The sequence below is a fragment of the Calonectris borealis genome, chromosome 16 (assembly GCF_964195595.1).
Source record: "Calonectris borealis chromosome 16, bCalBor7.hap1.2, whole genome shotgun sequence".
Lineage (NCBI taxonomy): Eukaryota > Metazoa > Chordata > Aves > Procellariiformes > Procellariidae > Calonectris > Calonectris borealis.
The window spans coordinates 10062621-10134709 of NC_134327.1; the positions used below are offsets into that span (position 1 = coordinate 10062621).

Sequence of the window (72089 nt, forward strand, 5' to 3'; positions counted from 1 at the left end):
AGTACATCATTGATCAAACCCATTGCAGCTTTGTTTTAAATCAAATGTGAGAAATTTGACAAGCCCATAGCTGTCTGCTATAGATTTTCTCCTGATACGCTCCAGGTATCAAAGTCAGAATTGCAAAAACATTAAAGAACGAACTCCAATTTACAAATCTGTCAATAATGGCAGCAGCAGCATTATGATTGATGTAATATATTATAAGATTACATGGGGGAAACTCAGCACAAATGATTTCTGTAGCACTTGCTACTTATAGATTTTACAAGTAGTAACATTTTGAATAATGACTATCTAAGATGCTTCTCTACAAAACCACAGGTCATAAATTTCAGCTGTTCAACTTGCGAATTTGTAGCTCGTATTCAGATACTTACTGATGACAATTCTTTAGGTCCTTTTAAGAGTCAGGGATTACAGTGTTTAATTTTGACACTGCAAGCCTTGATTTGGCTGTTTAAAAGAACCCTTTGAGTCCAATTTACCAAGCAAACTGTATTGTTGTGTTATTGTTCACTCTTTTCCATTCTATCCATCGTTACTCCTTTTGCAAACATTATCAGCTTTAATTCTATATTTGTAGTAAAAGAATACATTATGTCATGGGCTGAGAATCAGTCCTCTAGGTAGCTTTTCACCCTAAATAATTGATAATTACTTATCAAGAAATGTAGTATTAAGAAAGTATTTTCCAATTTGATATTGCCATATAACTTCTGAGTATTCCTGTCTCAGAATCAGAAACTTGTGTGGTACTGAGTTCAAAGCTTAAAACATGTTCAGAAATATGTTGTTAAGAGTTTCTGTGATTTGTTAGTGGGAATATTTGATCTGACAAGACTTATCTTCCCCCAAAACCTGTCGAGTACTATAAAATATAATTAATCTTTTAAGAGTAAGTAATAATCTTGAATCAGATATTGCATGATTTTCCTTGAAATCAATATTGAGGTGGGTGACTCATAGCAGTATAAGTCACTCTATTTACTCTTTTGAAATATTGACAAAACAATGAAATTCTTCTAGTCCTATGGATTTTTGCAAGATAGATTTATTCTAAGGGAAGTATATCTGTTTTCTGAAATTGAATAAACAGGAAAAAAATATATCTTGAGACATGTCTAAGATGCTATGTCTCCTGATGGCATTCTGCAACAGTAGAGAGAATTGAATCAGATTTGGCATTAGTAAGTTTGACTAGGAAAGGATTATTGGTGGGGGTTCGCCGATAGTGCTCTAGTACTTGGAACTTGTTGCTTCTTTGGAGGTGCCGTAACAATCTTGTGACTTTTTTGAAATGCAGCAAAGCATACCTGTTCAACTGGGCTCTCAGAGCAATGGGAGCTGTTTCTTTCCCTTTTGAATAGATTTGAATATTAATGGATTAATAGATTTTTAATATTGCTGTTGGAGGTTTATGTTGCCATAATCTTAATTGTCAGGGTGCCTTTTTATAGGCAATGAAAACAAAACATGGAGAAGAAGAGGAAGAAACCTGGCATTATATACTTGTGCTTCTGGATTGTCAACAGTGGTTGAAGCCAAAGTTTGAAACACGCAGAGATATAGAGCTCCCTACATATGTCAGTTGTTGCTGGCTTCCCTAGAATATCCAGCTTCCCTAGATTTCCCATGTCCTCCTTTTTTTAACATGTGTAAAAAAAAAAAAAACAACCAAAAAACAACAACAAAAAAGGCGCTTTAGTTTTTGTACCAGAGAAAGTTTTACTGAGTTTTCAGGCACAGTGTTTTTCACAAAGGTGTAATAATATTGGATTGTTGGAAACCTGTAATCCACATCCATCCTAACATTAATATTTTGATCCAACATCAGTGAATACATATCCTTGATTATACCCACACTGCATTGCTTTGACTTATTGTCATGCAATAGTTATTTGAGTTGTGGAGAATAATCTTGTGTACGACCTCAGTTTCAGCTTGGGGAGTACTTAGAAACATTTAATCTGATTTGTCAGAAGACAAAAGAAGTTTGCATAATGCAGTATAAAGACCTTGCAGTAGTATTACTTAAATCAGATAGAAGAGTTTAAATTGATTCTTACTTGTTTTTTACTATTACAGCTTTATTAAGCTCTAATCTCTTTTTAATGTTATTTAAAGAAGGTGCTGTCCATGTTCTGGCTTGTCATTGTCTTGTTTTTATATAATTATTTACAATTTTAAGCATTCTTACTTTAACTTGTTTTTAGTCTTCTAACCTGGGTGCTTCTCTCCATTGTCTATAGTTTAGAAAACTTTGTCTCATAACTTATTCCCCAGGTTAGAAGTTAACTCCTAACAGCCCCGCAGTTAGCCAACAGATGCTGTCTCCTTACCTCCACCCTTGGGACCCAGCTATATATTGACGTGTATTAATCATTCAGCGTCTGTCAAAATGCTTACATCCACCCTAATGTGGATATACACCTTTCTTTTATACTCAAAGATGTCCAGAATATTCAATGCTTTGTCTTTATACTTGCTGGACTAGAGACTAGGGAACCCAATTCAGTGCCAAAGTTGATTTTTTTTTGTTTATTTATCAGTAAAAGAAGCGTGTCATCACACATACACACATACGTATGTCTGTGTCCATGTGCTTTCCCCTAACGACTCACCTAAGAACTGCATCGAGATCATGAGCATAACACGGTTTGCTAGTTTCTGGTCCAGTAGAAGGTCCTGTGGTATTTATAATGACTTGAACTCGATGTGCAGTTTGAAAGGTAACTGTTCCAGCCAGCGATTGGTGTGGATCTGGCAGAGGGAAGAGCAATGCTTCATCGACACAGCCAGTTCTTACAGCCCTGTGATTTTTTTCCTCTGTGGTCTCCTACACATCTATGAACTTTTCAAGGGTGATTCTGTGAGATCATAAGTCAGACTATGTGTGATTTTTACTGAGTTGATCCTTCTGGTTTTAAGGCCAGTATTTATAAGCAATTTGGAAGGAAGTCACTTCTGTTACAATTCTCATTTTAAATTTTTTTTTTTTTAATTATGTACTAATAAAGCAAATGCTAAAAAGTCTGTAAAGTGTATCCAAGGGTTCACCAGGGCTTTAGGAGCGCAGCTCAGTGTTACATTTAATTTGATGTAACTGCTCCCAAACTGTTCTTCCCCATTTTCCGTCTTTATCTGTGCATTGTTGTTGCATCCCTTACAGGAGGTGACTGTACAGCATCTGGGGGATGATAGTGCATGGGGCAAGGGCAGCGCAGGGCTGCCTTTTCAGTGACAGTTCACTGTCAGCTTGGATTAAGTACATGAAATCCTGATTTTAATGTTGTGAACTGCCTTACTTGGTATGGTGTGAACTGTGAACAGAACCACAATGAGCCTCTTTTTTCAATTAACTGGACTGAACTGTTTTTATCTGAAGTGCATTCGGTCTGTTCAGGCTAACTTTTCTGTTCTAGTGAATGAAAATCTGAGTTTGTATATACATAAACTTAGTGTGTGAGAAGGAAGTCCATGTGCATGGAGGGGAATATGATCGGTGCACCAAGTGAGACCATTCCACGTACCAGCTGGCCTGGTCAGCTCTGAGGCATGGTGCTACACACGGGTTTGCTATGCTGGAAGCAGCCTGAAGATGAAAACTTGTCTCTCGCAGTTGCAGTATTTTGCTAGCTCACTGTTTTCTGCAGAACAAACCAATCTGCACTGGGCCTATTCAGTGTTACAGGTTACTCCTTCTTCATTGTAGCTTGTCTGCTGGTAATGGTGTGCTGCTAATGGGATCGAGGTCCACCAACTCTCTTCCCTTGGGCTATTTCCACCTTGCCTGCATCAGTGAGGGAGTAATGACTGTGGAAAGAGCTCCCTTTTCCTGCACCTTGAGCCCTTTTAGATAGACAAAGTAAGCTACAGACACCTTCTGACAGCATATTATATTTGGAGGCAGTCTTTTTTAATCCACTGTTCATGCGATGGACGGGTAATTGTTTCTGGGTACTAATGAAGCCAAACACAGAGTGTTCTCTCTTTGTAACACATCTTTCCTTTTTTTTTCCCCCCCTAAGGAAGTATTTCATTTACATCTTTAAGTTAGTCCTTGATGCCCAGTGTAGATTTTGCTTTCCAGCTAAGTATAATTTGGTATTTTGCCAGGAGCATCGATATCTGTAAAGTACAGGCTCTGACTTTTTTAAGAGATGCTTTGGGATAGTGTTTATCAGATTCGGGGAAAGCATACCTTATTAAGCATTTTTTCTCCCCTGTCTGAAGGTTGAAAATTTTTTGCTGAAGTATATCAGAACTAGAACATGACAGGACAATTACTTTTTAAAAATTTATTCAGTAGTGATCAGTAAACAGATACTTTCTCATACCCACTCAGCATGTTTTGTATATGCATTTTGGTTTTGTGGAGGCAGATTGCTGTCAAGTTAGAAGCTTCAACACCATTAGTAGGATCTCTTCGTTAGTATCTATTGACAGGAATTTGATCATACAGCGTTAGCTGAAGCTGGGACTGAGTATTGGCTCTGGCAGTGTTATTAGTTGTGAGATAGTCGCTTTGTTCCTCCAGCTGATATTAGCTGGTGCATAGTTTGGCTGTGCATGATAATAGCCAATGGTAATATAGTTTTAGATTTCTATTCAATAACTTACATGAATAATAGCATTATGTTTGCTTTTTCACTTTCATCTGTGAATCCTGCATCCTTTCTGTGCAGCGGAGCAATTGCTGTACAGGAAAGGAGGAGGCTGCCTGCTCTCCAGAACAGTCACAGCCTGGAAGCTTTTCCTGGGATGGTGGGAGATGTGGTTTGCAGCCTTTCAGGCCAATGAGGATATTGAATCTAGGTGTCCCACTACTTGGAAGAGTTTTCTGATCTCCAGGCTATTACAAAAATACACATATCAAAATAAGCACCTGTACCTTAGAAGAAAAACTTAACTCTGTATTATCCTGGCCACAGGATGTCTTGAACATATTCTGGGATTAGACCCCTCAGCAAACTAGATTTTAGAATTGCTGAGAGTGGGTAATTAGAGCTATGCACAGAGGAGAAGCTCTAAGTGTTCGGGGAGCTTTCAGGTCAAAAGTAAAGTGCCTGGGAAGCAGAGGCTCATCACTGGTTGGGAAGCAACCATTGCAAGGCTGTTTTGGTTGTAGTTTGAGATGTAGATGCAGAAATTGTTCCAAATAGAATAAACATATTTTATAGAAGTTGGGGTATTCCAGTACTGTCTTAAGGGGCAAAGGAGAATTTGCATTTTTACAATGTGAAATAAGGTGAAGACTAACTAGTTTAGATGACAAGTGCTTTTCAGCAGCCATTATCCCCACTGAAAGATAGTTGAATGGTTCTCAACAATTTGGTGAAACATTATTTTCTGTGCATCTGAGTACAGATCCATAGTTGCAGTGCATGTATCTTACACTTTTGTCAGACACAGCAATAACATAATACAAATTATGCAGGCAGATTTTAAAACAACTGTGTGGCTTTCTGCAAGTTTAATAACTTTTTATACTGTTGACTTAGACAGAATGGTGCTCTGAACATTCATTTGCCATGTGTCTACAGCCAAAAACCCCAGACAGGTTTTTGTGTGAAAAATCCATGCTCTGTATGTTGGACCAGCAGTTAAATGGATACAAGTAAAAGGCTTTATGGCAGCTTCTCTGTTGTAGAATGCAATACATTATTCATGACACCAAACTGCCTTGGCAAGCTTAAATGTATTTCTGGCGTTTAACCTCAGCTATATATCCAAATCCAGAAATTATAGTGTGATATAGCATCTACCAGTTTGATCCAAGCATATCTTAATAAGCCTCTCACATCTCTGTCAGTCACTAGAGAGGAAGAATGTGAATGGCTAGCCTGAATATTACTGGATTTGAAGCTTATTGGAGAAAAAAAAATCATCTTTGGCTATTGCCTTGCTAATTCATCTTCATTCCAAATGGTAAACATGTTGGTAGATGTGAATTAAAAGCCTGCAGAGTATAAATAATAAATGCTTCTTCCAGCTGTACTGAGTGCTCTATGTTTTTGAAAAGATGCCAGTTTTTTTTTTTTGGCTTTTAAATGGATTACATTGTTACATAGTACTACGCTTTCTGCTAGACTCTGTGAAGGTCTTTATCTATGTTCATAACTGTTGATTTTATATAATTACTAGCATAAAACATCATATGCTGCAAATTAAACACAAACAAATGAAATGAATATTCAGGGAATTCTTAGCAATTTGTAGTATTTTGTGTAAGCTCAGTGCAGATGTTTAGGAGTTTCTCAGTTCTTGACAAGTAATAGATGATTTTGTTCAAAATGTCTGAATTATGAATATATTTATGTGTTTTCTTACTAGGATAATGTTTGTGAATTTATCTTACCTGAGTTACAATTATTACATCAAATCCACATTAATGACAATATTAAGTGAAATCAAAATGCATCCCTTCCCTCCACCCTCCTACCCCCCAACATTTCCAACCATACAAATTGAAGACGTGTTGTGGCACTGACTTCCGTTCCTTTAGGAGTCCTTTATCCCCTCCAGTTTGGCTTCCTTAGTGTATAGGGTACATGCTAGTCTATCTTGGGCAGGAGACAAAAGTGTAAATTAGCTATTCTTCATAAATTCCTTTGAAAATCACAGTATGAATCTTTATGAGGTTCCAGCTATTAGTCAGGAGGCAAACACTGACTTTTCTAACAGTGAAAAGGGTAATGCCTGTCAGAAAACCACAAAGTGAAATCTTAGGAGCAAAGATTGGGTTAACCTTGGATTTTCTTGGCAACTGTTGTAGTATACTTTCTTTGCATAGATCTGAGAGTTGGTCAACAGCAGAAGTAACTCATCTTTGTATTTCATAGTAGTGGTATCGGTACATAATACTGAATATACATATAGGGCATTCAGATAAGATAGTATGGTGGGTCTGCAGCATATAAAAATAAAAATATGGACATTGCACATTTTAATAAAGGGTGAAAACAGAATTATTTTCCCAAAGTAGTCAATTCATAGGTCTAGTCTTTTCAGAAAGGAGTCCCAGTTGAGGACTAGAAACTAGTATATATTGTCTGTCCGCATCCTGTTGAGATATAGTTCAAAACAAAGCATACAAAACCAATGATAAGTTTCTGTGCTGAACTGCTGTTTATTCTTTGGATGAAGTGAAAAGAGGTAAGAGAAAAAGGCTGTGTTTTGGAGAATATTTTGTTGGAGTCATAAAGTAAACAAGTCATAGTAAGCTTTAGCTTTTGCATGGTTTTCCCTTTTTAATGTGAATAAATCTATTGCTAAACCACTGTCTGTAGTTTCTTTCCTGAATTGTCTCTGCTTTAACACATAGATGAAATTCCAGTCAGAGACAGTCGCCTTCATTTCCTGAATGCATGGTCATATAATATGACTCTGTATTAAATAGTGTCTGCAGATAGAAATTTGATAATGGTATCTTAAAGATAATTGTCCTGCAGAAGTAAATAGGTATTTGAGCCATCTGTATCACTGGAAGGGTGATTAAGGCAAAAGTGCAAGAAATTTTTCAAAGAGGCAAAGCTTCAGTGATGAATGAAGAATCTTAGCTGTCAGAAGGCATCTGATATACAACTGTATGGTGAATTCAGAGCAGAGATTTGATCTCCGGTTTGATTGAATTTCCTTTAAAAGAAAAGGCTTCCTTCTCTCCTTTTTAGGTATAGGAAAATCTCATGTGAAATTGGTCATACTTAGACTGCAGAATGAGGTGCTTAGCTGCTGTTCTGCTGTATTTGCTGCTCTCTGGACATGTATTGCCTCAGGCTGTTCATTCTCAGCTCACCAAGGCTTTGCAGCTCTCAAAATTTCTTATCCTTCTTTTGAGGGCAAATGTGTTTGATCTCTGCTTTGTGCAGTGCAGCATTCTGGCCCTGTTTCATCATCATGAGCTAAATCCTCTTCAGACTCCTTCAAAACCTCAAAGAGTCTTGACACAGCAGAACTTTTGCAGCTGAACTGTATTGTGCATCAGGAGTGCATCCCTTGCTCTCTACTGGAGCCTTCTGTCTTCCGGCATGGGGAGGTCTGGAGAAGTAGACAGCTCCTGAGCCACATCTGAAGAGAGCTCAAGAGTAAATGCAGGAGTTACTGGAACCAAGTGGCAATTATGGAATAAAAACACACAGTCAATAGACACAGACAATAAAAGAAGAGTCACTGAATCTGTGAACTCATTTAGGATTTGGCACAACAATAGCAGTAAATGGAAGCAGATGATAATCAGCTCCTGCACTGTTGGTGCAGAGGGTAATGAATGAACGTTTACTACTCCTGTTCTGAGAAGCCATACTGAGTTAGCAGCAGCATTTGGCCAGTTTGGCTTTGATTTTATGACAAGTGTCAGGCACTTGTGTCTAGACTGGTGCTTTGGCAGCTAATTGATCTCCAGCATTTGATATGCTAATTATTTCTTTCATAATATGCTAATATGTGTACAGTGAAAAAACACCTTTTAAATGCTACGAGGGTATCTTGGAGGCATATTTGGAGATGGGAAGTAAGACCTGTAAATATTGATTTATATCAGTACAATATACAAGTGACTGAGTGCTTATGGTTGTGGGAATTTAGCTTAAAAATGGGGGTGTTAAGACAGATACTGTTTAGTCATACAGTGACTGTACAGGGCGTGTGTAACAGCCACTCCTGCGCAGCCCAAACAGCTAGAAAATTGATGTGGATTAGGGAATATACTACTCTGTTCAACACACTTAACTTAATAGACCTTGGCAGCTTTTTTGTTGCTACTACATGGATGGTCTTTTTTGTGAGGTCAATAATTTGGACATCATAGTTTTTATCGTATTTCCTGCAGTTAGAGAATGAAAAACTAATAGTAGAGAACTATAGTTGAGTCGCCTCCCAGTTCCCCTCTAGGATAGCACATACCTCTCTATATTATAAAGACTACTTCTCCAGGTAACTGAGTTATCTGCTGGCTCTCTGTGAATTCCTACCATTTGACCATTCAAAAGTAGATGTAACTTGACTGCTTTCTGAGATGTACTTGTATGCTAGGTAGTTCATTCCCAAATCTTTTGTCCTTTCCCTTTTTGGATTTTCTTCACACTCTGGGTACTTTTAAAATACAGTTTGATGTGTCTCAGTCATTAGCTTTCTGTAGCTCTATGTGGAATTATAGTTGTACACGTTCTTCAATCTTTGAAAGAAAGGCGCCATCAAGAAGAGTTTTCACGCACATTTTCTTTTGTCTGTCTCCACTCAGATATTTTTAAAAATACTTTTATTAAATACATAAAAATGTAAATGTTTTTGAAAGCTATCAAAGCAAGTCTGTGGAAGGATAACTATTGAGCAGCCTTCCTGAGACCTAGGACAGAACTGCAAGAACACATTATTAATGTAGTATAGAGCCAGAGACAGAACCAGGATCCTTACTGACCTTTGGAGATCAGCCGTGTTTGGCAATTGAACAATTTAATTACTTTAAATATTTGTAAAAGAAAACTGCTAGATTTTCTTCAATACAGACACCTTTTGCATAGACTAATAGACTGTTCCAGTGCCATTAAGTAGGTGGTAATTAGATTACTACTATGTACTCACAGTTTTAAATAATAGGAAAATGTCTGGTCTACATTTGGCTTCAGTCCCTGGCAGCAGATTACATGAACACTGTCGTGGTTTAACCTGGCAGGCAGCCAAATACCACGCAGCCGCTCACTCACTCCCCCCACCCCCAGCGGGACGGGGAGAGAATCGGAAGGGTAAGAGTGAGAAAAACTCGTGGGCTGAGATAAAGACAGTTTAATAGAACAGGGAAAAAGAAGGGAAAATAATAATGAAAATGATAATGATAAAATATACAAAATGAGTGATGCACAATGCAATTGCTCACCACCCGCGCTGACCGATAACCAAGTAGCGATCGGAACTTCCTGGATCACGCCTACCCTTCATATACTGAGCATGACGTCACATGGTATGGAATACCCCATTAGCCAGCTGGGCTGGCTGTCCTGATTATGTTCCCTCCCATCTTGTGTACCTAGCTCAGTCAGTAGGCACGGGAGCTGTCCTTGGACTAGGAGGGCACTTAGCAACAACTGAAAACATCAGTGTGTTATCAACATTCTTCTCATACTAAATCCAAAACACAGCACTAGGAAGAAATTTAACCCTATCCCAGCCGAAACCAGGACAACACCTATCAAGTGTTGTAAGTGTATGAGCAGATTCTACAACTGTTACTGGGAACAGATTCCATGTCTGCTGTAATAAGCTTATCTGGATGCTCAAAGCCCTAATCACCCTCTCGTTGACTAGAGAGGACTATGATTTTATCCACAGGGGTATACGAAACTGATTACATAGCTCTGCAGACCAAACCAACCCAAATAAAATCATCCATTCATTTTACAGAGGAAAGTTAGTGAACTGATTGCTGAAAACGAAGTCAATGGAGCTATGTTTACTGAAAACCAAAGCAGTAAGTCAAAATGCTTTCTTATGCCAAGAGTTATTACGTCCAGTTAAATTAATCCAACTACAAAATCCTGCAAATGATGTGGAATCACAATAGTGTTCTAGGCAGAGAAGGTTACATTTTTATACTAAAATTTAGTGTGTTACATTTAGTTTCACTTTGGGCTTCCTCAGAACTCATATTACACTGGTGAAAAAGTAGAATTTCTCATCGTGACACAAGTGTAAATGATAAAAGGATCTGGTATCCCATCCTTCTTGTTCTAGCTTACTTTTCAAACATTTTATTTTCGTCACTTGTAAAACTGGTTTTTGGAAGCCACAAGTATCTGACATCCTGAATCTCCCTCTTAAGCTAGGGTTCTTAAGGGAATAATTTTAACTGAAATTGAAGGATAAAATGTATTTTTGCATCAAAACAAGGATTCCTTGATATATCTTATTTGTGGCCCTTTACTTCTGGTTCACGAATTTATTTCCTGGATGCACTCAAACCCTACAGCAATAGACTTGAGAATTAATACTTGGAATACCTTGCGGGTTTTTTTGTCTTTTAGCCCAAAGAATTACATCTGGTTGAGACCATGTAGTTATACCATAACTGCTCCTTTGAGGCTTCATTGATGAGGTTAAAACCTTTGCCACCTTCATCTATGTGCATAATATATTACAAATGCCACACGAAAGAATGTCTTAATATACTTACAAATTATTCAAACATAGCACACAAAGGTAAGGTTATTGATACAGCTTTGACAAGGGACATGCTCAGACTGGTTAGATTATTGAACTACAGCTTTCATAAGGGAAATAATTAAAATCTGTGAGTGATTTAAACAATGAAGTGTAGTGACTTCACTATAAAGAAATTTAACATGCTTCAGAAATCTCACGTGCGGCTGAGTAGACTTTAAACAAATGTGTTTCGCAACTGTTTGTTTAAATGTTGAATTGAATTTATTCTGGCCATGTTGGTGCCTTTTGCATTTGCTTTCTATAAATATTCTAGCCAACGGGATTTATGAGTGGGAATGTTCACCAAAAAAATCACAGCATAACCTTAGTAAGCACAACAGTAGTCTCCATAACATACAGCATTCACACGGAAAATTTGATGTTATAAATTTCATCCAGCCAACAAGAAAAAGAAAACATATCTTTGAAGAATAAAGTCAGATGAGTCAAATTTACGATGCTAAAAGCTTGGAAGAAAATTCTAAAAATGACTCACGAATAAGTCACTGGGGATGAGGAGAGTTGGCAGATAAATGATACTGCATGAGACCAGTGAATGGTCAGGAAGAAAGAAATCACAACTAGAGCATGAATTCCAGATAAGACCTGTGTATAGAAGAGTTAACAAATTAACAGAAACATAAAGGGGTTTCAATTAAATGTGGAGAATTGTCCTTCAGAACATGCAAAATATATGCCCCCTTAATATGATATATAGGCTTTCAAATATAAACATGGCCTTTTAAAATTATACCAGGTATCTCATGCAGTCACATCATTATGCTCAAATGCAAGGTGCTGTTTCCAAAGTATTTGTTATATAAGCAATACACACATCGGCAGTTGGATTAATGGTACTCAATGGATTAATTAGAGGCTGCCACTGCAGTACGTTCAGTACTTTCTGACAATTCAGTAATGCACCTAGGATACATCAGTTTGTATCCTGTGAAACAGATATTCCAAATTAATTTTCTCATGTGTGATTTTTTTAAATAGTACTTGAATTTTTAAACCTCTCTCAACAAATGCTTCCAGATACCCCAGACTAGCTTCAGACGAATTAGGGACCCTTTCTCTTGCCCAATTGAGCTTGGAGCTATCCTGCTTTTCTTATGATGTGTGTTTAAGTTCATTCAATGTCTGTTGAGGAATGTACAAAATATACTGAGTTATTTTTAGAAGACTGGAGTGCTTCTAAATGAATAGCACTAGGTAAATAAACGATATTATAAAACAATGTGTCTCACTTAAAAGATCTAAGCTATGATTTCAGCTTAGCTACAAGGATTGCTGAGTTGGCCTTAGACTAGGCAGCTCTATCCTGCGGGGTGGTGACGTACGGCATGCTAACTCAGGGACTCATGTGAGTTTGAGTGAGTACAGTTCAGAGATAAATACACCTCCCATTTTTACATAGTTCCTCTGCACATTAGTATCCCATTTGGCAGTACTCATGATTTTGGATCAAACTGAAAATAAACATTGCAATAATGAAAACTATGGCTCAGGAGAATAATGTTGAAGTGAGAGCATACACCTGTTAAGACTCTGAATTTTAAGCTGTGATGTCTCCTCCACGTTACTAAATATCTCATAAATTTTGCCCAACCTCCTTAGCAGCCACAAAGAACTGTGCTGTACATAAAAAGTCTTGAAGATGGCAGTTGCTTTTTAAGCGGTTGGTATTGGAATAATCTACTTGTCATAATCTGGAGCCCTCTGGTTGCTGCTCAGCAATCCTTTTTGTATCAAAGTTGCACTTACTATAAAGATCAAGCCATTTATTCAAGAGTCCCAGTGCTGCAGTCAGCAATGATACACAAATCTTGCCTTTACTGCAATTGGAGGCAAACTGTGGAGCAAATCTGGTTTTGTAATGAACCTCATTCACAAGAGCTTCCTCCCGCTGCCTTGCTCTGGATCAGTGCTTACACTTGTTCTCATTCTGTTTTCCTTTATCTTTGTAGATCCTAAGCATCAACAGCTTGTATCAAATCTATCTAGAAGAAAAAGCAAAAGCAGTTACCAATAACTAATTCCACAATGGAGCTATCTTTCTGACTAAGCAGAAATATTACAACCTCTAACGAGTTCTTTAATCATCGGAAGAGAAGATGTTTCGTTTTCCCAGCAATTAGTTTCATCACTGTTGCATTAACACTATCATCTAGCTTGGAAAATGGAGGAAGAGGCTTCGTGATTGAGCCCAATGCAGTATGTTATAAAGCACAACTCTGAATTGTAGCACAGTGGCAAGTAAGTCAGACAAGATTTTAACAATACTTCCTTTACTTTTCCCTTTATTTTTAGAATATTCCCTTTAGGAGCTTTCATTCTTAAAAAATATTTTATGTAAGTATGACAGGATGACGCTAAAAATGAAATGTGAATGCAAATTAGTAAATATTATTGCAGCCTAATGTTTGTGGCACTTACAAAAAGGTTAAAAATATTCTTGCAGAAAAATATGTATTTGCCATTTTTTTCATATATTGGGGAAGAGATTCCAGAACCTCCTCCTGGTTTTAAGAATTTCACTCATCTCTTCACAGCATGGTGATGGCACATCAAGCTAGGCACATCTGTAACTTGTAGCACGCTGCTGTGCCTGGTGCCTTTGACTTCCCGGCTCAAACAGCTAGTACTCTTTTACCACTGCTCCGACTGAGTGTGGTCTTTGGCACACAACCCAGGATCAGGATTTGAACTTACACTTTTGGATTTGTAGCTTTCCTTGAACAGCTCTGACACTGAGCCCTTTATCAGATCAAACGACAGAAAAGAAATTCCTTCACTTATTTGACTGTGGTAGCTCAATGGCTCTGTACTGAATTATTTGCCATTGATCCAGCCTAAATCAGCATCATACATAAGCTCATGTGTGCTGGATAACTTCAAGTCATAATTTTTGGAAGGTATCTGGTTGCAGTCATTTTACAAGCAGAAAGAAGCTAAGATGATTCTTTCAGTCTCATCCTTAAAATTTTAACAGCCTGTGAAATCATATTGCGCTTCCATAATCACAGATAAAAATTATTTTGGTATATGCTTAATGATTTAAGGAGTTAGTGAAATAAATAGATGTCTAAGGCTCTTAGCACTGTACAAACAGACTGATTGGATTTTGATGTATACGCATCTAATTATTTTGAAAATTTGTATATAAGTGCTCTACTTTATCTTTGTCATTACTATTAATGTTTTAGATAGTTTTATGAGAGCTTAGATTTTGATGCTTTAATCCTCAGTTGTTTTTTAATCATTTCATTTAGAAGGGGTTTAGCTTCATAAGAACTGCTGCGAAAGTGATCTTTAGTTAAACCTGTGAAGTGTGAAAATCATCTGTCAAAGCAGATGTACAACATGTTCTGTTAATATCTCTTTGGCCTTTAATCCTATTTTTCCGGTTTGTGTGGGCACTGACAGTTAACTCAAGTTTCAATCAAACCTAGACGGATAGGATTTTTTCCTGCACTACAGTCAGCTAGTCAGACAACCAGTGATTTTTTCACACTATTCACAAACTCATTAGACCTTTGTTCAGACTGGCTGAGGCACAGCAAGGATGTAGAACATGCTCTTTCAGAGTCCAGAATATTTTTCACAGGCTGAAGATTAAGCGTTTATGGGCAAAATATTTTCTATTTTATTTGAAAATGAAATCTATGTAATTTGCAACTGCAAATTTTTTACATGCATTATAGAATGAAAACATTGAACCAGGATCTGTTTCACAAATGAATTACCTCAATGCCATTCATTTCATAATACTTAAAATATTGCTAACCACTTAAATGCGAAGTATTGAAAATTTTTACATTGTATTACAGCTATTTTGGTATATGTTTTCTAATGAATATCCATCAATCTGCAAAGAAAGAAATTTAGTCTGTGACATCATTTCATGATGGCATACTGTGTGAAAGATACTGAACAAAGCAATCAAATATAAAATTACCAGAGAATTCAGATTTTAGATAACGAAAATACAGATGGGGTAATACTATTACAATACTGAGTATTTGTATTTGATGTTAGTGGGGAGTTAGCTGGGTACTATAAAACACACAGAAAATGGACAATCACTTCTCCAAAGATCTTGTCATCTTAAATGATGAAAAGATAACAACAGGTTAAACCAAAATGGAACTGGGCAAGTCGCAGGAAGGGTAAGGTAAATCTGTTACAAGCATTAAAATCAAGTAAGTTTATTTAGATCTACCCCTCTGAAAATACGATTGCAGCCTGGCCAAATAGAGTTAGTACAATGACAAGTAAATGCATTTTTGACAATTACAATCTGAAAAGATTTGGGCTGGCTAACTCTTCTCACACACAAGTACCTCTTAGTGCAAATAACCTTACCAGAGCCAGGGGATGAAATACCCTACACAGGTCAATAGTGGAGCTGTTATTGATTACAGTAAAGCCGAAATACTTCACAGGTTAACTGCCGGTGTAAATAAACTAATCTCCAGATTCACTATCAAATCTACAGCCTGGCCCCAGGTGTTTTGTCTGGAACATACTTAGCACAGAATCCTTAGCTAAGATTACATAACCCTTTATTTTCTAATTTTCTTGTGTCAATCTTCTTCCATCCGTGCACATTCTAGTTTCTTGCAAAAACTATCTCCACGGACAATGACTTTTCTTTTTTCCTTGGCCTACCAAAACTCCATCGAGCCTCTCCATGGATCATTACCTTGTCACACTCATTAGAACTTGAGATGAAACCTATTGAGGTGACTTAACATCATCTCAGAACACCGGGTGCGCTGGCATTTCACATGTCGTATGGGTCAAGACATAATAGCATTTCTAATTGTCAGCCACAGAATGAGACACAAAAATACTGAAAGGAAGAGGGAAATCCCTGTAGGGAGAACTCAAGGTTATCACTCCACTTCTGACAGAATTGAAAAACTAACTCACTGACATGAAAGACTGAGCTTCTTCTATAGTAATGTTCTCTAATGGAAAGGCACTGAAAGTTGTTTTGCCTTTTGTCCTGGATTTCTAATCTCTCATGTATTCTTTTCTTTCTTTCTTTATCACAAGGTGGGTACATTACATTCTATTCTGTGAACTCTAGCTCTAAATCCAAGTGTGTATTTCTGGCGTGGTGACTTCATAAATATTTAATTTAGCATATATATGTGAGTGTGTGCGTGCATCTAGTACACACATGCAGTGATATAAATGACTGATACAAACATGTATTTGTGGTTTATGTAACTGTAGCATAGAAAGAAAACAGAACTTTCCAATACCATAATGACAGTGAACCATCTGGTCAAAGGACACAATTTCCCGGCCAGCAACAGGGAAACTATTCACCTGCTACTGGACTTTAAAGTTTGTAGGACTAAAAGGATTTCAAGGGGCTCCCATAAGCTTACTGAATCTAGAAACCCACCAAAGCAGGCCCAAGTGTGGACTGTAATAATTATCCACACTGCAGTATTTGGAGATGTAACAAGAGGTAATTTATCCTGCTCCTCTGCAAAGCACTGAGACACCTGCAATGGAGTTTAATAACTGTGGATCGTAGCTACTACACTGAAAGCTATAGCCCGTGTGGGAAGTGGTGCTAATGGAGTTAGTAGAGAGGAAATGTATCTCACTTGCTACAGAAAGAAGTGCAATATTAGGTCTTTTCACAGTAGCATCTTATTTTGCAAAACCACCAAATCTAAGTGGACTAAGAGTTTTGAAAAGAAACTTCAGCAATAAATATCCAGTTCTGAACATGTAAAAGCATTTGATGCATTGCAATGTATTTTTTATATAGGCAGACTTTAAAATATATTGTCATGTATCTTGCATAGCTCTAGCCAAATTCTGTGTTTTGTATTGCACTTGGAATTGAGCAAAATTCTTTCAACTTCAGGGAGATACACATTAATAAGAATTGATTAATAAAGGTGAAGGTCTCAGGGTTTGTCCTCCATGCAACTAACCTTTAACTTCTCAAATGTATTTCTAAGACTGGCATTTTGGGCTAAATGTCTGTAGAGTACCAGGAAGATAATAGGTCCTGCAGTGGCTGACCCACTATTTTGCTGGTTGGTGATTAATATCAGAGCGACAGGCAGCTTGTGTGTATTCCTGGAAAAGTCTCCTACTCCTGTCCTTTAGTCACCAGCAGCATACGGGAACGCTGGAGGCAGTAAATTCTCTTTTAAGTATTTGATGTTCTTTGAAAGTTCCTGCAGTGAATCTCTCTGACAAAGTTAGTTTTTACAGTGAGTACCTCTACAGTAAATTCTGTTTTCCTTCTGCTAGAAGGAAGATCATCCTAATTAACAATTCTCAGAAAAGTAATGTATCATTTAGATAATCTAGAGAAATCCTGAATTTATTCAGATCAATGGCAAAAATCCTGTTGACTTAAAAGGGAATACATTTTTCATTTATGATTTTCATAGAACAGCCTAGGATATGGAAAGATGAAGGGAGTATGTCTCTTAATGATTGGTTTCTTCTAATATTCTATCTATATTTTATCCATAAAAGCTATATAAGCTGGAAATATTAAGAACATCTAAAGTATGTTGAACAAAATCCTCACGCTGCAATATCCCTGGATGCTGTGACTTTTAACTTCTGTAGGCAAACCCGAGTTTCATATTTCTTTTCCTGTAACTGGTTCAGCGCCTCTCTTCCCCTCTGCATTTCCTGATACTAACACTTGCCAGATACCAAGTTTCTTGAAACATGCTCAAAAATTTTGGAGTTCGGTTTTGTGGCTCATCTCTAATCAGTAGCCAGAAGGCTTTTATGCAGTCAGAAGTAGATATTAAAGATTAAGAAAAGAGTCTGTTCATATTTGATTACTTCAGCAAACATGTTAAGAAAGACACTGAATGAAGTTCATAATTACAGGCTTCATTGCTGGTGAATAGTCCTATAGTTTTGCTAGACTTGGTATGATACAAGTGAAATTGGTCTTTTTTGACAAAGTGATACATTCTTAAGGAATTACTCAAATTATTATTTTTTTTTAACTTCTGGGAGTTAATGTAAATGGCAGCCCAAGTAGCATTTTCTTAGAAGCAAATGGGTTAAATAGACTAGGATAACCTAGCTAATATAAATACGTCTGATAAATACATCTGATACCAATAATAGGCATCAGGTGAGACTATGTTCCATTGTGATGCACAGACATACAGGAATAGACAATTTCTGCCTGGTGAGAGTTTATAATCTGAGAAAGGCTAAAGAGGAAAGGGAATAATATGTTCATTTTATAAACAGAGAAAGGAGGTGTAGCAAAATTGAAGATAATTTTTTCAAATGTCCCTAGGGCCAGGCTGTAAAATTTAGGTACTTACTGACAAAGTTGGACAGTTATCACTTTTGAAAATTTCACTAGGCAGTTAAATGCTTAACTTCCATTACAATAAGACCTGAATTTCTAAGTCACCTATAAAAATTGTCTAAACCTGGATCTGTAGGTCTAGGCTAAGTTGAGCCTTTCAGATAATTAGGCCAATATTTCACTGAACATCTGGACAACAATGAGTGGAACAAAACCAAAGTATCAAAAAAAAAAAGGGGAGCCTATCTTTCATCTAAAGTCACTTATACACTGCCTTTCATGTGCTTAAGCTACACTTTAAAAATGAGGCACAGTTTCCTAACTTATTTAAAAGTTTTTGCAAGGTTGTGTTAGTGATAGTGGCCAGACGGAAGTGTGTTAGCAAAGATTTATGTCAGATCTCCTGAATTCCAGACTTTCATCCTAAACACAAAAACTTTATATTATTGAGAATCCAACTGCATTTTACATACATATTGAAGTATTAAATATTACAGTTGCACCTCAAAGATAAAGACAGATAGCAGCTAGCATGCAAATGCTGTTTCCAAAGAGAATAAAGCCCTTTTGAAGGCAGTAGAAACTGTCAAAGTTAAATTAAAAATTAAAAATCCATTCTGTGGGCTGCAGAGATGCTAGGCTGCCTGACAGCCACAGAACCAGGAAGTTTTAAAAACCTCTCAAATGCAATAGTAAGTTATCTGTACTCGCTGCGCTTCCCCCTCTACCCCAACCAACTTTTATGCCAGTGAAATATAACCACTGTGCCTACATAATGAATAAAAACCCTCCTTGCAACTGTTTTTTTAAACATTTCAAATTATCAAGTATTCAGCTTGCTTATGCCTTAACATGTCATATATTGGTGTAAAAATGATAGACTTCCTCAATTTTTTAATGATTTATGATTTATTATTTATGATAATGTACTGTTGCATGTTAGTCACTCAAAATGAAGATTGATATAGCCTTCTACATGAAAAAACACTGGCTATAGTCACAAGCAGTGTTTCAATAAATTATTACATGCATTAAATTTAGGTCTCAGAATCGGGGGGAGGGGGGTGAAGTGGGGTAATTTGTGTTGCTTGAGTTTTTTTTTGAAAGCACTGGAGTACCACAGAAAAGTATTAAGGATGTTAAGAAGGATGATGGATAATACCTGCCTCTGTTCATGTCTGTCCACCCTTCCTCCACATTTATGCCCCCATTGTGCACTAACTGACATTTCTGAGTGTCTTTGTTGGGATTCTTTCCTGTTTTACTGACCTCCCCCATCAAAAAGAAACAGTATAGTAATGAAGGACAATACTTCTGTTGTCATAAGCAATTTGCCACCATGTACCTTACAGAACTTTGGAAGTCAGATGTTTACTGCTTGCTGCTGCTTGTATTACTTCTCAGCTTGCCTGAATAAGAGATTATGACAAAATCTATCCATAATTAAGCAAAACCTTGAAGTTATACATTGCTTGAATTTGAAAAGGAGCAATGCCTTTATCACTGTCATGCATTGAGTCAAAACCTGTTTGGGAACAGCTCTGAATTGTAAAATGGGTTTTAAAATCAGTATCAGAATTTTGAAGTTTATTTTTAAGTAATGTGAGGTTATTTTCATAGGGTACCATCACAATTCATATTATAGAGCATGAAATCAAGCTGTATAAAAGCAGTAGACTACCGTTGTCCTACAGTAGGGTGACAGGCCTCAAGGACAGGCAAAACCAGCACTTTACAATCATTTTATTAAGTTTTTTCATACAGTTTCACGACATTCAGGAGAAATGAGCTATGATGTGATACAGATGTGACTGAATAATCTTACATGTAGAGCAAAAATTTTGGTACGTTATTGCATATTGGTTTTAATACTTCTTGGACTTGTGTGGCCTGGAAGACACTGTGTTGACAGACGAGATGTTCCTAGTGTACTTGCATGGTCCTCCTCATTGCAGCATTTTAATTTTAACCAGAATTTTAATCAGCAAAATGATTAAGCAATGATATCCTGTTGATTTCAATGGGAGTTAGATGTCTAACCAGGAATTAGTCAGAGCCTCAGTACTTGGGTAGATACTTCTTTTACGTTCAATCAGGAAGTACAGTCTCTTGAGACTGGTTTCCAGACAAAAGGAGTTCAGACAGAAATCGGAGCTTCTGGTCACTTATTGGACTCCATCCGTCCTCTGTGTTCTCTCCCTTTGAATAAGCAATATGAGCTGCATCTCTCAGTTGTGTGGCTTAACATCGTCTGCAGTCGGCTTCGACTAACACGACTTTCAACAGGACGTTGCTGGAGGAGTTGAACAAATAAACTGGACTTCATGCAACAATCAGATTTAACTGTCACTGTGACACACACTTCTTGAAACTTTCTAACTCATTCTGTAACATAAAGCAATTGAAATGTTGATTAAAAAAAAGCTAAAAATCTTTTCCATGAAATATTCTTTATTCCTTATTTTTATTCATTATTATTTAAAAAGTTATGTATTTCATAGTAATAGCTACTCACCCTATGGTAAAATGTCTTTAATTTCTATATATAAACTTTCTAAAAATCTGAAATTCTACTCAAAGGTTTTAGAGTCCTAAGAGCAGCCTCTGCTGATGCCTAAGGAAATTGTTTCTCTATTTTTCCAGGAGAGGTAACAGTTTTCATTGTATATCCGTAAGAAGTTTGCAAGAACTGTTCAGTTGATATTTGTATAGCACTTGGAAAAATAGACAAGCCTTCACAGATTATAAATTTAAAATAATTGTGATCAGCATTAAAAATACTGGATACTATGAACAATATAGCTAAAACCACAATGGTCTTATGGTCCAACAATGGTCTTACGGTACTCTACAAAAATTTCTGAAGCTCCTTCTTAAAATGTCCCTGTCCCTTTCCTCTCCATCATAAATTTGAATACTGATCTATAACTTGAACCGTATCTTGGTTTTGTGACGGCATGATCTTTTAGCTCAAATAGCTAGTTGGCCCAGGCCAACAGTGTCCCAGGCTGCATTAGCAGGAGCCTGCATTAGCAGGTCGAGGGAAAGCGATGATCCCCTTTGCTCATCGCTGGTTGGATCACGTCGAGATACTGTGTTCAGTTTTGACCCCCCAATACAAGAAAGGCATCGACAAGCTGGAGCGAATTCAGCAGAGGAGGTCATCGAGATGGAGCCGGGCTCTTCACCGCAGCGCGTGGTGTGGGGACAAGGGACAAGGGGTGCATGTTGAAGAGAGGTTCAGACTGGATGTACGGAGGAGCTTTTTCCCCGAGGGGACGTGGACCCGAGGCACAGCTGCCCAGGGGGGCTGTGCCGTTTCCATCCTCGGAGGTTTCCAGGACCCGACTGGACAGAGCCCTGAGCCGCCCGCTCCGACGCCGGCCGCCGCTGCTTTGAGCAGCAGGCTGGACTGGAGACCCCCTGGGCTGCCCTCCAGCCTGGATCGCCCGGCGGACGGGGCGTCACCGCCCCGCGGCTGAGCGCGGCGCCCCTGCCGCCGCCTCGCCGCCATCCCCGCCCGCGCCCGCCGCTGCGCCCGCGCCGCCCGCCGGTCCCGTCCCGCCGGGTCCCCCCGCACAGCCCCGGCCCCCGGGACCGCGCGGCGTCAGCGCCGGCTGCAGCCAACCAGCGCGCGCGGCGCGAGCCGGGCGCCCCCCCCCACGCGCCCGCCCTGCCTATAAAAGCCGCGGGCCGGCGGCGGGCGCGGGAGCGGCGTGTGGAGTGGGACGGGACGGGGCGGCGGGACCGGCCTCCTGTCAGCGCGGCGGCCGGCTCGGCCCCCGCCCCCCCGGCGTCCCCTCCGAGCCGTCGCCCCGCTCACCAGCCGGGATGTTGCCTGTGGTCGCCGGGCTCTTGCTCGCCGTAGCCGCGGGCGGCCGGGGGGCGGCGGCGGGGGACCAGGAGAGCCCGCCGGGGAGCCGCTTCGTGTGCACCTCGCTGCCGCTGGACGCCGCCGGCGCGGGCTGCCCGCTGCCCCCGGTGCCCATGCAAGGCGGCGCGCTGCCCCCCGAGGAGGAGCTGAAAGCCACGGTGCTGCAGCTGCGGGAGACCGTCCTGCAGCAGAAGGAGACCATCGGGAGCCAGCGGGAGGCCATCCGGGAGCTCACCGGCAAGCTGAGCCGCTGCGAAGGCGCCGACGGCAAGTCTGCCACGGGGACGTGGAAGAAGGAGCTGGGCAAGGGCAAGGACACCATGGGTGACCTGCCGCGGGACCCGGCGCAGGTCATCGACCAGCTGAGCCGCACCATGCAGACCCTGAAGGACCGGCTGGAGAGCCTGGAGGTAGGGCCAGGGCACGGGGTGGGCCAGCCTCCCTGCCCACCCGCGTAGAAACTTGGAACGACTTAGCGTATAACAGTGGCTTTGGACCGCTGGGTGGACACAACCAGTGTGCTTAATCTTTATGGAGATAAATCCAAACTGGCCAAGCCCTGGGAGTGAGTGGCTTGGTTGGCTTGTCTTGTTTTCTTGATTATTTATCTGCTCACTTTAATGGTAAAAAACCTGAAGGGCTCCTCTGTGAATGTGTTCTTCCAGTGGTGGGGGGAGATTATGGTTTTCCTGCTTAGTTTCTGTACTATGTCTAAATGTGTTCTGTACTATGTCTAAATGTGTCTAAATGTCTATATGTCTAAATCTCTCTGGGAATGTGACTTCATGGGGTTTGAGGTACAAAGCTGATGTCTTGGGCAGTAAGACCTTGGCATATGGTGTTGAACAGACCAGTGGTAATGAGGAGATTGTGGGCAGATTGTGGAGATAAGATGATGTATTTAGAGCTGACATAGAATAAAAAGAACCTGATTCTGTATGCCTGTGAATAGAAAAGGGATTTGGTCCAAGCCCACCAATAAGTGATTTCCGTGAGCCTTTGGACAGTGCCCATGGTTGAGTGGCACATATGGAAATATTTGGTAGGGAGTATTCCCACAGGAATCATGCTGGATGTTGTGTTTTGCTTTCGAAAAAACACCCTGAGAGCTACATGCATGTCCTGCTGTCCTCCAAACAGTCAGTGATGCTGTGAGGATGGCGAGTAACTTCCTAAAGGTTATTCTGTGAGGTCTAAACGCTCTCGACTGCCTTTCAAGTACAATTTTGAATGATCTGGTAGTGTAACATCCTTTTATTACTGTTACTGTCTTTTTGAGGCATTTTTTTAGGGTTGTAGAAGGGAAACTCCACTAGAATAATATGGTAGGTGGAACCGTTGGTTTCTTAGTATCCTTAAAGATACCAGTGTTATTTGAGAGAGTGTGGGGATTTTTTTCGCAGTTTAAATAAAAATACTTTCACTGGCTAATACTTACAGTTGATCTAAAGAGCGTCTGACTTCTTTACTCTGCAAATCAAAACTGAGGAAACTTTCATTTGGTAAATTTGCTTTCGAAGTAGCTTAATTTTTTATTTAAAAAGAAATAATTGTTTTTCTGTTTACTTAAGTTGGCAATGTCACTTGCTGTAAGTATAGCAAAAATTGACTAATGTGCCACATATACCCATACTAATGAAACTGCATCAGACCTGGCTTCCTACATCGATTTTATTGAACTTAAATGTATGAAGACTCCTTCAGATGAAACACTTGAAGCCCCTAACAAAAGTGCCCTTTTGTTTCAGGACTTCCTTTGCTACAGTGCTGATAAAAGCACTGAACATGACAAGTGCTAAAAAGCAATGCCTCTTTCGTACTGTTGTGGTTTAACCCCAGCCGGCAACTAAGCCCCACGCAGCCGCTTGCTCACTCCCCCTCTGGTGGGATAGGGGAGAGAATCGGAAGAGTAAAAATGAGAAAACTCACGGGTTGAGATAAAGACAGTTTAATAGGTAAAGCAAAAGCCGCGCACACAAGCAAAGCAAACCAAGGAATTCATTCACTGCTTCCCATCGGCAGGCAGGTGTTCAGCCATCTCCAGGAAAGCTCCATCACGCGTAATGGTTACTTGGGAAGACAAACGCCGTCACTCTGAATGTCCCCCCCCCTTCCTTCTTCTTCCCCCAGCTTTATATGCTGAGCATGACGTCATATGGTATGGAATATCCCTTTGCTCAGTTGGGGTCAGCTGTCCCAGGTGTGTCCCTTCCCAACTTCTTGTGCACCCCTGGCCTCCTCGCTGGTGGGGTGGGGTGAGGAGCAGCAAAGGCCTTGACTCTGTGTAAGCACTGCTCAGCAGTGAGGAAAACACCCCTGTGTTATCAACTCTGTTTTCAGCACAGATCCAAAACATAGCCCCATACTAGCTACTATGAAGAAAATGAACTCTATCCCAGGCAAAACCAGCACATGTACTTGCTGGAGAACTCAGTGATTTTGCTTTCTTCCCTTTGAATCAGGAGCATATCTGCATTTTACAGTTTCTGTTTTAGAAATGACAATTTTTTTTTTCTTCTCATTTCCCCTAAAGCATCAACTCCGAGCCAATGTGTCATATGCAGCACTGCCTAATGACCTTCGAGAGATGCTTCAACGGAGGCTTGGAGACCTGGAACGCCAACTCCTGAGCAAAGTGGCCGAGCTTGAGGATGAAAAGTCTTTGCTTCATAATGAGACGTCAGCCCATCGGCAGAAGACAGAGACAGCCTTGAATGCATTGCTAGAAAGAGTGTCTGAATTAGAAAAAGGTAATCTGCACAGAATCTAAACACTTCCCCATGCTGATTAATTTTGTTTACTCCCTCCTTCTAGTGCAGTAGTCTAAATGTGGGCCTTGAGGGGAAGATAGTTAAGATGCTGGACTAAATGGTAGGTGACAGTGCAAATACTTGGATTGCCTTTTTCCTTTTGTCACAGGCTTCCCACTTGACAGGCCTCTGTGTGGCTTTGGCTTCCTGTCTTTTAATTTGGCCTATGTGGGTGGTTAGGATGAAACTCTTAGTGTTTGTGGGTGGAAAGATATATAAGGAGGCAAGTGGAAATAGGAAGAAGTATGACATTGGTGTCAGGTGAATACCTAGATAATGCCACGAACACATCTAAGTAGAGCTGCCTTTCCTTATTGGGACTGAAAATCATATGGGCTAAATTTAATTAGCGTCTTTGATGTAATGAATGGTATTTTATACCAGAACCATTTCTTGCTGCTTTGGAAGTATTGCTGGTGGTTTTTCCTTTTGTTGCTGGTTATGCCTTTGGGTAACTGCAGATACTTGAATTGTGTCCTATCCGAAGCGGATAGCCTTTAGAATTTACGGTAGATTACACATGGTGCCGCTGGGGGACGCTCTCTTAATCCTAGTCATTTATTCAGATACTTAGATTAATTATTACCGAGATCTCTATGCTTGAGTAGTCTGTTTATTTGAATTACAAATGCCCATGGAAATGAGCTAAAGAACAGAACTATCTTTCTGTATTGACTATATACACCAAAAAGTGGACTATGTAGGACTAGTAAACATCACTGCCCAATCTTTAAATGATTTGCCAAGGTGAATAGGTTCTCCACTTAAAAGCACCTTAATGGACATGCTTTCAAAATGGTGTAAACATACATATCTCATGAATTTTAAAATGCAGCCTAATGGATCCATTTGTGTAATACTGTATCTATTTTGTTTTCGTTTTAAAAAGTGTGAAGGAGGGGAAAAGGAAAGGAGGAAGAAGAGATCTTCTATTGGCTCTGTCATTTAGTATTTCCCGAGAGCTAAGATAAAGCCTAAACTGCAACTAAAGTTTTAGAGAATTAGTGGCCTGGTAATATCTTGTGTGGCAAGTATTGATAGTCCTTGTCTCTGGAAGATGTGACTCATATCAGCAAGTCATCAGGAAGAGAAAGGGAGTGGTGGGAGAACAAGAATGTGTAATTTATTTAGGTTAAAAATTAGGTAAAAAAAAAAAAGGTGGGAACACCTTTTGTAGGGAGAGAGGGCTGTCTTATAAGTCTCCAGGGAAGTGAAGAATTTGGGCCGGGAACCAAGATACAGGCTTTCTTTTAGTTGTGTAATTTGCTCTCTATTACAGTGCAGCATAGCTGTTCTGTGCCTTTGGTTCCTCTGTCAAATCAAAGTGAGGGTAATAATGATCTAAGAACTTAATGATTTTGTAGATTAAATGCAGACGATATTTGAAGTGATCTGACCTCTTTTGAAAATACTATTTCTATTGTGCTTTTATTTTAAATGCCACATTGTTTAGCATCTCTTCCTGACAACTAGAGTGTCATAAGCTCCTTGTTGTCCTGAGACTAACTAAATGGAGGAAAAACTAACCTTATAAGGTGACACTATGAACTTTGGACTTTTCTGTCTGCTGTGACAGCTGTCTTTAGTTACCAGTGGGGCAGAAGAGTTTGAAGTTTGTACAACTGTTGTGATTCCCAAAGTCTTCTGGTAATTCCTTCGCTGGTTGTCTCCATTGACAGCAGTAGATGACGCATTAAAAAGCAGGACTGGGTGGAGGAATAATCCTGCAACTAATAGTGCCTGGACTTAAATGTGATTTCTAGTTATGCTGGAGACATGAACAAGTCACTTGCTATGTCTAAATCTATTTTCTCCATCTCTAAAAGGGAATAACTATTCCTTGCCCACCTTGTCCAAAAATAATTTAGATTCTTTAGGAAAAGGATTGTCTTATCCTGTGTATGTGCCCATTGCCCAGAACAGGAGGATCTTGTTATCATTTGGACTTGTGGATGTTTTCAAGTCATGAGAACAAACCGAAAAATACAAAAAAGATGAACATTTTTTGTTTTTTTCCAACCCATTATTGCTTTGTTAAGCTCTTTCACATAGTGACTAATGCTCTTAATGGAGTATTTCTTTTTTTTAATATGTGAGATGGTTGTACCAGCCTAGTGGAGGTTGCTCAACATGAACCCTAAGACCCTGGGTTTTTTTTTGCTTAAAATTTAGAATATTTCAGGTTTTGGTCTGTAAGTTCCTCAAGACAGATGCAAGCCTCAGACAAGCTTTTTCTTCTTCCACCCCCTCGTTCTGTGAAAAATGCAGTCAAAACACTTCAGTTGCTTCTGAGAATGGGAACTGAGAGAATGCCAACAGTTTAAAAATTACATTTGAAAATTGTGGCAACCTTTTTGCAACAACAGCTCTTCATTTGGATTGGAGTGTGAAGTTTGGCAAGGGGATTGAATTTGTTTCAGGAATGTGAGTAAAGGAATGAGTGGGATTCAGAAGAACAGGTTGCTAAAAGGTTGAGGGTGACACTCTACTACAGAACTATGGGGTTTTATTTTGTGTCACAATGTGGGATTTCTCTCTTAATATTTAATTCTAGAAAATTACTTGTAAGCACCTACATCAGAAGTATACACAAAGTATATAATACAGAGTATTGCAACTTCAGAAAGTTTTGGTCTTAAGAGTTCTCAATTTCATAAACATCTCTATGGAATATCTCGCTGGTTTTTATGACATCTTTTAGAAAAAGCGAAATAATAATTTCTGCTTTTATATTAAAACAAATGTCTTATGTTTTTGTAGTTCATAACTTTATATTGCATTTTTCTTCAGGTCACTTTGAACTTGAGCTTTATATTTTTGTTCAGGTCTCCTCCTGATTTGTCTACGGGACACAAATCAGTTCTACTAAATTTAACTTTGCTTTCTGGAATATGTCAGCTTTTTCTTATTTCAGATTGGCCATCCAAAATGAGAGCATCAACCTGTTTCTCAGCCTGCTATCTGTAAAATGGGGATGCTGCTGCTAGCTCCCTGTGTAGCAGTAGTAGGAAAAGAAATACTGTTTTTGAAGTACTGTGATGCTTTAATAATGAACATACCAGAGAATCCATGTTTAGTAACAGTAAATATCTTTTAAAACAGTTTGAATTGTTTGAAATAGGCAGGCCTCCAGCCATGAACTAAGCAATGAAGAAAGAAAATACTTAACAGCCTCTCATTAGTTGTCTGCAATCTATTCTTTTGCTCTAAATGAACAGGAAAAATAAGCTCAGTAATTAGCATGATGTATATAAAATCTAAGTGTATTTTTTGTGCTGCAAAATCAACATTCAGTAATACTACTTCAATATATTTTTTTTGTGTACCTCACTGAAGTGATTAAAATTCCAATGATTCTCAATATCAATTATATTGTTTCTTATTACGACTATATTGTTTTGTTTAATGTTAAAAGTTTTTCTTGCTCAATGTAATTCTAGGTAACAGTGCATTTAAGTCACCTGATGAATTCAAAGTCTCCCTTCCTCTTCGCACAAACTACTTATATGGGAAGATCAAGAAGACTCTGCCAGAGCTGTATGCTTTTACTGTATGCTTGTGGTTGCGATCAAGTGCTTCTCCTGGAATTGGCACTCCATTCTCATATGCTGTTCCTGGCCAGGCTAATGAAATTGTCCTCATAGAATGGGGGAATAATCCAATTGAACTTCTAATTAATGATAAGGTGAGAATTAACTAACTCTTCTTTATTGTCTACATTATCAGAATAAGGCCCGAACTCTTGGTACCTCTCTAGTAACTTTTTCATTCTCTCTGAGAGAAGCCAGCTCTAGGCCTTTGAGATGGTAGTGTCTACTTGTCTGTTGTAATCCATCTGTTTGTTGCAAGTTCATAAAAGTACTTGAGACAAAGTCAAATGGTACGTGTATTTGCATGTTGAGACAAAGCAACATGACATCCGGATGTGCACACACTTATGCTTGTCCTCTGAATGTACAAGCAGATCTTGGCTGCTTGTTTGTTTTATGAAACAGAAACAATATTTGAAGCCACGCTACTGCAAAACCTGTGAGATCTAAGCCAGTTGCAGTATTCTATCTTTCTAATCCTAGAAGTTCAGTTATGTTAAAATGAATCTGGCAGAAGACAGAGAGCAAAAAGCATGTAATTGTGGCTGGTTTTGTTATGTTTAAGTGACTGATCATCAGTTTAAATACAAGTTTTTCAGACTTTAGATACAAAAAGCAACAACTGTCTTACACTACTTCACACCACTGATGGTTTCTGACAAGCTTCAGAATGAGGCTTGAGGAAAACAAGACCCGTTGAAACTTGGCATTAAAACAGATTATAAATACTTCCTTTCTCCCTACCTTCAGTTTGGGCTAGCTATGACATGTATATAGCTGATGGTAGCTAAGTGACTTGATTTGAATCAATGTGAGCAAAACCAGATTCTTAACTTGGCCAGGCTGCAGTGTAGCATAGCTTGCCTTCAGGCACCACCCCTTGCTTTTTTTTGGCCTGTTAGGTTTCCTAGTAACTCGCTGCCCTCTGAGGGATCAGGTGTTTACAGATCTACAACACAACTCAACTCAGGTCGTTCAGTCATGTGGCTAGTTAAGGACTTTTAACAGTCCTATCATCCTCCCAAATAAATAAAAGTGAAAAGCTGATTATTTTTAATGGTTTGTGGAAGAGAAGGAAACTTGAGTCTGCTTATCCTTAGAAATAACTTTTTCTCTTCAATATTATGTCAGTACTACTACTGTTCTGTGAGGCTTTTTTTTCCTACATCATAGCTGTTCCATAGCCCGCTGCATTTGTGTCTTTATGTTGACTTTAAGTTTTCAGATCAAATTCCTAAAGGAGCATAATCCCTCCTTATTTGGAGGCCTACGTAACAGTTCCCACAAGTTTTACTGGAAGCAGGCAGATCCATTTGTCAGAGTTGTTACTGCAAATGGTGCAGGCAAACCCCTTTAAGAGAAACTTAACATGAGTACTGGATGGAAAGTTAGGACTAAGCACTTTAACTTGAGATTTAAACAACAAATGCCACAGATTAATATGCAGGTTCAGTGGATTGATAGCACCTTAGACTTTGGTACTTGTGTCACTTGATTCTAGATGAAACAGACTCATGTCTAGAATAAAAAGTATGGCTGTATTCCTGAGTACAGGAGGGCTGGAACAAAGTAGAAAGATGTGGATTAACTTCTGCCTCTGAAGTTTTTTGCTTCTGAGGACGGAGTAAATACTGTCCCTTTTTGAATGTTGTGCTTGAACTGGTAGACTTTGTTTGCAACATGTATTATTCCTTGTTTTTTGTAGGTTGCCCAGCTCCCTCTCTTCATTAGTGATGGAAAATGGCATCATATCTGTATAACATGGACAACCAGAGATGGAATGTGGGAGGCTTTTCAGGATGGAGAGAAGCTTGGCACTGGGGAGAATCTTGCTCCTTGGCACCCAATTAAACCTGGAGGTGTCTTGATCCTGGGTCAGGAACAGGTAAGTGAATTACAGTGTTCCAGGGTTTTAAAAAAAAAAAAAAAAAAAAAATCAAAACTCCCCAAACAAACAGCAGCTGTGGGAAAATTTCTTTGTTAAACACTTGGTCCTGTTGTATACACAGTATCAGAAAGATTAAAACAAAGCAACAAATACTTAATGCAATCACACATTGGTATATTTTGTTTCATTTATTAAATATTCAGAATATTCATGTTGCAGCTCTTCCTATTCCCACTCTTAATGCTACAGTGTGCAACTTCATCAGTGATCTGAATAATGCCTTAAATTAAATCCTTTGAGCTAGATTGCTGGTAACCAGCAATGTGGCCACTGAAGTTACAGAATTGGCCAGCGCTGTTGTATGAGCAGTCAAAAAGGAGCTTGCTGAAAGCGGACCGAGTACAATTGCTTTGATTTGTTTTAATTTTTTTTAATTGAAGCCAAATTGACTATCCCCCTTAGCAGTTTACTGGTTTTCCCCCTTCCTTTCCTCATTATCCCAAGAATAGTAAGAATGTTAGTCCTTGAGCCCTGGAATAGACCAAGGAAAGTGTGTGTATGGGGGTGAGGGGACCAACAACTATGCGCACTGGAGTGCTTGTGGGTATATCAGGATCTTTTATAATTTGGCCTGCTACGGAGAACTCCCTGCAGACTGAATTCTGCAGCTTTTCAGGTATGTAACATGTTTTTAGAATAGTGGAGTCTGTCACTCATTCAGAATTTGATGTCTACTTTAAAGATGAGTCTGAAGTCAAAGGGATGAACTCTAAATCAGACATTTGGTTTCTCGTAAAAGATGTAGATAAATAAGTCTCCTAATGCAAATGCTAATAAAGTTTGAATATTAGTACTGCCAACAGAAAGCATTCGTGAGGTTAAGGATAAGTCCTTTTTGAATATTGAAAAATAACAAAGGATTTTGAATCTCACTCTTCCAGTTAACATCTTGTTAAGCTGTTGCCTATGAATTGTGGGGCTCTTCACATTTTTTCTCTACCTGTTCTTTGTATGATTATACATTTACTTAAAAAAAAAAAAAAATGTAATGAGTAGCAGGAAATAGGCTTTCTCCAGGATTCCCAGGTTCACAATGGGGCAATGAAAAATGAGTTTTTTCCTGATACTGATTGTAGTAGATATTTATCCATGACATAAATGACAGAATGGTAAATTCAGAATTCTAATACACTCTGCATAGCAGATGCTCCAGCTCACTATTAAGTGGCTGGCAGCTTTTCTGTAACTCTCCCATGCCATTTGCCTGTACTATGCTTGGTTCTATCCTGTGCTATCAGTTTCACGTTAGTGTGATCACACACAATGTGCGATTTCTGTCCGTGAGTAGTGGATGGAGCAAGCAAACACTTCTAGGCTTATGCAGTATAAGTTTGAGTTAGTCATTGGGTACAACCAGAAGAAGCCTGTGTATTTGGATCCAAAGATTGCATCTTATAGGCAGTTGCAGACAATTGGTCAAGGACTGCAGTTACAGTTTAATCTATAGCCATAAAGCTTTTGGAGTAATCTTACACATCTAAGCAGTTCTTGCTGAAGTTGTCCTGTGCCAAGTTTGCAAAATGGCTCCTAAATTAGCCTCAATATTTAAAACTGCCTTCCTGCTCTACTCCTTGGGGGCAGCATTAGTTATTTGTAGCCTTTGTGTGATGGTATACAGTTACCACTGTTTGCTTTGAATTGTTTTGGCACATTTCAGATTGGAGCTTTCAACTGTTCCATAGAACATCTTGTTCAAAGTAGCCCTTCTAGAAACTTGTAGTTGTTTGTCTCTGTTTGCTCTGCACCTTCTTCTAGCAGTGTGGCTGGGGGGGAGGGTCTTCAAGTTTGAAGAAGAAAATGCTGAAATAACCTTCTCATCTAACTCTTGTGTGCCTAAAGGACACAGTAGGAGGAAGATTTGATGCAACTCAAGCCTTCGTTGGGGAGATGAGCCAGTTCAATATATGGGACAGGGTCTTAAAAGCTGAAGACATCATGAATATTGCTAACTGCTCTACCAACATGCCTGGCAACATCATACCCTGGGTTGATAACAACGTTGATGTGTTTGGAGGTGCTACTAAATGGCCTGTGGAGACATGTGAAGAGCGTCTGCTAGATTTATAGCTGCCATCGTTTCCTATTCAAGTGCCCCCTTTAGTAGGACAATCTTCTGTGCAATCTAAAGCACTTATTTTTTTTCTCTGCCCTTCCGCAATCTCAACTCCTCAAAAGAATAAAAAAAATTGAGTAAACTGCCTCAGTACAAAGATAGCTGCTAGTTTGGGGCATTGAGCCTGACAATGAAAGAAGCACTTCTTGGCTAGAGCAGCCCTTGCTTTCTTATGGCCTGATCCAAAAATATGCTTTGGGCTGCGGCAGCCTTTCGGTTAGGCCCGAGTCTAGTACATCAGCTCTCTGTCAGGGAGGGGGAACAGCCGTGCACATGTTAACTATAGTACGCCTTTTGATAAGGTGCAGTGCTGACAAAGCGCTAAGATTAAGAGGCTAAATGTGAATCCTTCCTTCCAGTCTATAGTCTCCCCTTTGAATTGAAGCCATTCTTTTTTAGCCCTTTTTAAAGAAATCAATTAATCCTTACACTACAGTGGTTACGGTGCAACTATGGATAGAGCAGAAAAGCCACTGTCTGAGTGCAAGGGTCTTGCTTTTTAATTTGCAGATTAGAAATCCTTATTTTATAAGGAGGCAATGTATTTGAGACATGCTATTCTAGTTCAATTTGAAGAAAGGGCTGTGTGATCAGCATAGCTCCATTGAAATAGTGAGGCTTCAGGTAGGATTCTATCCCAAAGCCTGTCTTTCGCTAGCCAGGATCCCAGGGTGGATGGATGGATGAAAGATTGTATTTGTATTTTCTGTAGGCTGAATGTACTGAATTCGTAGTGACCTGGCTTGTAAACTTTTCTCTATTGTTTCTCTTGCTTTAGACAATGTCTTTATTTTTTTTTAAATATACAAGCTGTGATGAAGTGGATTTCCATTTTGTTTTGCTTTGAAAGGCCTTTTTATGAGCAAGTGCCAAAGTTCAGTTTCTGCTTGCTGAGAATCGCTATATATTTTTCCAGCATAAGTCATCTGCACTGTTTTCTATGTTATTATAATGGTCCTATGTAATATGAAAATGTGCTGTTTTTTCCAATTCTTGTTGACTGTCTCTTCTGTAAGCACTGGGCTGACTACTATATTTTTTTATCATTTTCTCTCAATATTTTGCCAGCAATGTTGCTGTTTCTTTGGCATTGATGTGACTACTTGGTTTGTGGCTCGCAGATAGCAAATGCACTGTACTGGGAAAGAGTTAATACTTTTGTTATTTAAAAGAAAAATTATTTAAAGGGGGGGAGGGGGAATTTATAAAGCTAAATATCATATTTTATTTTTCATATGTTTGAATTGTAAGAATAATATGGTGACAGTCCCATTTGTAGGATAAAGTTGCATATTTCCATTAATATGTAGTATGCTGTTCTTAAAAGAAAATTCTTATAATGAACTTTTAATTAAAATGCACTGTAAAATGAGTCTTTTAATTCCTTTATGGTCACACAAGACACAATGTTCTCTTTCATAGCTGCTATGAGTTCAGCTACTGTCTCTCTAGACTGATAGAAGTACAGTCCTGTAAGAAGTTCTCTTTATTCCCTAAATGTCTTAAATCACGATCTTCAACCAAAAGGGGCTTAGGCGGGTGTGTGTGTTTCCACGTTTGGATGTGGCCGGGTGTCTGAGGCTCAGGCTGAGACCTGTCTCCTACCACTGCGATCTCACAGGCACTGGTCTACGGCATGGCCTGGGAGGCAGCAGTTTCATTGGAGTGGGATGGGGCACAGCACGTGTTCATATTTATTTTTACAATCGTGAGAAACTGAAACTATGACCCCTTCTGAGTGAAAGCACTAGTTGTAGGCAACTTAAGTGCCCAAAACGGTGTGAAAAGCACTGCTCAACAATGAGATGACTTGTTGAAATGTGATAGCAGAGGCACTACGCTAGGGGAAGTTGTGAAGTGCAACGTCCATGGGGTGTGACAGTAAACCAAACACTCTGCTTGGTAAACTAACAAGCTGATAGCGCTCTCTGTGAGAGAACAGCCACCTGGGGCAGAGATGTTTATCCAGCTCTGTCATCCTTCTCTGGCCATGGAGAGTTTGAGGTTTCTATGAAACGTTACACAGCTTGATTTCAAATATTCTCATTCTGATTGGCCTTAAAACAGACACCTCATCCCTGCCCCCCGACCCAAAACGGTACTTTCCCTGCCCTAAGAAAAAAAACAACCCCCAAAACAACCAGAAAACCTTCAATATCTCAAGAATCTATGTCCTAAGATCAGGGAGAATGCAAAATTCTCATCTCACATGGGCTGGAGACCAGCAGAGGCATCAGCCCCCCAGTGAATCCACCTTTCTTCATCAGCTTTTTTCAAAATAAACTGAAGGAACTAGAGTTACCTGTGCCGAGGTCTGCCCTTTCAGGAAACAGCTTTTGCTCTGTTCCTGAAAGGTGCAATGGTGAAATTGTCTTGGACACTTTGCTGTATGGTGGACATGGTCTATTGTTTTAAACACTAATTCAGTGTTTGGATTCATTTGTTGGTTGAGGGAAGCAGAGGGTCTTTACACTTCAATTGGCCATGTTGATCTTTGTTTAGACAGTTATTTAAACACACTCCCAATCTTAGGTCTGTCTTTAGCACTGACTTTAACAACAAACACCTGAGTAGGAAGCCCCACCTGCATGGGGAGGTGTTTGTGGGTGGGGGCTGTAATTGCTTTGTTTTGTGCACGGTGAGAACACCTGGTCTGGGGGCTGTTGGTAGGCTGGTGCTAGCGAGTGGCTGGCTGCTTTCTCCTTTGGGTTCTGCTCCGGCTGTGTGAAGGAGGAGTGTTGCAGAACTTCTCTTCAGTGTGGAAATCAATACTAAAAGTTGGCTTTTTTTCTAAGGTATGTCAAGGTGCTCAGGTGAGAGGGTGTTTGGGGACTTTCATTCTGTTGCAACCTGACCTAGAGCTGGGATGGATCTTTTCTTCTAAAGATAAACAACTTAGTCCTCTGTTTTTCGGTTTGTTTTTTACTGATTACATAACCAAGATGGTAGGGATTTGAGGGGGAGGGTTTGGGGTTTTTTTTTAGACGCTGACTCTTTAGTAAAAGCTGAAGCTAAGGAGTATATATATTCTGTTGAAAAGGGCTTTTTTATTTTTTACTGTATATATTCTTTCTTTTGTGCAATAGTACCTTTTTCATTAAAAAAGAAAAGATGTGTATTGATTTTTGTACCTTTATCTTGTGATAAAAAGCTACAGCTGTTATTCTGCTGCTCCACATTCTGGGAGTCACATGTTTTATGTGCATATATAAGCAGATGGCAAAACAGGAGTAAATATTACCATATTCCAGCATCTATACTGTTTATGGAGCATGGAAGTGACAAGACAACCTTCAGTTCCCAAACTGCTCTGAATACACAGAAGTAATAACTTACGGAAAGCTGACTGACAGCTACAGCACTTGGAATATGCAGTAATGCAGATTTCTAGAAAATCTGTTTCTGTTTAAAAACAGACAGAGGTAGGACTCCTAAAAGCGGTATCAGATCCTAACAAGTCAACCTCTTGGGAGCTGTGAACTGGCTAGGTCTCCAGATGACTTCTTGAGTGTGAATGCTGTTCAGTCAGTTTCTGTATTGCACTGTTCTGCTTGTATATGCTTGATGCATTTAATGGCTGTTGAGCAACAAAGGATCTAGCATTTGGTATGTTTAAATCCAGGTTATGTTTCTTCAGAGACACTTAAGGCTTTTTGACTAATTGCCTGGCCATTAGAAGATGTAGATCATATCATACATTTGGTATTTGCTTGAAGGCTTTGGCTACACACTTGATGTCTAACTAGAACCGAATGTTGCTGAGGGGAGGAGGACGACCCCTGTACCTCTGGGATCCTGCTGTGAACAGGAGACCGACTCCCTCGTGCAGGTGACTTTTTGCTGGGTGGCGCTTGCTCATTAAACTGTTAGTTTAGGTCTCAGAAATGCAAGGAATAACTCAGAAATTCTTGCCAGTAAAGCTCTACCCTCACTTTTACACACACTTCCCTGGTGTTCGAATACGTGAGATTGCCAGGGTGAAGCTGATTCCGTTTTGCTCCCGAGACCTGGTTTCCCTCAGGCCTTTCCTAAAGGCAAAATGCAGGCCAGTAGTGAAGCTGATGTGTTGTATTAGGTGTTTAAAGCTGGCACTTTGTCAATGGGGTAACTGTTGTTTTAAAAAAATGTTTATATAAATACAGATTAGACTTACTTCTTGTTTGCTAATGGCACCTATCTCTATGTATAAGGATTCTTCATACAGCTGATTTCAGTTATCCAGGTTGGGAGGGAACATCAGCCTCCTTCTACTGCATCATCCTTGGGGGGACCTGAATCTTGCTAGGGGTGCAGATACACTCAGCCTGGCTGAGGCTTTTACCTTCTGTGGTAAAAAAAAGAAAAAAAAAAATCCTACAGTCTTGATGCTGCTGTAGGAATCTGAGGCTAGGCACAGCAAGGACCCCACTGAAACAGAGATCTGCTGATGGAGAGAGAGGTGCGGTCAAACTCACTGCAGAAATGAAAGGTCTCTTTTGGTAGCCAGGGAATCTGGGGGTTTTGAAGAAGGTGGTGTGGGATTTTTCCAAAACATCTTTCTTCCCACCCCCCCTCCCAAAGAAAAAGTTGGACCTTGTTAATGTTCATGGTTTAGCTGTGAGACTTAAATAATACATGAGTTTTACAGAGCTAAAAATCTTCTGGAAAGAATTAAATTAATTGCACCCCTGGCTATAGCCATTTCTAAAAGGCTGTGCTTAGAAAAGTATAAATTTGCACAAGGAGTTCAAAGGTCCGTTTCTTTCTCCACAGGAGGGCTGGGCTGATGTTTTGGCAAAGCTTCAAATACAGAAGCTCCCTGATGGCTTGATGCCACTGAGAGAGATTGTTTTATTTATTAAAGATGCTTTGGCGTTTCACCCGAGGTGGCTCCCAGCACACGTTTGCCCAAGCAGTTTAGCTCCCAGCAGTGCTGTTCCCAGGTGCTCCTGCCACGTGAAGGATGCTGAGCAGTCGTCTTTGCTGTACCCACTTGTTCCCTCGTTACCGGTTAGCTTGTACTGGATCACAGTGAGCAGAGCTTACCTTGCAAAGGGCGGTCTCGAGTGCCTGTGGCACAGTGTGTGCTTTTCTTCTGCACTAAAAGATGTTTGCAAGAGTTTTGCCCTGGTTTCTAGATCAAGAAGCTGTTCCCACCAGCGGCTCTAGAGTCCTTATTAAGAATAAGGATTCAGAAAGGTAACTAAATGACTATTTCTTAGGAGGGTTTAGGTGGTTTTTAAGGTACTATATGCTCTTTTACTTTCTATCTTTCAAAACACTTAAACCAGCTTATAGGTAACTTAAAATCCTTATGCTACTGCAACAAAGTTGGTCACCCAGGTTTACCTCCACATCAAAAGATTGCTCTCCTGACCTCGCTGGACAAAAGGAAACCTATTTAAAGGGCAACCTCATGTGTTAAAAAGAGTATGCTAAAACCTCCTGGGTAACAACACTAGCTAAGCAGGTGATTTATAACTTTCCTTTTTTTTTATTATACTTGGTGTTCACTGCTGATTTGCAGGGGGAAGCCTGCCATGCCACCGTGCTGTGGTCCCAGACACAGCTATTTTTTTCTGCAACAGGAAGCAATTGGTTTTCCTCCCATTTCAGAGGGCACAGAGCAGGCAGTTGCTTTCTCTCTGGTGCAGCGCTGGGAAGAGATTGTCCTGTGCAGCTGCCTTCTGTCTCTGCAACTGCAAAAGGATCTGGGAGAAATGAACTGCACTGACTCTTAATTTCATGTGAGATTTCCCTGTGGGAGATATTTGTGTCTGACAAAACAGGACAATCTAGATTTGCTTTCCAGGGATGGTGTAGCTCATGGGAACGTGCTGTGTTTTAGGCTAAGGTTTCTCTTTTTTCCTTTTCTGCTTTCTTTATGGCAAATTATAAATGGTTGATAAACACCTATAATAAAATACAGGTATGCATTGGCAAATCATCCTTTTTTCCATTAAAGCAAGCTGTTACTTCTTGTGTAGAGAGTACATATCCTCCTAAGAGATCGAATTATTTATGGCAGTGCGTTAATTAGCTTTTTTCAAGGCTTCTAAGGTCTTGGAGCTACTTCCAGCTCCATGGATAATTGCAGTAGGTAAATACCTCTCTCCATCAAGTATAATTTAATGTCACTGGAAAACAGCTGTCAATACGGGCTTCGGACTTCTGGCCTGCTGAGGGCTCTTGTCAAGTGGAAAACTAGCACTTACAAGGCTTTTGCAAGGAAGTGATCAGATCTTGCTAGTTGGGTAACTATGGTGGCCACAGATATCCAGACAATCCAGGGGGCTTCCAGAGTTGGCTTGGTTGCCAGTTTTCCTTGTATATATCTGTGCTGTCATCTTAATTCTGAGGCTGCACTAGCACTCTCGCTCGCCCATTGTGACTCTCACTTTGGTCTCGGTAAACAGCAGATCTAACTCTGCTCTCATGCTCGTCAGCAGCTCCGGTGCTTGTTCTAGTGGCTATTCTGCTTTTTACCGAGATCCACCATCCTTTATGCGTTCCACCTCTTGAATTTTTGTGTGTCTGTTCACAAGTATTTGGCATTCTTCAAATGAACTGCTGTGGTTAGTCAGGCACCGCTGACTGCACAGGTCAGCTTGAAAGAGCTTTAAACAAAGTATTTGGGACGGAATGCAGCTCTCGCTTGTTAATTTAAGACCTGGCACATCAGTTTGAACAAGTTACATAGAGGAGAGAGTTATATAGAGAGTTACATTTTTCCCTACGCTTGGCATTTGGAAAAAAAATAAGAAGAATATTGCCTTGACGTGAGTCCAAGTAATGACAGTGGCTCCTGCTGAAAATAGAAAGCAGCCTATTTGTTCTGGGAATTGCCTGAAGGCCGGCAGGGCTTTATGCGCACAAGTGGAAGTAGGATGTACAAAATGGAGCAACCTATTGAAGAGTACAGGCTTCCACAGCGGCGTCAGTGCAAATCAAGCATAGCTCTGTTGATGCAAGTGGGGCTGACTGCAGGTGACAGCATGACACCTGTGCAAACGTTCAAAGGCCAAATTTGACAACCCTTGGGAAGTGGAAAGGGCTGATATATGATTCTTAGACCTCAGGTTGCCACCTGATGGTTCAGGGGTAAGATGTTAGCAGCTCACTTGTGGAGACTGGGCTGGGATTTTCAGAGTGATAAAGATACAGGATGCTGCAAGGGTGGCCTGCTGAGGGTGTAGCCATGGTTTTAATCTTCTGATCCTGAGCAAATCTGTGAGCTCAATTGGCATGTGGTGTTGTTTAGGTCCCAGAAATTTAGTGAGATCTGTTCTGTACTGCACCATCGGCAGAGTTTGAAAAAGGATCACTGTAAAGTGACTTTTCAGACATGTGCAGTGGTGCCTGCATTAGGCTATGCCCTTTAATGCCTTTCTGGTTACTTTACCCTGGAGAAATGAATATGACTGAATTTCCACTTCTGATTACACTGAAGGCAAAATTTCCATAGACTTGAATGGGAGAAGAACAAGAAACTGAGACAAGTCTGAGCATGCTGGTAAAAATGAAACAAAAAAATCTGGTGTGACTTTACAGCTATTTTTAAAAACACAAGCTGGAGTGGTTTACTCTGAATCACTGGAGTCTGTTATGTCCTTTTTTTTTTTTTTTTTTTTATTTCCACTCGGTAATTTTGAGGACACAGTGAGAAGATGAGTCTTTAGAGATGGGTTATATGTGTTAAAGAGGGGAATGGGCTAGCATTTGCTGAGCACAATAAATATCCCTGCCAAATGAGCAGGTCCCTTTTCTGATATGGCAAAAAATAGTGTAAATGAGAATTTATATCAAGCCATTTCAGAAAACAAGAGAAGGTGGTTGATTTATTGTTTTAATTAAAATATTAACTTCGCTTCCTTCCTTGATTGTTTCTGTGGGAAACTGGATGATGCTTGGCATTTGCTTAGCAAATCTTGGGGCAACCTCTTTGGTGGGTGGGTTGTATTGGGGGTTTCTTTGTCTCCTCGTTCTCTCCCCCCCTGCACCAGCCCTTGAGGACAAGTTCCCTGCAGCTGAGGGTGGGGACTAAAAATAAAAATTATCTACCTTCATTGTAATAAGTAATAGCAGAATCTTACTAATGTCTCTTGGATTGGGTCCTGGTTTTCCATTACAGTGCTTGAATTCAAAGGCTGGTCATTCATATACTTGTTCTTCAGTTGAAGGATGCAAATTTCAATGGCATTCATTGAGCTAAGAACTGGCAGTTCTCTTTATGTAGTTATTTTTCCGTGTTTATCGTAGCAGACTTCTTACACTTAAAGGAGGACAGGGAGGAGGGTGAAACAGCAGAAATCACTTGAGGGGAAAAGTGGAAGGAAACTGTGACCATCGCAATATGTGTGGTAAGGGGAAAGTTGTCTCTGAATTCAGCAGTAGAAGTTGGAAATAATGTCTGTTTGTTGTGATCATTGTGGATATGGAAAGAACCATCTTCCCCTTGGACTTTGCCTAGAAGTCGAGTTTGTATTTCGGGAGGCTGGAGTGCATTGACTGGCTTCAGATATGCTCATTTTCATCTTACTGTCCTGTGGGGAGTGTGTGTATCAAATCCCTTTTCATTACTGGAAATACAATCATTTCTTTTTCCAGAGGCAGACAGGAGTGCTCTAGAGCAGTCTGAATTAAATGCCAAGGTGAAAACGGGTTGCTGTAGAAACCCATGTCAGACTTGCAAATGGTTCTTGTGCACTTCTGGGACTATGTTAGCAATAAAGACTCTTCAGCTATTTTTAATTTTTTAGTGGTATTGAGAAATGTTTCTTCACTACTAAAAAACAGCTGGAACTAGCAGAAGGTTTATGCTACAGTTCAGAAAGGCAGGGAATTGACTGTGTGATGGGCTGATCAGGAATCTGCTAAAGCTTTGGAACCATCCATTAGTTTTAGTGGGCTTTGGATATAGGGCCCCTGTTCACTGGAGTCTATGCAATATGCAACATATTGCATCCCAGGTTTTTTTAGCTTCCAATGGGATTGTTGATATGGAGGAAAAACTCCCAGAAAACTGTTCTACAGCACTGCCTTCTCCTTTCCTTTCTAAGCATAAAAGGCTGTTGGTGACAATTGTGTATAAATTGTGTCTTGAAGAGCTGACAGACACTACTTGATTCTGAAGCATTGCTATGGCGCTTCCTCAGCATCCCTTTGATTCCTCTGCATCTTCTTGGATTAGCAATGCTGTTATAATAGTGCATGGCACAAATCTAGTTACATGAGCTCTTTGTTATTTGGCTGTATTCTAAGCAGCATTTCAGACATTATTAAAACATTGCTGTATGTTTTTTGGCTTTGAAAAATACGAATTCAAAACAAAACCCATAAATCTTTGGTTAATCACATTATACCTCTAAGAACATTCTACATGGATATTGTATAAGAAGGTGGGCGAATTCCAAATACAACTTTGAAAATCCAGCTGGAGCAGAAAATCAAGACTGGTGGAGGATTTTTAGAAAGCCTCCCTTTCTTCCTAGAAAAATCACTGTAATATGTTGCATTATCAATGCCTAAGTGACAACTGCAAGTTGATTTAATTAAGAGCTATGCTAAGGTATATTGTATTTGCTAACGCATAGTTTATCTCTGCAGATGTAAATGTTCCTGGCTCAGGAAATGTTGGTTTCACTGACTGAAACTTGCCTGTTGACAGTCTTGTCAACTTAAAGCATTAGAAGAGAATGAAATTACATTCTGGGCCTTGCCCCAGATGGGAATTGCTGTAATATTTTAAACCTCAAAAAGGATGGAAGTGTAACAGAACAACATGACCACAGTAAGATTTGTTAGTGCTGCTTTCATCTTGGCTTTGGGCCATCGCCTGTCTGCAAAATTCCTGTTGATGTCTCATCTGGATTTATGTAGAAATTGATGGTAGGGTAAAGCTCTCTGATCCTATCAGTTCACATTTGCATCACTTTCTGGATGTGCTATAAAGGGCTGGAAGCACCACTTGTTAAACTCTAATTAGCAGGCAAGCAGAGGAGAATGCAAGGTCAATTTTGCACTCCTGCAATTTAAATTATTTTCTGAATTGGAAGGGTGGGGGAAAGAAATCAAAGCCCATGCCACTGAGTTCAGCTGAGTTTCTGAAACAGCCCCTTAAGAGATAAAAAAAAAATACTTGAATAGAGCCATTAAGCTCTAGTTTGCTCTATATTTTCCTTTCATAATTGTTGTACTTTAATGCACACAATTTGGGTTTGATGTCTGTCTTCCCCTAAAACACATAGAGGATGGGAGAAAGGAAACTTCATTGTGACTATTGATTACTTCCATTAGAGCAACTGGATGAGGTTCCCAAATCTCACTGTAACAGCTCCTTTGGATTTGTCTGTCCAAAGGTTTTGTGCCTCCTGGAAGACTTTGTTACCCCAACTCTTCCTACCGGTACAAAAAGTCGTGATAGTGGTACCTGTTTCTGCTTTTTCCTTCCCTCCCTATTTAAGCTAGTTGTGTCATTATAGTCTTTAACCACAGCAGGTGGTAAGAACTTGAACTAGGGGGAAGTTACATGCAGACTAACAGTAGGAAGGAAGAAGTCAGTAAGGGTCCTTGAACAGGACATGCTCAAGACATGGACATGCAGTCCACCCTGAAACTGAGTTTTTTGGTGCAGGTCACAAAAATTAACTTCCAAACAGGATGGATATGTGTTTTGGGCATCCTCCAGAGAGCTATATCCATGGAGTTTGCTGCTTTGCTCAGTCGTCCTTTAGAGGGTGCCCCCTCTCTGCCCTCTGACTACTGACAGGACAAACAGGCTCATGGGGCTAAAGTGAGTTCTTGCTAGCTTTAATCAGATGCTCCACCAAAAAAACTGGCATACAGGTAGTGTACTGCTCTGTTCAGCTTCAAGCTGAATTAGTTTGCATTATTGCGCATTATTTTTGGACTTACACAAACTGTTTATGTGTATCCTGGGTCACTGATGCAAACAGACTATTATTATAGGTCTGAATCAACGTTGCGGTACAGTTGCAGTCCTGGTCTCCTTGTGCATACCAATTTATTCTCTAGATGAAGCCGTAGTGAGTGAAGGCTCATTCTCCAGTGAAGGTGATTGAATGCAACTGCAGCTGGTTGATTAACTGAACGAAGAGAAACACTGATGTGTCACTCAGCACACTCTGCTACATGAAACAAGGGGATTAGATATGGTGAATTTCTAGTAATGAAAGCAGGCAATCAGGTTTGTCATAAAATCAGCTTAAAAGAGCTTTCTAGATCCCAGAGAGAACTAAAATAACTTGACCTACCTTGGTCCTGTAATCTTTAATGCTGCTTAACATCTGCTCATCACCACTTGGCAATAATATTTACTATGAAATTTTTAATAGCAGATACTGTCTTGTGTTGAAATTAATAATGCAGAGGGGTGCATCATGGAGGAAAAAATGTCATTACACATGGGTTAAAAATGAAACGGAAGTATTTGACTTCAGTTAAAAAAAGGCTTAGAAGAAAGTTGCAGCTACAAAAATCTTAGTGAGGTCACCAGCCTGGCCCAGGCATGGCCCCGTGGCCTGCGGCACGGTGAAGCATCCTTTTAGAACCCTGCAGGTAGTTAGCATTAGAACCAGTTCTTCTGAAGGAATCTAAGTTAATAATGTCGTCATCATAGAAACTTTCCTTAATGGGTGGAAGAGAAGGATGTGCTGAAGATGCCTTGAAGATTTCAGCTGTTACTTGGAAACAACTTTCTTTCAGCAATTCTGAGTATGTTCTTCACCTCGGCAATAGAGAAGGTGCCTAACATTAGGTGGACTGGATTTGAGCCATTATAGGCAGAGGAAGGGGTCTGGAGGGCTACGTTCCTCATTGCACACTCTGTACTCCTGAAAACTGTAGCACAGGAATATAAGAACTCCTTATGCCCAACAGTTACCAAAGAAAAATAAATTGTGATTCTCAGCTTGAAACATCTTCCACGTAACGAGGTCTGTAGACCCTCACAGGTCCCACTTACTTCTCTGCTGAGCCTGTAACCCGCTCTATAAAGCGGATTCCCTAGAAAGCAGTCTGAAGATGTCAGCAGGCACTGAATCCACATTTCCTTTTGCAGTGTGTTCCAGTCAATTCTCTCAGGGTTAAGACAGTATGCTTTTTTTTTCCTAATTTGATTTTGTCTTGCTTCAGGTTTCACTCATTGGTCCTTGTCCTGCTTATATCTTAGGTATCTTCCTTCCTTGCAAGTCAGCTGTGGCCATCTTCTGCCTGTTGCATGAACAACTAGGAGCAATTTTGGGTATTTCTTGCAGCCCTTAACACTGTTGTGGCTTTTTTCTCTGCTACCACCAGTCTTTCTTCAACATCAGGTCTGAAGCAGGAATTGGTTATTTCTAATGCCCTGGAAAGAAGTCAAATATCATCTCTGCTCCCAAACGCTGTTCTTGGATTCGTATATTCAGGGATGATATTAGATAGCTTTGCTACTGGGAATGCTTAAAAAATTGCTTGCTCTTTATGTTGTCCAAATCCTTTATTCAGTCTGCTTTCTAGGATGCAGTTTCTCATGCTGAATGCTTGTTGTTCCTAGACATATAGCTTTGTGTCTTGGCTCCATTGAAGCCTTATTTTGTTGGAAAGAGCCCAATCTATTAAGCCATCCAGGCCATTCTATTGGCCTCTTTCCATCCTTATTTACTACTGTGTTGTCCTTTTTGTAGTCTGTAAGTTCACTGCTAGTAGAGTATATATTTATTTCAATACCATAAATGACAGTGGTGAGTATGCCAGGCCTGGTATGAATCCATGTGGAACATACAGTTGTTTGCTGATACTTCTCTGTAGTCATCTACTTTTGGTGATCCGTCACTTCCCCCACTCTTAATTCATTTAACATGGACTTTAATTGAAACTACAGAGTGGTACAATAAATATCTTAAAATTGAAATCCCAGTAGTCTTCAGCTGCCTAATTGGTGTGTGTGGTCTTTCCTCCCAGCACTTCCCCTAGAGCTGATCAATACCTGTTCACTTTTATTTTCTCTCATTTATTCCCTGCCCCCCCCTTTATTTACGGGTTGGATCTCTTACACTGTTCAATAGAGCGTATATGGTTTCCCTACAAATAGGTAGTTCTTGACATTAACATTCTGCTGAGACTTCTGCAGCAAGCTCAGGTTTTAGCATTGAATTCCTCTTTAATACATCTCTGAACTTTTCTATACATTTTTTTTTTAAACTCTCGTGATGTACATGTTAACTTTGTCTTTCGTGGGAATTGAAATAGAAGGATTACTTTGAATCTGTAGTAAATAGCCCCGGCTTAATTCAGGGAAACACTTCAGCGTATCCTTAACTGTAGAATTGGACTGGAGATTGGTATTTTGTTAGGGTAAATGCAGAATTTCTAAGTTTTTCCTTCTTCCCCTCCCTTCCTCTTCCCCCCCCATGAATCACAGCAGTATTCCCGTGTAGTTTTTTTCTTTTCCCTTGAAGGACCAGCCTGGACTTTTGCTTTGCAAAACAATGCAAGCTCTATGTAGAGTAACTATTCTGCAGAGTATCTCCACCGACGAGAACAACTTGTGGTTTTCTGCTGCGTTTCCTGCCCCCACAATGTGTACAATCTGGTTGTTGTCCCTTACTCCAGAGGCAGTTGTGTTAAAGTACCATTGTGTGTATTTATTTAAAAAATAAAAATTTGGGGGTCAATAATAATGTTGACTGCTAAATATGGTATGTTCTTCTTACATATGCATTTATTTGCTAAGTCTCAGATTTTCTACAAATCTCATTTATGGGATAGGGAGGGTGACTGGCCCGTTTTCCCTGTGCTGGTGTAAGTCCTGGGGGATTCTGCTGCCCGAACTTAGGCCCACACCCTTAGTCCACGGGCAGTTCTTGCATCCTTCCTCCCTGCCAGGCCTTTCTCCATGGCTGCATCTAACCAGGACTAGCCACCCATCTTAGGGAAGAGAGAAGCACGTTCAAGGAGGGAGGTGCTGCTGTGTCAGGTGAAAGCTACTGCCCATCCGTGGACCACCACCACGCATATGCATCCCTGGGTTTTACACAAAGATACTTGACAAATCAATTATTTTAACAGCTGTACTATCTTCATTTATATGCTCAGAAAAGTATTATTTTGTCCTCCTTGTTAAAAGTGAATGTTTCTTTCTTTGCATTATCTCTGTGCACAGCATGTCTTGGTGTTACATTTAAGTTGCTATAAACTCTAAATCAATAATCCCGTTAAGAAGGAAAAAGAGGTCTAGTAGCAATAACTACAATTGCAGAGTTAATCAGATCATCTTTATTCGAGTTGTAGACTCTGTCTCCCAAAGACGTTCTGGCTCTACAAAATCAATATGGGCACAATGAAGTAGGTTTATTTTCTGGGTATCAGCAGTACAAGGGTGGGGGCTGGATGCTTGGAGGGAACCAAAGGATTTTGCTGCCTGTGAATACAGTAGCTGTGGAAAAGGAACGGTTGCTGCCATGGAATCAAATAACAGAAAGTAGTGTATATTTTGGGCACTCAAATGTCTGGGGGAGGTACAGATCCAAGAATTTCTCCCTTCTTATTCCATCCCCACCAACTTCACAAACAAAATATGTCTAAAATAACACTGCATTTTAAATATAGCATTTTGAGTTGATAACTACTTGTTCTACAGTGTAAAAAACACCTGATTTTACAAACAGATTCTTCAAAAGAGATGGATGATGTTTTTCTTACCTCCTCTTTCCATCATAATTTCTAAATGTGGTCCTTACTGCTGACCCCTCTGCTAGTTTTATGATACACAGCTATATAGACTTCAGTGAAGTTGCACCTGGCTAGGCTGGGGAGATTACAATGAGATTTAATCTTTCCTAAACCAGGCTTTGCACAACTTCTTTCAAGTACAGCTGAATCCTGTTCTCCACAACCACTACCCTGTAAATAGCTATTGAAGACAATAAAATCGAAGCCACAAAAATGATGGGTTTCCATGTTGTTTCATTATTGTTAAATATGATCTCTGCTGTGCTGTGGAATAACCAGTGCCCAGCACTGCTATATCTTGATTGTTACTCAATGATCCTCTAAGCTGAACCCAGCTGTATGTTCAACAGATTAGTGTACTGCTTTCTCTTTGCACTTTACGTTAAGCAATAGATCATGTAACCGTGCCTTAAATATTTAGTATGCTTGTGTTTGCTAATAAAGATTTTTAGGAGAAATAATGTTTCACACTGACACCCAGGCTAATAATCAAGTGCAGCTGGCTGAAAATGTATTTCACCATGGCTCAGTGCTGCCTATTCTGTTTGGAAATGATGTAGCTGTAGCACAGCCTCAAATTGTGAGAACTGGGAACTTGGTCAGAGCCAGTGAGCTACTGGACACATGTAGATGTTGTCCAGTGAGTGCTGCAGAGTGAGAGGGGCTTAATGCATCCTCATATAGAAGGAGATGAGCAAAGCTTTCCAAGAACAGGCTTAATTCAGATGGAGCTGTTGTCATGCTTTTTGTAGTTAAGCACCTGTTTCAGCTGGCTTGTTAGCAGCTCCTGTTCGCGAGGAGCTGACCGGTGTTATGCATGCTCAGCTAGGAGGCTGTACAGCCTTTATTTGTGCAGTGGGAAACTCAGACATCCATGCAGCGAGAACTAAGCTGCTTCTTAGTCGGTTTAGGTCCTAAAATTGCCTTTTTGTTTCATCAAGATTTGATTTGAGTGAGATCTTCATTTACGTGATTCTGAAAACCCATACTGTCTTCGGCTATCAAATTGTTTTTTAAATATAATTAATTTCTTAACGATAATTTTAAGCTTTGGTAATGTTCAAGAAGGCTGTTCTCCCCAGCTGGTCTTTCTGGATTTGATGGTTTGCTTGAACATCCTCAGAACTGATTTTCCTCCAGTTAAGCTACCTTCTACTGAAATGACTTGGAGCTGTGCTGTACTTGTACACAAACTGCTTCTCTGTTCACATAAGAGAAGTATCAGAAAGAGCATGGTTAAGAATAAATGCAGTGTTCATAACTATGCACCTTTTACATGAAGCTTGAAAAGTTTAGAGTATTTATAGAAGAAAAAGCGTTTCAATGAGATACATATTCCTTTGAAATTGGCTTAAACTTTTCCCAACAAAATAGGAAGCTGTATATGAAAGATGGTCACTTGCAATAAGACTTAGGGCTCAATGGATTTCTCTTTGTTCAACTCTTCACAATTCTCTACCCAATTTGAACTCTGCCTAAAACGTAAGCATTTAGAAGATTGCTTTTCTTGACATGAGTACCATGGTCTGCACTGACATGAGAGGTGGGAGGTGAGTCCAAATGAAGAGCTCTTCTTGTTGGCAGTTCTGACTTTCAACCATATTATTGTTTATAATTTTATAAATTGCTATTTTCAATTCATTTACAACCTGTTCCTAAGATTTCTATTAAATATTCTAGAACAAACACAAATTCAAATAACCTGTTCTTATACATTCCCAAAATGCGATCTGAAAAGAAATGCTACAAAAAGTGAGACATGGTTTATAAATATTACTGTATAATAACTATATAAGCAAACATAGTATTTTATAGTATATAAAATATATACATATATTGTGTATGTGTGCATGTATATACACACACACACACACACATACTTTTATCATCCTTTTGACACTTGTAGCTGACCAAACTTGAGACTTTGGTCAAAGAAAGCATGAAGTTCCTGAAAGTTCTACTAAATAGTTGAAAAACTGCTGTGATTAAAATGAATTTTCTGAAGCTGTAAACAGCTATTGCTGTTAGAATCATAGAATCATAGAATCATTAAGGTTGGAAAAGACCTCTAAGATCATCGAGTCCAACCATCAACCCAACACCACCACACCCACTAAACCATGTCCCTAAGCGCCTCATCCACACGTCTTTTAAATACTTCCAGGGTTGGTGACTCAACCACTTCCCTGGGCAGCCTGTTCCAAGGCCTGACCACTCTTTCAGTAAAGAAATTTTTCCTAATGTCCAATCTAAACCTCCCCTGGCGCAACGTGAGGCCATTTCCTCTCGTCCTATCACTTGTTATACCAAGGCTTGAGGGTACACAAATAAAGCATGTATCTCTTAAGTTTCCGAAAGGGTAAGTTGTAATGACTTAACCCTATTATTGCATAAAATTATCATAAATTTTTCAAAATATTAAGGTTCCTCCTCAACACAAGAGACGCTGGACATATTTAAATAATAATATAGGCAGGATAGAAAATAAAAATGGAAGATGAGCCAGGCTGTAGATGCCAAAGAAATTGCTGATCAATTATGGTCATTATCTTGGAAGTTGGTGCCATTTTGATGAAGGATAAACTGACTATTTGGGACTTACAAAAAGTTGTGGGTTTGTTTTTTTCGTTTGTTTGTTTTTTTAATCTTTTTTTATTCCTCACAAGTTGGTTTTTCTTCTTTTTTTTTTCAGGGAAAAGAACTTTTATGTGTATACAAACATTGTGTGTGTGTGTAGTATACTTGTGTCGTATGAACACGTTTTATACATATATAAACATATGTACACACACATATATAAAATTGTTTGTGTACACACAAATACGCACATGCTTCCCCACATGTGTGGGAAGAGGGAGCGACTGAAACCGAGATTCAGTATCTACTTTAAAGCACTCTGACAGTGCAAACCCACCCGCAGAGCTGTGGCTCAACTTCACAGGAATGTTTCCAAGTAACCACAGGAACTCTGTCCTTTAGTGTGGTGGGTTATCAGATACTGGCATCTACTCTGTGTCTGTGCATGTGTAAATATGTCATGTGTACAACATAAAATCTTTCACCTTATTTCAGATGTACAGCTGGAGCTGTACTGAGTGCGCAGAGGTGTCTATGCACTACAGTCACTTGATCAGCACCATAACATATAGAATGAATAATGTATATTCCTGAAGAAAAAGCACTGACTGGTGTAAGAATCAAGCTGAATCTTGGGAACAAGGGAGTGAATCCTTGGCTGGATTGTATTTTTCTGAAGCTTTTTGAGGCAGGCAAGTGGCTGGAACAGAACTAGAAAAATGCCCAAATGTTGTATTTTAGAGCAATACTTAACGTGGATTGTGCCCCAAGTCACTTCAAGCATATGGACACGTGGAGCGAAAGGAGGCTTAATCTTGTGTGGCATAAATTAGTAAGAGCTGTGCAAAAGAACTTTTGAAAGACTTGCTTGCTAAATAAGTTACTGGTCATGTTTTATTTAAAATGCTCGCACTGCCAGCAGAGAACACAGCAAACAAGCACACTTTCAATTAAAGTAACAGCTAGGATTTTCCTTCTGGCACTCCCATGACTTCTTGCACTTGTTCAGCTTTATTGCTTGTTGCAAGAAACTGAGCAGAATGACATGTACACGCACGGTTCACATCTGCACATGGCATCATACGATCAAGCAGTTTATCTCCTTTTACTTGCAAAAGTCCTTTTGATAAACAGAGCTAGGACATCCAGCTAACCCCAAGCCTGTTTGCTTAGATCCTCTACTATCGATGCCAGCCTGGGTTTGCATTAGCGATATTGGGCTGTGCCTAATGCTGTGCATCACCCAGAATCCAGTGTGGAGCTGATTGCTGTGATGTGGGGATTGGGCTGTTCCCTGTGTCCGTCCGCCCACGTGCTGCAGGAATTGAGGGTGGGTTGGTGCCAAGCTGCAGAGTGGCAGGGGGTGGGTATGGAGGATTTACATTTCTAACAGGACAGATGTTTGCTTTCTTTTTCTCCCAAACATCTGCTCACATGTTCTATTTTGGGAAGTTGTGAACACTGCTTTAAAGGCAAGACTGAGGTTACAGTAGGTTATCAGCCTTATGCCATGAGAGGCCATCATGGGATTTCCAGCTGTTGTTGGTTTAAGACTAATGGAGGAAATGTGTGGAGAAGATGTTTTCTCCCTCAAGGGTGCTTGAACTTTCCTGGAAAAGTTGTCCATTGCAGGACAGCCTCTAGCACCCTCTGTCACCCTGGTGACACAAACCTTTTATTTGGATGATGGCCAGGCTTCATATTCAGAGATAGTTGCCTTGTCATGGGAGAGAGCCTTAATGTTAAGGTTTGTTCACTTGTGGATTGTTTTTTTTTTTTCCTCAACTACTCTCACGTGACATCCAAACAGCTCACTGCCATCAATGTTGGGAAGTGTCTGTGCTGTTTTCAGTAGGTTATATAGATCAGGTCTCTGACGCTTCTACCTTGAGCATGATATTGATTAGCTCATGTCCCAACTTCTCCCTGAAAATCAAATAAAAGGGCTTGTTGAAATGACTGGAGGCAGGGGGTATCTACAGGAATTTCTTAGGAGCTGGGTGGGGAATCTAAGTGTAGCTAGATGGTGTGTTCCTTTGTGCCTAAGATGATTCTTTTTAGAAGTATCTCTCAAGGGATGGACAGGAGTCTGACAAGGTCTTCTGGGCTAAAGGAGCAGTATTTTCAAAGTTTGTAAGACTTCATTTGGGACTGATAAAGAAAATCTGAATGAGCAAAAGATGAATATTTGGGGCAAAGGGTGCATGGTTCTGAATATTTGATAAGATAGCTTCTTTTCCTAGAAACCTTTGAAACATTTAGCATTAAATGCAATAGAAAGGAAAGCTACCAGTCTGTAAGCAAATTGAGAGGAACAATTGCTATGCTTATGCCTTTCTTGGGATGAAAAACAACAGATCACTGGGAAGTAGAAAGTTGTGGATTTATTCCTTCAGTGCTTAGGGGTGCAGGAGGTGGGAGTGATCTTTCCAGCATGGTCCATATTCCTGTGCAGTAGGCACACTTACTCCCGTGGAAGACCAAATTTGACTCTCAGAGTGGTGATCAAAATGGAGATGGTATGTGTAAGATTAGCAAAACTAGAGATATTGTGGTGCATATTTTAATTGCACATGTTGAATCAGATCAGAGGTACCTAACCTAGAATTATGTCTGGATTTTCCTCCTAGACTGATCATGCTCTGTTGATGAGCTGTGTAGAGCAGATCTTTTGAACTTAATTCCTCCTTGTCCCACTGGACATATCCCTGGGAGCTGGGCTCCTACTTAGGTTCGTCTAACTTACAGGTGAAATTAAACAGTCTTCCATAGGACTATATGATGAGGAAAAAAAGTTCTTTGTGACCAATCTCTGTTGTTGTGAATACGTTATGGTGCCTTTTACAAATGTACAAGGAACCATGTTAGCATTGGTTTCCAAGTGGTTTTGTACGCATTTCACAACCTCAAAATCTGAAAAGCATGTTGGATAGTCTGAATTATTTCCCATAGGGTAGGATGCAACCATCCACTCACGCTCACTCGTTCAATTAGACAATCAAACCTTTGGTTACTATTTTTGCATCCTGCACAGAACAGTTTGGACTAACCTCTGTAAGTTTTTAGCCTGCCAAGTGTGAATGTAATCCAGAAGAATCATGAAGTGTGCAAAGAATCCCAGAGAGGCTGTTGTAGCAGCTCTGGGACTTCTGAAGCACAGTAGCACCTAAAGCATATTCGTCTTCCTCTATGCTGTGGGAGTAGTCCTGCACTTAGGGAGTTTCAAGGCAGAGAATTACAGTTGCTTTTTTGCCTCTTGTGTTGGGAAGTTGCTTCACCGGGGTTAAATTCAGCCCCTCTGTTGTCTTAGTCATAAAAGAACCTAAGTTAAGAGTATATTGGTGGAGGTCATTCCCCTGTAAGACTGAGGCCTTTGATTAAAAACCCTTCTGAGCTTGTTTCCTCAAATTCAGGCTCTACCAATTGGGCTGTCATTCAAAACTAGGATACTTAATACAGTCACTTGGAGAGTAACACAAGTGAAACGTGCATTCTTCTAAAGCTTTATTATGAATATGAATAAAACATTTTCTGGTATTATTGAAACAGCCTGGACTAAAGCAATGAGAATGATAGCGTTCAGGGGTGATCTCCATGTCGTGCCTGTCTGCTCAAAAATAGCATTGCAGTAGTGGCAGTGGTGGCAATCGTGCCTTTTCTTTAATGCAATAAAAGTTGGAGTCCTCTTTGGGAAGCCCAGTCAGATAATTAGATTTACGGAGAGATATGGTATTGCTTTTTGCATGGGCTCTAACATATGACAGTCCCTTTCTATGCTCCTTACACTAATATCTAATCCAAAGTGCTATATGAGAGAAGCCATGCGCAGCAAAGAAATCTGTGTCCAGCGGTCTTGGTCCTGGCATGCATCCTTCAGCAATGTCTTTCAGTATGTGTTGAGAAAGCCGTTCAAAATTGTTGAATGCTTTTGGATTATATGCAATTTTTATGTTCTCAACATTAGGTACTCTAAGGAAATCACAAATTTGGTTTAAAATGCAAATATGCACATTTTATATATATATATATATATATAGCGATTTTTACAGGATTTTTCCTTCAGATTTTTCAGCATTTGGCCATTATCTGAGGCCTCTTCCCAGCTAGAAACTCATTTTTCTTTAAAGGAAATTTAAAAGGAGATTTTTATATAACCACATGTGCCTGTTGAGCTCAAGTCCTGGTTAAGCATTTTGGGATTAGTCTAAGTAGTAACTGAATGAACCGTACTCAGTACTGAAGACATCTCATATCTACAAAGCTTTACAAACAAATATCTAACAGTCCACTAATTAATCCAGACAAATTAACTTTAATTAGGCAGTACCTCATTAATATTTTTCAAGTTTGTTGTAGTTTGTGGTCTTGTTTTTATGGGGCACAGCTTGTTTTAAATGCTCCCAAAACCATTTTAAGATCATGCAGTCATTTGGAAGATAACACATGTTTTTAATTACATTTCAAAAGCTTCAGCGCTTTACTCCCTCCATCCCTTCAGCAGTAAGGAGATTAGGTTCATTGCCAAGCGACTTGCATCACCTTCTACCATGGGATGTGACTGCCTGGGTCTTAGTAGTCCAACAAAATGATTCACCAGCACAGTGTGGTTTCATGGGGATGCAGATATGTAATGAACAGCCTTGCGTAGGTAAAGTTGAAAGACCCTTTCACAAGGATCTTGCTAAGATATGTGGACATGCGGAGTAGAGCAGAGCTCTAGCCCAAGCCACTGACAACTAATCTGTCTGCATGGGAATGGAAGCTGTTGTCTAGGTTGAGTTGATTGTAGAATAGCTGCATGTATTTAACAACATCCTACCCAGCCTTGTTTTAACACCTCTAGAAACTTTTCTACGTTTCCAGTATTTGAAGAGTGTGATTGTACTGTACGAGCAAGATCTGATCCTTTAGTCCAGACAAATATTGGTAAATATTCATGGCAATTTCTATGCATGGTTGCTCAATAATATGTGTGTCTGACAGACACATGCAGGTTTACTAAAGAAAGTCTCAATAGTGAACATACCCTACTTCCTACTAGATATTTTAGTCTGATATTCAGACTGCTTTTTTACATATTTAAATTCAATCCCCTGAAGCTTCATTATATCTAGCAATGGTTTTTCTTGTAAGTATTTTTATATTGCAAGGCCATATGTAGGTAGGAGTACTTTACCAAAATGGGAATGCTTCTCTACTATTCCAAACATGTTTCCAGGAGTGGTTCTATACCTGCAAAGCTGCACATTGAATTCATGTGCAGGCAACGCACAAATTATTTTTGGTGCACTGGCTTTAGCTGGTGCAGCTGTGCTGGTCCAGTTCCAATTCTGGAACTTGCTTACTGAATCAACCTGTACAAACTGCAAGAGTTGAGATGATTCAAAAAAAGGAAGACCATAAGAAAGAAAGTAATAGAGTAGCCTGCACTCAATATTTGCAGGGGGAAAATGCTGATTAGGGGAATATCTTCAATTTTAACTAATAAATCAAGAGAAATCTTTGTTCTACTAGCATGAAGCACCTCTAGTGTACAGCAATATAGCAGTGTACCACTAGCACTAAAATGAACCTCTTTGGACAGGCAAATGGCAGATATCTCTCAAATACTGCTGTGCACAGACTTTGATTAGGGAACAAGTAGAGGAGTCCATTTTCCTGGTGCATTTTAAACTTTGCTTTCATCTAATGCTGATTTTAATGCTAGTTCTAACGCTGCAGTTGTCAATCTGACTTCTACGGATGATGGAGGTGACATATCTCACTCCTATGCTTTGGAAGGCATGACTGTTATTTGTGTAATAAAATCTGTCTGACAGGTAACCACATGTTCCAGTTAATCTTAGCTGGGATATAAGTAGATCCTGTATCAAATGTAATGACTCAGTTACCAAGCCTGATGCTGATGTCAGTGACATCTGCTTCAGCCTCTGCATTCCTTAAAAAATGGATTGGAATCAGGCTTATGAGCGAGTTCATATTAGGGTAACCCCCACTTAAATACTATAGGTCACATTGATCTCTGATGCCAGTAGAGGTGCACTAGGAGAGATTTGTCCCAATGTATTTGTTGTCTGCCCATATCAAAGGACATAGCTGCAAAAGATTGGAAGGGGTTTTCCAATGCATTAAGAGACTTACCTATTATTTCTCTGGGAATAGCAGTCTTATTTAATATTAAATTCCAAATTTCCTTAGGTGTTTACTTATTATCCAGAAGATTAGGTGCACTAAATTTGTGAATGTCCCATTTTCATGAGTTATCTTCTACCTCTCCTAGTTTGTGAATAATGGAATCAACCCTCTTGCACCCCCTGTCCCCAGTGCTGCATTTACCCAGGACTAGCATATTCTTCTATTTTTTTGAACAATCTTTAAGGAATCTTTGAGCAGATTTTTAAAAGCAGGCCAAGCTTATCCAATTACGAAGAACCAAATTCGCATGGGAGGTGGTATAGCCTAACTTTCTGCTCTGTGGAACAATGTCTTTTAGTATTACTGAATTTTTTTCAGACAAATTACAAAGCTGAAAGGCAAATATGCATGTCAGTCTTCAAAAATGTGCATTATTTAATTATTGACAGTGACAATGAGTCAAGATGCGATTTCAGCTGCTTCCATTTACAGGGAATGTGGGATCTTTGCTCCGTTATCCAAATTCATGTCCTATTTACTCTGTCTCACACATTCCTTTGGGCTGTGGTCTCAGGTACTGGGCTTAGTCTGTCTGTGACCTGGAGGGTCTCAAGGGAAAACCAAGGATAAGTGTTGAGCAGGAGATTGCACATTTAGGTCTTCAGAATGATCTAAATGAGGCACTGAAACCAGGCCACTATCCCAGCTCCTCTCTAGCAGTAACCCAGATTGCACCAGTTTGCTTGGAGATTGTCAGCTGGCGGTTGCATTATAACTATGAATTATCATTGTGTCTTGGTTGAAACCGGCTTCCAAAAGCTTGGGATTTAAAGGGAGCAAGCCAGATGCAAACCTCTGGTGCTTGGGGATCTCCTGACACCAGATGCTTGTGAGCTGTTTGTCCAAGTTTTCTGTAGCTTTCAGGTCCCCTGCCAGACTTGTGACTAGCCATACAAGTGATGCAACCTATTCTTATCTATAAAGCTATGCAAAGATAAGATAGAGAGAGAGAGAGAGAGATATAGCTACACTACTATAGACTATGTGTTACACCATCTGTCATGTACATGTGTGGGTTTTGTTGAAGTGAAGATCTTCAAAATCTGAATCATTCTTATCTGAAACCAACTCAAAACATAAAAAAAATTACAACAGTGGACTTTGACCAATGGGGGAAAATATAGCTTTGGACCCAGACTTCAATCACACACAATGGAATTTGATTGGCATCAACATTAAGTATTAAAACATACCTTATCAAGCTTCAGCAAAGGCTATAAAGCTTTAAGGGCTTGGAGAAAGTATCCCCTTGTGCTTTTGCCAAGATCCTGTTACAGATTTCTCTGCTCCTTTCATTCTTAATGATTTCAGTGGGGATTATGATGGATAACTGAAATAAGATCATTCTATTTCCAGTGAAAGCTTTACTACATTGATTTCTTTTTTCCTGTGCTGCTGTTTGTCAAAAGCAGCTGACGTACAAAATTCAGGTGTCACTGGGATTTAACAGTCGCTTCTGTTAAATTTTGACTACTGCTTATAACATAGAAATCTTAAGTACTGTAAAAGGTAATTTATTGTTACTATAATGGCTGATCATTAATGGACTCTGTAGAAAACTACACAGCATTAAAATAAAATCCCTGTGTATAACTCTAATGACACTTATTACTTCTATAGTATAATGCTATGTTGTTATAGCAATACTTCATGCTCATATCATTTTATTGTGGGATCTGAAGTGTTAAACAATATTATTCATGCTTCATAATAGCCCACTAAGTGCTATCGTACTGGCTTGTTAGACAGGTAAGCTGGAGCAAAGACAAGCAGAGATTTGCACAGAGATGTAAAATACTCAGTCTTGCAAAGCACTATCTATATGCATAACCTGAAACACTTGTTTAATTCTAGCCCTGTTCAGTCACTTAGATATTTTGCCAGATCTGGGCCTATGTAACCGAAGTTTGTGGTCAACTTGATTAACTTTCAGATGATCCGTCCTAAAATTCACTAGAAATCAATGGGATTTACATACCTGCTTATTGCTGGGCTCCAGGTTAACTGTTTTGCTGGTCAGTGGCACTGATCAGTGCGCAGATGAGGGCATGTCTTTGAAAGCAGCTTATAGTGCACTGAGCAGAATACCTGGCTACTACTGTTGTCATTCTGTCATTTTAGCCAGTGGCTTTTATGAGCTTTAAACTCGCCTACTAACAGGGAAATACCTGTTTTTTGACTACCTAGTGTAGCTGCTGCAGCAAGTCTGCCTCTGGAGCTCCAACCTTGCAAACAAAGTAAATATTACCTGTAGGTTGCTGTTAATAAAAGAATCCTTCCATCCGTGTTTACACTGCAAATGCACACTGTAATTTGGTTGACACGTTTTGAATGCTCTTTATTCATTTTACCATGAGAGTTCTAAGTGCATGGCAACCACGACAGTAGGGAAGATGGTAGTTCAGAAAAGTGGTGTTAATTTATTTACCTGCCTTCCTGGAGCGGTGGTTTGCTGGTTTTGTTCTTAAAAAATACTGGAGCTCTATAGGAAATAAAGAATTCATTGTGCAAGTATCACATTTCTGGGAATGCTAGCATGAAAATTGCTAAATATGCATCTAATTTAAGCTTGATTAGGCAACTGATTCTAACACAGTCATAATTAAAATGTAGTCTTGTGAGGTTTAAGCCATTACAGGTAAGGTGTGCTCCATGTCCAGCATTGCTAATTAGGAGAGGCCCTCTTCAAGCCGGCAGGCAGGATGCCTCGTTGTGCAAGGCAGTGACTGGGCTCCCAAGCGGGGGGCTTGGAAGGCTGATAGAAGAGTGGTTGATCACAGTGAGAGAATTGAAATATTGCAGAGGCAAACGAGACATCCCCTCCTGTTCCACTTGTTATCCTGCAAGCGATGCCTCAGCCTACCTATGGGTAGCGGAGCGACTGCTGCACGTCTCTGTGCGTCACTTCCCTGCCCTGTTGGGAATTTCTGCTGCCTGCTCAGACCAGGAGGATGGGGGAAGCAGACTGGGAAGCAGCTGAAATGAACCTTGGGATGGAGAAATCTGGTGGGAACTCCAGGCTGGATTCTCTGCAATGGCTTCAGCAGGAGTTGGGTTGTGGACCTCTCTATCAGACCCATCAGCGTTATAAATCGAGTACTGTTGGGAGAACGCCAAAGGAAAGCAATTTTCTAAAAATGACTCGGGCAAAGTCATGGGATCGGTGGTGAGGTTCTCCTGTGTTCAAGGGTGTTCTTGCCCTGGACCTCAGCTTACCTATGGAAAATTGTCAGTAGTATTATTTTTGATGTGAAGCTAAAACAAAGGCTGTGTCCTGCAACCCATCCTTGCTTGAGACAGAAGATATGCCCTGGAAATGCAGATAATGTTGCAAAGCTGGGTCACTGAGCCACTTTTTCTGGCTGGTAGAAAGGTGAGACCTGCAACCAGAGATGGCTGTGGGTGAAATCCATACGTCCTTCTTTTGCTTTGGCAGTGTCTTAGAGGCTCTGTCACCAAGGCCAGGCAAAAGCGGCCTTTGGTGGGTCTGGCTGGACAAAGTGGGGACAGGCGCCCTGTGCTGCATGTTGCAGCCGCTTGGTATGAATACGCCGTCAGCGTGAGGCTGTCGCTTTCAAACTCTTGGTTTGGTTTTTTGTTTGCTTGCTCTTTGGGTTTTTTTTTCCCTCTTCCCTCTCTCTAATCACCACAGCTACCTGCTGACTGCAATTTGTCTGGGCAGCTCCAAACCATGGTGAACATGTCTGACAAAGCTTAAATCTTGATCTGAGCAAATCTCTTTTAGGCTTTCTCATTTCAACAAAGCCCTTGTTCAGCTGCATTAATTCCAAGGAGTGCCAGTCCACTGCTCAGTCGATTATCTGGTTGCCTTCAGCATACACAGAATTTTGGCATATCCCTAATTCATAATGTAAGAGCAAACTCTCTTGGGGTGGGGTGAGAAATTCAGGGTGAGCACGAACAACAAATCCCTGGTGCTGCCCATGAGCAGACCCACAAATTCTGCAGAGTCTCCTCTGTGTTTGCAGTTCAGCTTCACTGAACTTTACTCCCTTCTTTTTTGGTGTCTTGTACCACTGGGAAGTGGTTGTTCACTTCTGGCAAGCCCTGCTTTTATTGGGACAGCTGGTAATGGGACGTTTTCCCTTTGCTGGCAGACCAACCTGACTGTAGTGCGCATGACAGCACTTGACTACTTTCTCTGTGACTGATGTCACCCAAATCAGGGCAGTGGTGTTCTCTGAACAGCCTTGCTGAGCTCAGCGGGTTCCCGGAGCAGGAGATGGAGTCTGTCCCTGCTGCTCTTGGAGAAGGCTGAAATGAGGCAGGCTTTAGGAAATTGGGCTTGTTTCTCCTCATTCTAGTTGCTGATTTTTCCTCCTTTGTTCCATGGCCTGAAATAATATTTTCTGAGTGCTGGTATATTTAATAGAAGGTTTTGCATACCAGTTTACTGTGAGGCTTTTGTGTGTGTATATATAAACATCAGATGAAATGATGAAAGGTGTATTTGTAATTTGAGTTAAGCAAAGCGGGTTGGTTTTCTCTCCCAGTAGCTAATCTGCTCCTGCGCATCCACTGCTACATCTTACACAATTTGGAAGTGATCTTTTAAAGCAAAGATGCTTTTCTTTGCAGACTGCTTATTGTAGCACATTACATCATATAATATCATTCTGTTAAACAACACTCTGTTCCGTTGTGCAAACAGCACAAAAAAAGGAGGGGGGGAAGAGGAATAAATAAGCAGACACACCAGCAGAAATTTTCCTTTGCTGGTACCTGAATTGCTCTCAGGGAAGCTGACGCATTTGTATTCTGTTGCTGCTACCACGACCAAAGAGATCCCTTAGTCCCAGAGCTCCAATTTATAAAATCTTGCTGTATAGTGCTTTGAAGAAAAAAGTGTTTCTCAAATAAAAAAAAAAGTGATTGTGGAAATGAATGGCTGATGCCACTGTTGGGGCTCTCTGACACCAGTATCTGAAGTGGGGTCCAGCCTTGCCCAGTTGCGTGGGAGCCCTTCAGGCTTGCCCCGCCGGGCAGTGCAGCCGCGGGCACTGCGGGGGCTGCCTGCGGGGCAGAGGCGCAGCCTCTTCTTCCCCTCCTGCGCGGCCTGCTCTCCTGCCACGCCGCGTTCATGCCAGCACAACGCCTTAGGCTTCGAGTGGGTTGCATTTCTGATTCTCACCGGTGCAAGCATGTGAAGAATGGGGGTGAACTCGGAGCAGGGTGAGAGTGCCAGTTATCGTGACCTGGTGGGTGCAGGCTCCAGGCTGTGCAGCTTCAGAGATGCTTCGCTGGGGTGCAGTCTTCCTCTCCGCAGCTGTGTCCAGCTGAACACAGAAAACGAGCGGGAGGAAGAAGGGCAGTAGCTGCTTTCTACAGTATAATCCTGTGGCCTCTGAAGACGCGTACAGTGCAGAACTTGCTTGGTGATACTGAACTGGGTGTCTGTAGCTGTGCCCCTGTGATCTGATATTATGCATTTGGCATAAGCATTCCACTTCTCCACTATGCAGCATTAAAGAATCATATCTTGCTTTAAACTCGGGTTAACCTCTGTTCCCCAAGTCATCTTGTGTTTCAGGCTTATTATAAATTATTTAAACAAGAAGGCAGCTTGAACTGTAATGTGGGCAAATGCTGTTTATGCTAAAGAAATAGATGCCAGTCACGCATCCTCTAGAATTTACAGAGATATTTATGTACATTGCCACAATATTATATTTTTTTTCTCTGAAAAGGTGGCATAATTGTGAGTCAGCATTGTGATATGTCTCATCCCAAGGACCTCACGTGATGTGCTCTGAAAAGAGGACACTCCAGATTCATGTTTTGCCAGTGTTCCTGTGACTTTTTAAAAGCAATCTCCCCGCTCCTATACTTTTTCTTTTTAACAAAATTATCAAGTGGTTCCTTGGCAATGTAGAAACACTTCCCAGACCTGCTCCAAAGAATGTGCCACTACTGTGTGCCAGTGTCAGGGCTGAGGTTAGAGCTCAGGTGTCCTCATTTCCTGCTCTTACTAATTGCCAGCAACTCCCTGGTGTTGTGTGCATGCTAGGACACATCTGTGCAGGATGAACAAAAAGAATTCAAGAAGCCCAGCAAAAACTAACCTATTTACCTGAACTTTTTGTTGAATAATAGTAAAAAAGAGGTGCTAGATTCAGTGATGTCAGAAAATGAAACCAGCCAGCAGCTGCCAGGGAGCCTGAGAATATGCAATCTCCAGTGGGTTGCAGTATAGCCAGCTCTTTTTTTTGATGGCAAAGAAAGATGAAACACTACAAAGATATTCCCAGAGAGAAAATAGATGTCATACAACATTTAAATAGATCCTTTCAAGAAGGAAAGCTGCAGAAACCCTTATAACTAGCTCACAAGTGTGAACCTGCTGATTTTTTTTTTTTTTTTTTAAAGGCTGGTAGGACAGATAGCATGCTTTAAATATACAGCTCTGTTTTCTTGATAGCTTAATTCTATTGTTCAGCTTTTGCCTGAATGTACCAGCTAATAATAAAAGCAATACAGGAAGCAGGTCCATACCTACAAAATGAATGTTTAAAAAAGCTTTGTACTCCACAAAGTAAGACACTTTGAAATAGAGAACTGGTTAAAATGGAACTTTTAAAGACTGCATAGGGAGCCATGGTAATAGAGGAAACACAAGTGGCAACGAAGCTTCTCATGTAGTGGAACTGAAATATTGATAACTGGGAGATGGGAGGGGAATACAAGAAATGGAGAGAAAGCCTAGAAATGGGAATTTCTTTCCCAGAAAGCTATATGCACTACGGAATGAGGGCAGTTGTCCACTTTTAAATCAGGAATGATTTAATTTGACCTGTTTGTATCAAACTGTATCTCTCCATTAATGATTGGAAAAATATAACAACTAGAAGGACTCCCTGATCCTGAAACAGATGCATATATATTAAGAAACATAGCTCCCTTGAGGCAGGGTCTCTTTTTTTTTTTTTTTTTTTTTTTTTGGCAGAAAACACTAGCTAAGTGTATGGAAGGAGAGAGGGAACTGGCTATAATTTCCCCTTAGTGCTTCCCACCTGCAGACGCTGCTGCAGTTCTCTCCTCCTTCATCTCCATGAGCCCCTGAGGGCGGCTCTGCCGCTTTGATGCTCTTTGCTGTGGTGGTGCCCGGTCCTGGCCCAGGGTCCTTCCCTTCCTTGCCTGCAGCGGGACTCGAGATCTTTGCAGGGAGCTCTGACAACGTACTAAGCCCATGGGTTTTTCCGGCATGTCCGTGTGAACGAGTCGCCCCATTCCTTGCAGCGCCACTTCCGTTACTACTGAACCTGTCCCAGCCTACCCCTGTGCTTCACTTCCACCTTCCTCCCTCAACTGCTGCTTGTCTTCATTCCTCAGTGGTTGCTGGTGAATGAACACGTACTGAAGGACACCGTCGAGCAAACTTCTGCTTAAGCTAGTTCTGGCCAGAAAAGAAAAATCCAGCTGGATACCAGCTTGATGTGGAGTAGTTCCACTGGATTTACTGTGGATTTAGTGTTGAACCCTCATTCATTAGTATGTGCTGATGAAGTGGCTTAGAGCTGGCCTATGGACTAGAAAATGCTAATATTTTTAGGCTTCGGTAGTTTTGGGAGTTAACAAAGGTGATCTGTCTTTACTTATTTATTTACTGCATTCATCTCGGGAAAAGAAGGGCCACATGTAAATGGGACTGCTAACAGCTCTGTGTGTCTTAGACCAGTGGGTGCAGGTGGCCATGACGGTACAAATGGCTCATCTCCAGAGGTGCTGTCAAAGACTGACTTCCTTCGAGTTCATACACGAATACCATTTATATTCCTCTGTCAAGGTGATTTCAAAGTAGCTGTTGACTGTGATGGAAGCAAGGGTTTTGTGAATTTAGAATATTTCTGCTGATTGTAAGGAAGAAAAGGAAAGGGTTTTCATGCCCAAATTCTCAATAGTTATGGAGGCTTTTATACCATTGTATAAAATGTTTTCTGTACTCATAATGCAGATTTAAAAGAAAGATATAAAACAAAAAATACAACGGAGACGTTTCCTATGAATTGTTCAGTGAATTCTGTTCCTCTGCCTTTACTGTTTCAGTCACTATATATGAATATTAAGTAACAATTCTTTAAAAGAGAATATTTATTAATGCAATATCTTTGTTGGACCCTATTTGACACGGACAATGCAAAGCCTTTGTCTGGGGCTCACAGCTGCCGCCTTTTCCCATTTAATGTTTCCTGAGGATGGATTATTCTTCAAAGCTTGCACTGACATTGGTGCAGAGTCAGGACTGCCTGATCCTGCATAAGGATAAGGGGGCAATGAGGGCGTTGCTGCAGAGCTTGGGGGGGTTAGTTATATGAGAGGTTTGTACTGGCAGTGCGGAAAGAGGCAGCTCATGGATGACCCACTCATGGGTACCTGTGGTCTGTTTCCCTTTCCTGCACAGAGGTCTTATTTCTCATGGAACACCCACAAAAGGGGATACAGAGCAACATTGGTGTTGAGCTGGTGATCTTCGAGCTGGCTGCAAGCCAGGCTCGCACTGCGGAGGGTTGTGCTGCTCAGGGGCTCCTCTTCAACCCATCCATGTGTTGTGGCGTTAGGAAGTACGTGGCTGGTGAGGAAAGCTGTCAGTATTTTTGCAAATCAACCCTTGGGCACCCAGAAGTTGCGTGTAAAAAATCTGCCATTGCTTTTGGAAGCAAAAAGTGCATCTTTTCTGCAAACTTAAACATAGCTCTGTTACAATCAACGGGGAAAACTTACTGTTGATGAAGGGACCTGGAGGACAGAGAGCAACTGCTTGCTTGCTTGCGCTCTTCATACTTGAAATACATCTCTTCTTATTGTAAAGCTGATAAAATTTTGAGAGGTTTCTTGTACTTACAGCCTCAGCTGAGCAGATTAAACATTACATAATGGGCCTCTCAGGGGCACTACATGATTAATGAATGCTTACAAAGTGCTTTGTTAAATATGACATAGTACTAGTGTCTCTCTTGTAAAAGAAAAACTGAAGAGGTGTTAGTAGAAATTGTCTTCCCTGAAAAGGCATTCTCTAAGTTTTTTTTTTTTCTTCCCTAAAGCAATCTACTGAATGAAGAAAAATAAACTGTGAATGATATGCACGATAAAGCAAAACACCAGATTTCTCTTCTTGTATTGGAAGAGGGACTTAGCTGCTCAAGAAATCAGCCATAAAGTCATACAAAATTTAGAAAAGGCAATGTGGAGGCCAGTAATTTAACTGACAACTTTCCTGTGCCACAAGCATAAAGAAGGAATATAACTTGAAGCTAAAAGGAGGCTTTCTTGAAATGAGTACTGCCATGATAGCTGAGCTTTGATTTTTTTTTTTTTTTTTTATTTTGCATTGACAAATTAATCCAAGTGGAGCTTTGGCTTTTCTCTTCAATAAAAAATATTTTGTATGTAATAATTTCAAGGACTCCATTTTGGAAAAGTGGGAACAGTTAAAGAAAAAATATTCCGAGGTATATGTATGTCTCTGTATGAAGCTGGAATACAAATTATAGGTCTATTCAATTAAAACCCAATATTTATAAAGACCCTGCTGGGACTAATTGCATAGGGCTAGACTGATGGCTGCTGCAAATCAGCATGGATCTATTGACTTTCATTTTTGACAACTGAAGATCTGGCCTTCAGTTTTGATGCTTTTCTTATTTAAATCCTGGATAACCTATTATTGGTGTTACATGTGTCTTTCTGTACTTTCTCCCGGAGAGAATACTCTTGGTATTGAGAGGAAAAATCAATATAGATTCATGTTTTGTACCTTCATGACACTTTCTTGCAGTGGCTGTCACTGAGAGTAACAAGGGACTGAGATCAGAGGTGGAAAAGATGGCAGATTAAGCATAGTTCTGTTAAGGATTTAAAAAATTGACCCTGTCCATGTGGATTTCCAGATCTTACCCGCTTTCTTCCAGGGAGATCCTATTACTGCTCTGATTTTTGCAGCTGCTTTGTTTTTCGATTATGTTACAGATTTTTTTTTTTTAATGTATTTTCTCTTTCCTTCTTAAAAAGAGAAAAGGGAAAAAAAGTTGATGTGTTTGGGAAAGTGAGATATTTAAAATGCTGGAATTTTTCTTTACTTGATAACTTTACACTGACAGGGTAAAATTCCAGCATGGTGGTGTTTTTACATCCATATTTCACTGAGGTAAGTGAGGATGTGAGGCACAATGTAATGGAGCAACAAGCCTAGAGGCTGGCATCAGACCGGGCTCCGGTCTGCCTTACTCCATTGCTTACCTCCTGTAGTCCCGTACATGTTCCAAGTCCGACTGGGACCAAAATTTGAACCAAGCTAAATTTTGCCACCAGCCTTTCAAGGCACTTCAAACCTGACTTGCTGTACGTAGTTTGGACAGAAGATCAGCCACTCACTGCTGTCATATGTATTGTGTCCTGAACACTAGGGGAGTGATTTACTACTTTGAGTTTCTTCTTAGAGAAGAGATGGAGCATTTGCTTATGGTAAGGCTATGACTGGTGAAAGTTCATTCCTGAAAAATCAAGCTTTCCTTTTGCTAGCTGGATGGGAACAAATGGACTGGCCAAGCGCCAGGGGTTTGCAAACAGAAGAGTGGCTGATGGCGATTTATCTTCCGCTAGGAATTTGCCAGTAGAGTCCAGAATTGCAAACACCTGTATACTTTCCTTTAGACATCTGAATAAAGGAAATTACGTATATACATACATGATCATAGGCCTGGAGAATCCAAGAATTCTTAAATGCTTAAAAGGACAAGCAGAACTGGCAATAATGGCAAAAATCTTCACTGGATGACGTTTCCATCCATGGTATCTAAGGAACTTTTCTGAGTTTGGAAGTTGTTTGCAAGTTCCAGACCATAAGATTTCTTTATAATTTATATGCTATAAGTTTCTACAGCACTTGTATTCATTTCATATCATTTATTTTTGCCCCGAATGCTAAGCAGTGTATATTTTATTGCCTATATAAACTACACAGTCACAATGATTTATTTTGTATGTATTTCTTGGAAAAGTAGCAAAACTTTATTCAATTAAAAAAAAAAAACCACAAGAACCTTGAAATTATCATGTGCAGATTTTGTGGCATATTTTCCCAGAAAAAAAAAAATTACATGTTCCTCAATATTTAATTTTTTAAAAGTGTCATATGCAAAGCCAAGTAGTTAACTGACATTCAGATTATAATTATGAAATGCTGTGCAGCATAAAAAATGTGTTATTGTTTCTGGTGTTCTGTATCCAGGTCCCTCAAAGATCTTACATGTATGCATAACTGCTGTAAAACCTTCTGCCCCTGTGGGACAGTCTTGTGGGACTAAAACATTAATAACTAAAAATTAGTTAGTGATTGTGTTGTTAATGCTTTCAAAATGAAAAAGGGCTTAATATTGCTTTGCTTGAAGGTGTTAATGGCCACTGTTATGTAGGGTATATTTTTTGTTCGTTTGCAATGCTGGTTAAAGTTGATGGATATACTAACCTCTTTCATTTACAGTAAATAGAAAGAGCAATTAAGTTCTCCTTTGTGTGATGATAGATGAAACAACAGCAAGTTGGTACCCAAGGCGATGAGCTGCGCAAAACTAATGAGCAACTGCGCTGCATGGACAAGGGTTCTCCTGCAGATTACTTGCAAATTCTGGTTCAACTGGTTGATGCTATATCGTTCCATATTTTTGAGAAGTAAAAATTAAGGAAAAACACTGCAAAAAGAGAGCGAGGCAGTGCTTAGCCTGGGAGAAAGCCGAGAGTGAGAACTCCTAATGGGACTAACACTCGCTGGGAATGCAGTCTCAGTCTTTGATTTCTGAACAGAAAACAGATTCGTGTATTTTTTTTTCTTGTGTGTTGAGGAAGCCAGGTTGTGTATCCCTCTTTTGATTTTGTGGTTGGTTTGTTTTGGCTTTGTGGTTTTTTTGTTTGTTTTTATTTTGTTTGGGTTTTTTTGTAAATAAGCAGAACTGCACCGAAGAAACACTTGATTTGTCTCAGCTTGTTTTTCTTCCCACTGGGAAGCAAGTGAGCTAGCTCGACCTCCCCCCTCCTTGTGCAGCCCCTCGGAGAGAAAAGGAAGCAACAACACACTGAATCATGAAATGTTTTTTTAATTTGTATTTCCACATGTCACAACCTAGACCAGGCTTCTGTGATAGGCATGGTGGGAATCAGGAGAGATCATCAAAGGTGAGGGTGTTCATGGTTGGATTTAAAGTCTTACAGACAAAACTACTTGTTTATATTATTTACGGTCGTTGCAAGCAACGCTGATGCACCGTGAGTGGAACCTGACTGCAACTAGTGGTTTGATTCATGTAGGGCTTGGTAGGCACATTAAAAATTACGCGCTACAGCATTTCAGTGTTATTATTTTACTGATGCTGCTGAAAAATAGATGCAAGGATTTCTAGGATGAGGATGCAAAGGGTTCCCTGCAGGGGAAAAAAGTCTCAAAGGACTTTTTCTGACATTGATGAGAGCAAGTTGGACGCTTGGGATTTATGGTAACCTCCTGACAACACGATAATGTCTTGGGGAAGCGGGCTAAAAATTGCCACCATACTCTTTGTGAAAGAATACTGGAGTGGGTGAGTCATCGGGGATTAAATGCAGGAGAACAGTATTCATTTTCAGACAGCAACACATCACTGCCCACCAAATAGATTCAATGTTTACCCTATTGTAAGATTTTCTTCTTTACTCATGGATTTGAGAACATCTTGTTCACTACAACTTAGTCACAATGTGTCCTGGTACAATGACTACAAAAGTCCAGCTGAAAGAGCTGGTGGCTGTATCTATTGATATTCATGTTGCAAGATGATTTTTAAAATTTTTTATAGGAGTCATTGTTATGAAGTGATAAGCACTTGTGAGTGTTAGGCTGTTCTTGTTTGTTCCTTCAAAAATGTCATAGGCGGGGAACATTGTTGTTTAGAAGTGTATAATATTTTGCTTTTTCTATAGCGTAGTCTCTCTTGACTGGTGTATTTTGTATCACCACATATGGGTGCTCAGTTCAGTTGTGACAGTATATAGGTATACAGAGCACTATGGCAAGTTTTTCCTTCATACTTGTATGATTTCTCTTGATTTCTATGTATATGATTTTCTATTTATATGATTTCTACTAGTAGTGGAAGGACTCCAAAACTTTTGGATGAACAAGCCAGAGATGCCTAAACTTGGGGGTAAAACTCTTGGAAGAATATGTTGTCTTGTGATCCCAATAATGAAACAGAGAAAGAGCTGCTTTCATCTGACAACTGGTAAAGATTTTTGTTTAGAATAAGGAAAATGGTGTTACGCTCAAAGGCAGTGCCCCTTTCCTAGGAGAAGGGGGTTGTAGAATAGGATGACCTTCCTGCGTACTTCTTCGTACCCTTCTTGTGAATGGAAAGGAAAAGAAACTGCTGCTAAGCAGCTTACGTAGTCCTTGTGTGCACTGTTTGTTTAAATGCTGAAAGTTAACCTGACCAAAGGTTTCAGTCCACCTCCACAACAGGATTTCAGGACAAAGTGATTCAGGATACTGGTGGGAACCAGAAGAAAGAAAAAGAGCAGTGATTCTGTAGTTGCTGGCTTTGTTTAAAAAAGCAAAAAAATGCTACTTCAAGAGAATACTGGATTTCTTCCTTTTTAATGGAAACGACATCAGCATGTCTTGCCTCCCTTTCTGTGCTTGCATTTGCCTATATTTTCCTTATGAAGTCATGCCACAGCTCTGTTCCCTGAACCCTACAGCCAGCACGTGTGTCCCAATCCTGCAGGCGGTAGGGATGGATCCTCACACTAGCGTGCAGCTTCTCTGACACAGGCATTGACCTACGAGGAGATCAAGGCTGCAGTATTCATGAAACCCTGGGCAGTGCTGGTTTGCTTTGAGCTCTGCCACGTAGGGAGATATTACAGAACAGCAAGGGAAGGGATTTTCGTTACCAGGCTGCAAGAAGCCTTATGCGTGTCTTCAAGATGAAAAGCCCTAAAGGCAGGCACTCAAAAAGGCAGTCACCTACTGCAGAGATGCTCTTTTGGGTACTTATTCCCATGGTACATATAAAGTCTTGAATAATCCCCCCCAACATATAATATTTAGGTCTGTCTACAGTACGCTGGAGACGAAGTTGAGGCCGTAGGCCAAAAATCCCATCTGGCCACTCGTCCCTCGCTGGGCTGCAACGAGGAGCTGGCAAGGCTGATCTGTGAGGATCTGCAGACTGGGTGGGTTTTACGTGGAAGCGGAGCAGATCCTGATCTCTGCTCATGTAGCTGCAGTTTAACAGCATCGCTCGGTGGTGTAAGTGATCGCGGGAGACCGTGGGGCTTCTGGGGTCAACCTGTTTTAATGCATTTTGGCTGTGCGGTGGCCATCCCAAGCAGAAAGCACGGGGGGAGGAACTGTGGCTGAAAAGTTAAATTGTACCTGGGCAAGCCCTAAGGTTCGAGTGAGATCTCACAGGTAAGAGCCATTGCTCAGTACGTATTCCTGCTTTTGGAGGCTTGAAACAAATTCTCCCATCCTCCACAAAACCGTAATATAGATAGAGATGCTCCCTGCTAAATACTATTCCTTCAGCAGAACATTGAGAGGGGTGAAGAACAAGAGGTGTTAAATTTGGTGTGAATTTTTGGCGTTCTAGCTTGAAGCACGTCTGTTGGACCATGGAAGGTGGCCCTCCGCTCCCAGTGGTGCCACCTCACGTAGTCTGAACCCGCCTGGTGTATTATGAAGTGTCTTCTGAAGCATGAAATCAAGTCAATACGTGAGAATCTCGCCTTTCATTTTGCAGGAGAGCAGAGAAGAGAGGAGGTGGAAGAGAAAAGCATGCTTTAAACCAGCTAAAAATAACAATCAGAAAGTGAATAAAAAAAATTCCCACAAACCTAATATTTTTAAAACTGCGTGACTTTTTAAGCCAACCATATGACTTGGGTGGGGGGGGCTGACTCATAATATTTGAATACTACAGATTGGCAATATCCAGCCTCTCTGTTTTCCGGGCGGGCGTAATTACTGTTAGGGAGTGAATTGCCTCCCTCGGATCTTGGAAGGGAGTAGTAGAGCAGAGGAGGAGCTGTGACTCAGACGTGGGGATGTATGTGAGTCACGGTGACTCTTGCGTTGGTAATAGCTTGCTTAGGGCAGCACTTAAAATCTCACGGTCCGTCCCCACAGAAAGGTGGATATTTGCAGCAGATACAAATACAACTTTAAAAGCAATACCGCTGACGGCTCAGAAAAAGAATGAGCCATGGCATTTTGCTGTCTACAGGTGAATTAGAAATTAAATGGAAATGCTTTGATTCCTTTCCCATCACAAAGGCTGATTTCAGTATTTAAATGAACTCTAACCCCTAAGTGCGTCGGAGCTCCCAGGAAAACGTACACCAGCATAGTCTAGACAAGGAGGAAAGTTTGAAGAGTAATGATAGTTTGGGGGCTTGAGATTTTTGTTGTTATTTTCATTGCTTTTATAAAGTATTTGTCAGTCATGTTTGCAGAGCAGAATTCTAATGAGTAATTAGTGTTGCTATTGTTTATTGCTTTGATGTGAAATCTATTTTATTTATTTGTTTGGAATTCAGCCCAGCAGTGGATTACTGTTTTATCCATGTCCGGTTTAAAATATTTGATTTAAGCTTTCAGCATGCAAATTAATCTTGATGTATTTGTAAATGGAGAAACTGTGCAGGTTTCTATTTATATGATATTAAAGATAAGGGACAAGATGCAATGAAAATGGAACC

At 40.2% G+C, this 72089-nt stretch overlaps 1 protein-coding gene across 1 annotated transcript; it reads left to right on the plus strand.

The window, feature by feature from the left end:
• Positions 1 to 22239: 22239 nt before the first annotated feature.
• On the plus strand, positions 22240 to 34233 carry NPTX2 (neuronal pentraxin 2). Its single transcript, XM_075165216.1, has 5 exons — positions 22240 to 22810; positions 24934 to 25150; positions 28651 to 28895; positions 30506 to 30685; positions 32588 to 34233. The coding sequence occupies exons 1-5, from the start codon at positions 22358 to 22360 to the stop codon at positions 32813 to 32815; spliced, it is 1323 nt and encodes a 440-aa protein (XP_075021317.1). The 5' UTR covers positions 22240 to 22357; the 3' UTR covers positions 32816 to 34233.
• Positions 34234 to 72089: the final 37856 nt, after the last annotated feature.

Bases quoted from the DNA above. Each gene is read 5' to 3' on its own strand.
- NPTX2 (XM_075165216.1), top strand. From the start codon at position 22,358: ATGTTGCCTGTGGTCGCCGGGCTCTTGCTCGCCGTAGCCGCGGGCGGC. The intron at 22,811-24,933 runs GTAGGGCCAGGG...TTTCCCCTAAAG, and splicing joins ACCGGCTGGAGAGCCTGGAG to CATCAACTCCGAGCCAATGT. The intron at 25,151-28,650 runs GTAATCTGCACA...ATGTAATTCTAG, and splicing joins AGTGTCTGAATTAGAAAAAG to GTAACAGTGCATTTAAGTCA.